The sequence below is a fragment of the Aquarana catesbeiana genome, linkage group LG08 (assembly GCF_042186555.1).
Source record: "Aquarana catesbeiana isolate 2022-GZ linkage group LG08, ASM4218655v1, whole genome shotgun sequence".
NCBI lineage: Eukaryota > Metazoa > Chordata > Amphibia > Anura > Ranidae > Aquarana > Aquarana catesbeiana.
In genome coordinates this window covers 130,805,295-130,877,383 of record NC_133331.1, presented here as the reverse complement: position 1 = coordinate 130,877,383, position 72,089 = coordinate 130,805,295, and the positions used below count along the sequence as shown (strand labels likewise).

The 72,089-nt window shown below is 45.9% G+C and overlaps 1 pseudogene; it reads left to right on the top strand.

The window, feature by feature from the left end:
• Positions 1–17,856: 17,856 nt before the first annotated feature.
• LOC141106040 (intelectin-1-like) lies at positions 17,857–70,686 on the top strand (annotated as a pseudogene).
• Positions 70,687–72,089: the final 1,403 nt, after the last annotated feature.

Sequence of the window (72,089 nt, the reverse complement as noted above, 5' to 3'; positions counted from 1 at the left end):
GAGATGATCAGAGACTGCAGACATGGTACAGGAGATGATCAGAGACTGCAGACATAGTACAGGAGATGATCAGAGACTGCAGACATGATACAAGAGATGGTCAGAGACTGCAGACATAGTACAGGAGATGATCAGAGACTGTAGACATGATACAAGAGACAGTCAGAGACTGCAGACATAGTACAGGAGGTGGTCAGAGACTGCAGACATGGTGCAGGAGATGATCAGAGACTGCAGACATAGTACAGGAGATGGTCAGAGACTGTAGACATGATACAAGAGACAGTCAGAGACTGCAGACATAGTACAGGAGATGGTCAGAGACTGCAGACATGATACAAGAGATGGTCAGAGACTGCAGACATAATACAGGAGATGGTCAGAGACTACAGACAAGATAGAATAGATGGTCAGAGACTGTAGACATGGTACAGGAGATGATCAGAGACTGCAGACATGGTACAGGAGATGATCAGAGACTGTAGACATGGTACAGGAGATGATCAGAGACTGCAGACATGGTACAGGAGATGATCAGAGACTGCAGACATGGTACAGGAGATGATCAGAGACTGTAGACATGGTACAGGAGATGATCAGAGACTGCAGACATAATACAGGAGATGGTCAGAGACTACAGACAAGATAGAATAGATGTTCAGAGACTGCAGACATAGTACAGGAGATGATCAGAGACTTCAGACATGGTACAGGAGATGATCAGAGACTTCAGACATGGTACAGGAGATGATCAGAGACTGCAGACATGGTACAGGAGATGATCAGAGACTGTAGACATAGTACAGGAGATGATCAGAGACTGCAGACATGGTACAGGAGATGATCTGAGACTGCAGACATAGTACAGGAGATGGTCAGAGACTGTAGACATGATACAAGAGACAGTCAGAGACTGCAGATTTAGTACAGGAGATGGTCAGAGACTGCAGACATGATACAAGAGATGGTCAGAGACTGCAGACATAATAGAGGAGATGGTCAGAGACTACAGACAAGATAGAATAGATGGTCAGAGACTGTAGACATGATACAAGAGACAGTCAGACACTGCAGACATGGTTCAGAAGCTGGTCAGAGATTGCAGACATGATACAAGAGATGGTCAGAGACTGCAGACATGATACAAGAGATGGTCAGAGACTACAGACATGATACAGGAGATGGTCAGAGACTGCAGACATGATACAAGAAATGGTCAGAGACTGCAGACATGATACAAGAGAAGGTCAGAGACTGCAGACATGATACAGGAGATGGTCAGAGACTGCAGACATGATACAAGAGAAGGTCAGAGACTGAAGACATTATACAAGAGAAGGTCAGAGACTGAAGACATGATACAGGAGATGGTCAGAGACTGCAGTTCCTATGGACGTTAGTAGATAATGGCCGATCGGCCCTCTCACCTGACCCAGCGATGGTTCCTCTGATCAGGAGTCAGCTCACTCTGAATTGTCCATGGTGACTCCGCTGGGTAGAACCCAGATCTGTATTCTGGCAATGACTGCATTCCTTTCTCTGCCAGGGATGGCACCAGGCTGTGTGTCTTTCCCTCTGCTGGCGCAGGGCAGTGGGGTTTCCTCTCTGATGGTGTTCCCTCAGCACTGCCCTCTCCCTCTGGAGTCCTGGGTGTACTTCCCTGAAAGCTTTCCCAGGCTCCTGTATCTCTCTCTCTCTCCCATTCAGCTGAGCCTGCTGTGTGGGCTGCAGTTTCCGTGTTACAGTGGGGCTGCCAGTCCTCGGGACTACATGTCCCACAATCCTCTTCTCCTTTTTCTATTCTATTTTTCCCTGGCTGATATAAAGGCGGGGGAAGAAACATAGTGGGAGGCTGTGCTGGCCAGCGCCGCTCACCAGTATAGCAGTGCACGTGCGGTGGAGAGGGAGAGGGAGGGGAAGGGGCGAAAGGAGAGCCCGCAGTTGCAGTGACGTCACTAGGGTTGGTGTCACCAGGGGCGGTATAACATGGTGTCACCCTCCTTCCACCAACTTTAGTCGCCCCTCAGTACAGACTCCCCCTCCACTAAGTATAGACCCCCCTTCGTCAGTGCAGACCCCCCACTAAGTATAAACCCCTCTCTCAGTACAGACCCCCCCTTCATCAGTATAGACCCCCCAGGACAAACCACCCCCCCTCCATTAGTAGACCCCCACCAGGACAACCCCCCTCCATTAGTACAGATCCCCCCCAGGACAAAGGCCCCCTTCATTAGTACAGACCCCCCAGGACAACCCCCCTCCATTAGTACAGACCCCCAGGACAAACCCCCCCTCTATTAGTACAGACCCCCAGGACAAACCCCCTCCATTAGTACAGACCCCCCAGGAGAACCCCCCTCCACTAGTACAGACCCCCACAGGACAAATCCCCCTTTCATTAGTACAGACCCCCAGGACAAACCCCCCCTCCATTAGTACAGACCCCCCAGGACAAACCCCCACCATTACTACAGACCCCCCAGGAAACCCCCCCCCTCCACTAGTACAGACCCCCACAGGACAAATCCCCCCTTCATTAGTACAGACCCCCCAGGACAACCCCCCCTCCATTAGTACAGACCCCCCACCAGGACAAACCCCCCTCCAATAGTACAGACCCCTCACCAGGACAAACCCCCCTCCATTAGTACAACCCCCCAGGACATCCCCCCTCCATTAGTACAGACCCTCCTGGACAAACACCCCCCTCCATTAGTACAGACTCCCCCAGAACAACCCCACTCCATTAGTACAGACCCCCCCAGGACAACCCCCCTCCATTAGTACAGACCCCCAGGACAAACACCCCCCTCCATTAGTACAGACCCCCAGGACAAACACCCCCCTCCATTAGTACAGACCCCCAGGACAAATCCCTCCATTAGTACAGACCCCCCAGGACAAATCCCCCCCTTCATTAGTACAGACCCCCCAGGTCAACCCCCCTTCATTAGTACAGACCCCCCAAGACAACTCCCCCTCCATTAGTACAGACCCCCCAGGACAACCCCCCCCATTAGTACAGACCCCCAGGACAACCCCCCCATTAGTACAGACCCCCAGGACAACCCCCCCATTAGTACAGACCCCCTAGGACAACCCCCCCATTAGTACAGACCCCCAGGACAACCTCCCAGGACAACCCCCCATTAGTACAGACCCCCAGGACAACCCACCCATTAGTACAGACCCCCCAGGACAACCCCCCATTAGTACAGACCCCCCAGGACAACCCCCCCATTAGTACAGACCCCCAGGACAACACCCCATTAGTACAGACCCCCAGGACAACCCCCCCATTAGTACAGACCCCCCAGGACAGCCCCCCTTAGTACAGACCCCCCAGGACAACCCCCCCATTAGTACAGACCCCCCAGGACAGCCTCCCCATTAGTACAGACCCCCCAGGACAGCCCCCCCATTAGTACAGACCCCCAGGACAATCCCCCCATTAGTACAGACCCCCAGGACAACCCCCCATTAGTACAGACCCCCCAGGACAACCCCCCATTAGTACAGACCCCCAGGACAACCCCCCATTAGTACAGACCCCCAGGACAACCCCCCATTAGTACAGACCCCCCAGGACAACCCTCCCATTAGTACAGACCCCCCAGGACAGCCCCCCCATTAGTACAGACCCCCCAGGACAGCCCCCCCATTAGTACAGACCCCCAGGACAACCCCCCATTAGTACAGACCCCCAGGACAACCCCCCATTAGTACAGACCGCCCCAGGGACAAACCTCCCTCTATCAGTACAGACACATAACACCCGTGCGGCAGCTAGAGAGGACAGTGTGAAGCCGCGCCGCCCGGGTGAAGAACAGATCGAGACAGGCAGCAGCTTAGGCGGAAGTGAGAGACAGAGGAGAGAACCTGTGTCAGGCTGCAGGCACGGGCCGCCCCCCCTCCTCCCCCCAGCGAAGTCACTGCGCGGCTGGTCTCTCTCAACACAGAGACCAGCCGCTCCGATCTCCGGCGGCTGCTCTCCTCTGACAGGAGGAGGAGGGAGGGGGGACGGGCTCTAGCAGTGAAAAGCACAGCGGCCGCTCCGCGGCGGTGACCTACGGACAGAGCTATCCAGAAGTAGATCCAGAAGTGTCCAGAAGCACGGAAGGGAGAAGGAGGAGGGAGGGGAGCACTCTGGCGCTTCAGCGCCCCCACCTCTCTGGCGCCTGGGTGCACTGCACCCCGTGCACCCGCCTGGGACCGGCCCTGACCGATCCCGTCTTCTGGATCTTGATCTATGTCGAGAAGACTGAGACTCACGTCTTGACGAGCGGGGCCGGTGGTGTGAAGAACAAGATCTGTGACTTGGGCTGTCGTCATCGCGGTGCCTTGAGGATTTTTTGGTCCTCTTGGAGTGGGCAGGGCTATGATTTTAAGGAAAAAATCATGTCAGGCCAGCGAGCGCACTTTTTTTTTTTTTTTTTTTTTTATACTCACGTATAGGTGGTCCCATACCTAACGGAGGTGTGAGGATCTTTGTTGTGGGATGAATGGCTCATTTCGGAGTTGGGCATAAGGATCAGCTGCGGAAAAAAATAGCAGGAAAGGTAAGGAAAGAAAGGGGTTCCCAGTCTTATCAGCGCTGTGAGCAGCCCAAGAACAGGGACTGCGCACGGGAAAGGCTAAACCCGGCGGACGCTGCCGAATGCAGAGGTATGGACATACTGCTACTCTTCACCAGCACAAGAGGTATGAGGAAAAAAAGGAGAATGTTGGGGGAGGGACTACGTCTTTAATTTATGCTATTCACTGGTCCTGAGGGAGGAGTCGAGGCGAGCTCTATCACTAGTATGCTGCCATAGTGGCACCAGGAAAGAAAGGAAAAGGCTCCATAGTGTAGCAAATAATTTCAAGGTTTATTTAAACATTAATCCACTTATATAAAAAACTGGGTAACACAGAAAACACTCTCAGCTCACCGATCCCGGTCGTGATCGGAGAGACAAGCTTCAGCCGAACGATCCGCCTCTCTCTTCCCTGACGCGTTGCGTGACTGCCACGTCACTTTTTCAAAGGGTCATACCCTTTTTTTTTTCTATGGGACTTTTTTGAGATTGTTTTGTATAAATATTTTTTTTCACAGTATTATTCATTCACACTCTGTGTCATCACATACGTTGCAATTCTTGTATAATTTTTTTCACTTGATACTCTTAGTGATTTAATAATTCCCTCCTTTTTTGGATGGGACTTCTTTGAGACTGTTTTGTGTAATTCTTTTTCTTTTTCACAGTAGTATCCATTCACACTCTGTGTCATCACATATGTTGCAATTCATGTTTAATTTTTTTCACTTGATACTCTTAGTGACTTATTAGTTCCCTCTATTTTGGACGTCACACTGGTTGCATTATTCATATATAGTTTCAGTATTTTTGGATTAGTAGATTTTTATTATTTTAATTTATGCCGCACTGACTACACTTATTGTTTCACTAGTCATTTCCTTGTTCAATTATTTTATTTATTCTTTGATTGCTGCACCAATTATCGTATTTGCAGTCACTTTGTTCTTTAGGGAAATGTCTTATTTTGGATTTATTTATTTGAGTGGTGGTGTTTGAAGATCCTCCTAGGCTGTATAGTCTGTGGATATTAACATTCATTATTTCTTTCTTTCAGTGGACCTTTTATTTAGTTATTCATGTACATGTTAATGGGCTAATAAGAAACAGTTACTAATTATTCACATTCTGTGTAATTACATAGGATTTGATTCTGTTTTAGCTATTTCATCTTTTGATGCAATACTGGCTTTCTGTGACCTTTGATTGCACAATGTAGTGGAAGATCAAGTATTGAGACATTTTAGATACCTGGAGATCTGGCTTTGTTGCCTCTTGGTATGGTTGATGGTTATACATATGTATTTACCTTTATGAGTAAACGCCACATATCTTTTATTATTGGTCTTTGATTGGTGTGTGAACACTTATATGGTGGCAGCTACTGACTATTTTTTGATTTTTTTAAGTTCATATTTTAATCTCTAATTTTATTCCATCTTTTTAATTGTTTTTTTATTTGTTTTTATGTTGTGGTGTGCGCACAAGTATTCATTATTCTGTTTAACTGAACACTGTGCAGAGATCCCACTACACTAACTTGTAGCTTTAGCTGAACACTGTGCAGAGTCGCACTACACTTACGTGTAAATAATGTAGTTGCCTGCGGTAGTGATAGGATAAGGAAAACAACACCAACTTTCTACAGGTAGCTTTAGCTGAACACTGTGCAGAGGTCGCACTACACTAACGTGTAAATAATGTAGCTGCCTGTGGTAGTGATAGGATCAGGAAAACAACACCAACCTTCTACAGGTACCTTTAGCTGAACACTGTGCAGAGGTCGCACTACACTAACTTGTAAATAATGTAGCAGCCTGCGGTAGTGATAGGATCAGGAAAACAACACCAACCTTCTACAGGTAGCTTTAGCTGAACACTGTGCAGAGGTTGCACTACAGTAACTTGTAGCTTTAGCTGAACACTGTGCAGAGGTCGCACTACACTAACTTGTAGCTTTAGCTGAACACTGTGCAGGGTCGCACTACACTAACGTGTGCCCCTGGAAGACGTCAGTTGTGACGAAACGGCGTAGGGAGGAGCAGCCTGCTGACGTCACCACATACCACGCTCATCCCGGAAGCGACGGGCAGCATTCTGAAGCCGGCCGGCCTTTGTTTTTAAATGAGCTTTTGTTTACAACGATATTGTAAGTGCATTTCTTTGTTATTTTAATAAATTGTGATAAAACGTGTTACGCTATGGAAGCCTCTTTTATATATCCTTTCATGGGGGACGAGTGCCCATCTACCACCTAGAGGATTCACGGTGAGGAGACACATTGGGATCCGTCCTCATAAAAGACCCGAGGCTGGGGTAGAAAGCCACACACCTATATGATCTTCTTAACAAGAGATCATGGGAGCTGGTAAGGGGTATCATTTTTATTGGTGGAGGAACCCTTCTGTCATCACGCTCTTTTGGGTGTTATGGTCGCATGTTTCACACTGTATGGATGCTTGTCATTACGTCCTTTGAAGGATTGCTCTGCCAGTGAACTTTAATCCTACACACCTTTGAATTGGACTGACTATACTCACCTATCCATGTTTTATTATATTTTATTTTATGATGAATATCAAGTTTCTTTTTTCACTGTTTGTCACGCTACAGTGGGTGTATAACTCTTATGTATAGAGGTGATTACCTTGTTCTATATATATCAATTTAAGGTTTACAGCGCAGCTATTTTGTTCTTTTGTGTATTATAGTGGAGGTGTCTCACATTTTTAGTTGCAGCTTTGTATATTTCACACACTGTATATTCTCATATACAGGTTTTATGGGGATAGTGCAGTAATTTTACCTGTTTGAGTGTAAATAATGTAGCTGCCTGCGGTAGTGATAGGATCAGGAAAACACCACCAACCTTTTACAGGTAGCTTTAGCTGAACACTGTGCAGAGGTCGCACTACACTAAGGTGTAAATAATGTAGCTGCCTGCGGTAGTGATAGGATTAGGAAAACACCACCAACCTTCTACAAGTAGCTTTAGCTGAACACTGTGCAGAGGTCGCACTACACTAAGGTGTAAATAATGTAGCTGCCTGCAGTAGTGATAGGATCAGGAAAACACCACCAACCTTCTACAAGTAGCTTTAGCTGAACACTGTGCAGAGGTCGCACTACACTAACGTGTAAATATTGTAGCTGCCTGCGCTAGTGATAGGATCAGGAAAACACCACCAACCTTCTACAGCTAGCTTTAGCTGAACACTGTGCAGAGGTCGCACTACACTATCGTGTAAATAATGTAGCTGCCTGCGGTAGTGATAGGATCAGGAAAACAACACCAACCTTCTACAGGTAGCTTTAGCTGAACACTGTGCAGAGGTCGTACTACACTAACTTGTAGCTTTAGCTGAACACTGTGCAGAGATCGCACTACACTAACTTGTAGCTTTAGCTGAACACTGTGCAGAGGTCACACTACACTAACTTGTAGCTTTAGCTGAACAATATGCAGAAGTCGGATTACACTAACTTGTAGCTTTAGCTGAACACTGTGCAGAGGTCACACTACACTAACTTGTAGCTTTAGCTGAACACTGTGCAGAGGTCGCACTACACTAACTTGTAGCTTTAGCTGAACACTGTGCAGAGGTCTCACTACACTAACTTGTAGCTTTAGCTAAACACTATGCAGAAGTCGCACTACACTAACTTGTAGCTTTAGCTGAACACTGTGCAGAGGTCTCACTACACTAACTTGTAGCTTTAGCTGAACACTGTGCAGAGGTCGCACTGCACTAAAAAATAATGTAGCTGCCTGCGGTAGTGATAGGATCAGAAAAACACCACCAATTTTCTACAGGTAGCTTTAGCTGAACACTGTGCAGAGGTCCCACTATACTAACTTGTAGCTTTAGCTGAACACTCTGCAGAGTCACACTACACTAACATGTCAATAATGTAGCTGCCTGCGGTAGTGATAGGATCAGGAAAACACCACCAACCTTCTACAGGTAGCTTTAGCTGAACACTGTGCAGAGGTTGCACTACACTAAGGTGTAAATAATGTAGCTGCCTGCTGTAGTGATAGGATCAGGAAAACACCACCAACATTCTACAGGTAGCTTTAGCTGAACACTGTGCAGAGGTCGCACTGCACTAAGATGTAAATAATGTAGCTGCATGCGGTAGTGATAGGATCAGGAAAACGCCACCAACCTTCTACAGGTAGCTTTAGCTGAACACTGTGCAGAGGTCGCACTACACTAACGTGTAAATAATTTAGCTGCCTGCGGTAGTGATAGAATCAGGAAAACAACACCAACCTTCTACAGGTAGCTTTAGCTGAACACTGTGCAGAGGTCGCACTACACTAACTTGTAGCTTTAGCTGGACATTGTGCAGAGGTCGCACTACACTAACTTGTAGCTTTAGCTGCACACTGTGCAGAGGTCGCACTACAGTAACTTGTAGCTTTAGCTGAACACTGTGCAGAGGTCGCACTACACTAATTTGTAGCTTTAGCTGAACAGTGTGCAGAGGTCACACTACACTAACTTGTAGCTTTAGCTGAACACTGTGCAGAGGTCGCACTACACTAACGTGTAAATAATGTAGCTGCCTGTGGTAGTGATAGGATCAGGAAAACAACACCAACCTTCTACAGGTAGCTTTAGCTGAACACTGTGCAGAGGTCGCACTACACTAACTTGTAGCTTTAGCTGAACACTGTGCAGAGTTTGCACTACACTAATTTCAAGCTTTAGCTGAACACTGTGCAGAGGTTGCACCACACTAACTTGTAGCTTTAGTTGAACAATGTGCAGAGGTCGCACTACTCTAACTTGTAGCTTTAGTTGAACACTGTGCAGAGGTCGCACTACACTAACTTTCAGCTTTAGCTGAACACTGTGCAGAGGTCGCACTACACTAACTTGTAGCTTTAGCTGAACACTATGCAGAAGTCGCACTACACTATCTTGTAGCTTTAGCTGAACACTGTGCAGAGGTCGCACTACACTAACTTGTAGCTTTAGCTGAACACTGTGCAGAGGTTACACTACACTAACTTGTAGCTTTAGCTGAACACTATGCAGAAGTCACACTACACTAACTTGTAGCTTTAGCTGAACACTGTGCAGAGGTCTCACTACACTAACTTGTAGCTTTAGCCGAACACTGTGCAGAGGTCGCACTACACTAAAAAATAATGTAGCTGCCTGCGGTAGTGATAGGATCAGAAAAACACCACCAATCTTCTACAGGTAGCTTTAGCTGAACACTGTGCAGAGGTCGCACTACACTAACTTGTAGCTTTAGCTTAACACTGTGCAGAGATCGCACTACACTAACTTGTAGCTTTCGTTGAACACTGTGCAGAGGTCGCACTACACTAACTTGTAGCTTTAGCTGAACACTGTGCAGAGGTCGCACTACACTAACTTGTAACTTTAGCTAAACACTGTGCAGAGGTCGCACTACACTAAGTTGTAGCTTTAGCTGAACACTGTGCAGAGGTCGCACTACACTAACTTGTAGCTTTAGCTGAACACTGTGCAGAGGTCGCACTACACTAACTTGTAGCTTTAGCTGAACACTATGCAGAAGTCGCACTACACTAACTTGTAGCTTTAGCTGAACACTGTGCAGAGGTCGCACTACACTAACTTGTAGCTTTAGCTGAACACTGTGCAGAGGTCGCACTACATTAACTTGTAGCTTTAGCTGAACACTGTGCAGAGGTCGCACTACACTAACTTGTAGCTTTAGCTGAACACTGTGCAGAGGTCGCACTACACTAACTTGTAGCTTTAGCTGAACACTGTGCAGAGGTCGCACTACATTAACTTGTAGCTTTAGCTGAACACTGTGCAGAGGTCGCACTACACTAACTTGTAGCTTTAGCTGAACACTGTGCAGAGGTCGCATTACACTAACTTGTAGCTTTAGCTGAATACTGTGCAGAGGTCGCACTACACTAACTTGTAGCTTTAGCTGAACACTGTGCAGAGGTCGCACTACACTAACTTGTAGCTTTAGCTGAACACTATGCAGAAGTCACACTACACTAACTTGTAGCTTTAGCTGAACACTGTGCAGAGGTCTCACTACACTAACTTGTACAGTAGCTTTAGCTGAACACTGTGCAGAGGTCGCACTACACTAAAAAATAATGTAGCTGCCTGCGGTAGTGATAGGATCAGAAAAACGCCACCAATCTTCTATAGGTAGCTTTAGATGAACACTGTGCCGAGATCGCACTACACTAACTTGTAGCTTTAGCTGAACACTGTGCAGAGTCGCACTACACTAACGTGTAAATAATGTAGCTTCCTGCGGTAGTGATAGGATCAGGAAAACACCACCAACTTTCTACAGCTAGCTTTAGCTGAACACTGTGCAGAGGTCGCACTACACTAACATGTAAATAATGTAGCTGCCTGCGGTAGTGATAGGATCAGGAAAACAACACCAACCTTCTACAGGTAGCTTTAGCTGAACACTGTGCAGAGGTCGCACTACACTAACTTGTAGCTTTAGCTGAACACTGTGCAGAGATCGCACTACACTAACTTGTAGCTTTCGCTGAACACTGTGCAGAGGTCACACTACACTAACTTGTAGCTTTAGCTGAACACTGTGCAGAGGTCGCACTATACAAACTTGTAACTTTAGTTGAACACTGTGCAGAGGTCGCACTACACTAAGTTGTAGCTTTAGCTGAACACTGTGCAGAGGTCGCACTACACTAACTTGTAGCTTTAGCTGAACACTGTGCAGAGGTCGCACTACACTAACTTGTAGCTTTAGCTGAACACTATGCAGAAGTCGCACTACACTAACTTGTAGCTTTAGCTGAACACTGTGCCGAGGTCACACTACACTAACTTGTAGCTTTAGCTGAACATTGTGCAGAGGTCGCACTACATTAACTTGTAGCTTTAGCTGAACACTGTGCAGAGGTCGCACTACACTAACTTGTAGCTTTAGCTGAACACTGTGCAGAGGTCGCACTACACTAACTTGTAGCTTTAGCTGAACACTGAGCAGAGGTCGCACTACACTAACTTGTAGCTTTAGCTGAACACTGTGCAGAGGTCGCACTACACTAACTTGTAGCTTTAGCTGAACACTATGCAGAAGTCACACTACACTAACTTGTAGCTTTAGCTGAACACTGTGCAGAGGTCTCACTACACTAACTTGTACAGTAGCTTTAGCTGAACACTGTGCAGAGGTCGCACTACACTAAAAAATAATGTAGCTGCCTGCGGTAGTGATGGGATCAGAAAAACGACACCAATCTTCTACAGGTAGCTTTAGCTGAACACTGTGCCGAGATCGCACTACACTAACTTGTAGCTTTAGCTGAACACTGTGCAGAGTCGCACTACACTAACATGTAAATAATGTAGCTTCCTGCGGTAGTGATAGGATCAGGAAAACACCACCAACCTTCTACAGGTAGCTTTAGCTGAACACTGTGCAGAGGTCGCACTACACTAACGAGTAAATAATGTAGCTGCCTGCAGTAGTGATAGGATCAGGAAAACAACACCAACCTTCTACAGGTAGCTTTAGCTGAATACTGTGCAGAGGTCGCACTACAGTAACTTGTAGCTTTAGCTGAACACTGTGCAGAGGTCGCACTACACTAACTTGTAGCTTTAGCTGAACACTGTGCAGAGTCGCACTACACTAACGTGTAAATAATGTAGCCGCCTGCGGTAGTGATAGGATCAGGAAAACACCACCAACCTTCTACAGGTAGCTTTAGCTGAACACTGTGCAGAGGTCGCACTACACCAAGGTTTAAATAATGTAGCTTCCTGCGGTAGTGATAGAATCAGGAAAACACCACCAACCTTCTACAGGTAGCTTTAGCTGAACACTGTGCAGAGGTCGCACTACACTAACGTGTAAATAATGTAGCTGCCTGCGGTAGTGATAGGATCAGGAAAACAACACCAACCTTCTACAGGTAGCTTTAGCTGAACACTGTGCATAGGTCGCACTACACTAACTTGTAGCTTTAGCTGAACACTGTGCAAAAGTCGCACTACACTAACTTGTAGCTTTAGCTGAACACTGTGCAGAGGTCGCACTACACTAACTTGTAGCTTTAGCTGAACACTGTGCAGAGGTCGCACTACACTAACTTCTAGCTTTAGCTGAACACTGTGTAGAGGTCGCACTACACTAACTTGTAGCTTTAGCTGAGCACTGTGCAGAGGTCGCACTACACTAACTTGTAGCTTTAGCTGAACACTGTGCAGAGGTCGCACTACACTAACTTGTAGCTTTAGCTTAACACTGTGCAGAGGTCGCACTACACTAACTTTTAGGGTCACTGGTTCAAATCCCAACCACGACACCATCTGCCTGGAGTTTGCATGTTCTCCCTGTGCCTGCGTGGGTTTCCTCCAGGTACGCCGGTTTCCTCCTACACTCCAAAGACATGCTGGTAGGTTAATTGGCTCCATCTAAATTGGTCCTTGTATATGAATGTGAGTTAGGGACTTCAGATTGTAAGCTCCTTGAAGGTAAAGACAGATGTGAATGTACAATGTATATGTAAAGCGCTGCGTAAATTGACGGCGCTACATAAGTACCTGAATGCAGACACCACATCTAATAATTGGTAAGCTGCCAATATATACAGTATCTCTACAGTTGGCCCCTCACATTTTTTTAAATATATTATTATAACTTAATCATATGACAACACTGAAGAAATTATACTTTTCTACAATGTAAAGTAGTGAGTGTACAGCCTGTATAACAGTGTACATTTGCTGTCCCCTCAAAATAACTCAACACACAGCCAATAATGTCTAAACCGCTGCCAACAAAAGTGAGTACACCCCTAAGTGAAAATGTCCAGATTGGGTCCAAAGTGTCAATATTTTGTGTGGCCACTATTATTTTCCAGCACTGCCTTAATCCTCTTGAGCATGGAGTTCACCAGAGCTTCACAGGTTGCCACTGGAGTCCTCTTCCACTCCTCCATGATGGCATCACAGAGCTGTTGAATGTTAGAGACCTTGCGCTCCTCCACCTTCCTTTTGAGGATGCCCCACAGATGCTCAATAGGGTTTAGGTCTGAAGACATGCTTGGCCAGTCCATCACCTTTACTCTCAGCTTCTTTAGCAAGGCAGTGGTGTGTTTGGGGTCGTTATCATGTTGTAATCCTGTCCTGCGGCCCAGTCTCCAAAGGGAGGGGATCATGCTCTGCTTCAGTATGTCACAGTACATGTTGGTATTCATGGTTTCCTCAATGAACTGTAGCTCCCCAGTGCCGGCAGCACTCATGCAGCCCCAGACCATGACACTCCCACCACCATGCTTGACTGTAGGCAAGACACACTTATCTTTGTACTCCTCACCTGGTTGCCGCCACACACCCTTGACACCATCTGAACCAAAAAAGTTTATCTTGGTCTCATCAAATCAGTAATCCATGTCCTTAGTCTGCTTGTTTTCAGCAAACTGCTGGCGGGCTTTCTTGTGCATCATCTTTAGAAGAGTCTAATGCCGCGTACACACGGTCGGACTTTATGGCAGACTTTGCCCGGCGGACTTTTCAACTGACTTTACGAATGAACGGACTTGCCTACACACAATCCACCAAAGTCCGTCGAATTCGTACATGATGATGTACGACCGGAATAAAACAAGGAAGTTCATAGCCAGTAGCCAATAGCTGCCCTAGCGTGGCTTTTTGTCCGTCGAACTAGCATACAGACAAGCGGACTTTTCGACCAGACTCGATTTCGAAGGATTGATTTAAAACATGTTTCAAATCTAAGTCCGTCCAACTTTTGAGAAAACAAAGTCCGCTGGAGCCCACACACGATCGAATTGTCTGACGAAATCCAGTCCGCCGGGCAAAGTCTGCCGTAAAGTCCGCTCGTGTGTACGCGGCATTACTTCTGGGACGACAGCCATGCAGACCAATTTGATGCAGTGTGCAGCATATGGTCTGAACGCTGACAGGCTGACCCCCCATACCTTCAATCTCTGCAGCAATGCTGGCAGCACTCATACAGTCAGGTCCATAAATATTGGGACATCGACACAATTCTACTCTTTTTGGCTCTATACACCACCACAATGGATTTGAAATTAAACGAACAAGATGTGCTTTAACTGCAGACTTTCAGCTTTAATTTGAGGGTATTTACATCAAAATCAGGTGAACAGTGTAGGAATTACAAAAGTTTGTATATGTGCCTCACACTTTTTAAGGGACCAAAAGTAATGGGACAATTGGCTGCTCAGCTGTTTCCAGGTGTGTGTTATTCCCTCATTATCGCATTTATAAGGAGCAGATAAAAGGTCCAGAGTTCATTTCAAGTGTGCTATTTGCATTTGAAATCTGTTGCTATCAACTCTCAATATGAGATCCAAAGAGCTGTCACTATCAGTGAAGCAAGCCATCATTAGTTTAAAAAACAAAACAAACCCATCAGAGAGATAGCAAAAAGATTAGATGTGGCCAAATCAACTGTTTGGAACATCCTTAAAAAGATAGAATGCACTGGTGAGCTCAGCAACACCAAAAGACCCGGAAGACCACGGAAAACAACTGTGGTGGATGACCGAAGAATTCTTTCTCTGGTGAAGAAAACACCCTTCACAACAGTTGCCCAGATCATGAACACTCTCCAGGAGGTAGGTGTATGTGTGTCAAAGTCAACAATCCAGAGAAGACTTCACCAGAGTGAATACAGAGGGTTCACCACAAGCTGTAAACCATTGGTGAGCCTCAAAACCAGGAAGGCCAGATTAGAGTTTGCCAAACAACATCTAAAAAAGCCTTCACAGTTCTGGAACAACATCCTATGGACAGATGAGACCAAGATCAACTTGTACCAGAGTGATGGGAAGAGAAGAGTATGGAGAAAGGAACTGCTCATGATCCAAAGCATCCCACCTCATCAGTGAAGCATGGTGGTGGTAGTGTCATGGCGTGGGCATGTATGGCTGCCAATGGAACTGGTTCTCTTGTATTTATTGATGATGTGACTGCTGACAAAAGCAGCAGGATGAATTCTGAAGTGTTTTGGGCAATATTATCTGCTCATATTCAGCAAAATGCTTCAGAACTCATTGAACGGCGCTTCACAGTGCAGATGGACAATGACCCGAAGCATACTGCGAAAGCAACCAAAGAGTTTTTTTAAGTGAAAGAAGTGTAATGTTATGCAGTGGCCAAGTCAATCACCTGACCTGAATCCGATTGAGCATGCATTTCACTTGCTGAAGACATAACTGAAGGGAAAATGCCTCAAGAACAAGTAGGAACTGAAGACAGTTGCAGTAGAGGCCTGGCAGAGCATCACCAGGGATGAAACCCAGCGTCTGGTGATGTCTATGTGTTCCAGACTTCAGGCTGTAATTGGCTGCAAAGGATTTGCAAAAGTATTAAAAAGTGAAAGTTTGATGGATGATTGTTAATCTGTCCCATTACTTTTGGTCCCTTAAAAAGTTGGAGGCACATATACAAACTTTTGTAATTCCTGCACCATTCACCTGATTTGGATGTAAATACCCTCAAATTAAAGCTGAAAGTCTGCAGTTAAAGCACATCTTGTTTGTTTCATTTCAAATCCACTGTGGTGGTGTATAGAGCCAAAAAGATTAGAATTGCGTCGATGTCCCAATATTTATGGACCTGACTGTATGTCTATTTCCCAAAGACAACCTCTGGATATGACGCTGAGCATGTGCACTCAACGTCTTTAGTCGACCATGGCAAGGCCTGTTCTTAGTGGAACCTGTCCTGTTAAACCGCTGTATGGTCTTGGCCACCCTGCTGAAGCTCAGTTGGCAATCTTCTTATAGCCTAGGCCATCTTTATGTAGAGCAACAATTCTTTTTTTTTCAGATCCTCAGAGAGTTTTTGCCATGAGGTGCCATGTTAAACTTCCAGTGACCAGTATGAGAGCGTGAGAGAGATAACACCGAATTTATCACACCTGCTCCCCATTCACCTTGAGACCTTGTAACACTAACAAGTCACATGACAACGGGGAGGGAAAATGGCTAATTGGGCCCAATTTGGACATTTTCACTTAGGGGTATACTCACTTTTGTTTCCAGTGGTTTAGACATTAATGGCTGTGTGTTGAGTTATTTTGAGGGGACGGCAATATTACACTGTTATTCAAGCTGTACACTCACTACTTTTCTTCAGTGTTATTTCATGAAAAGATATAATAAAATATTTACAAAAATGTGAGGGGTGTACTCACTTTTGTGAGATACTGTACATATTACATTTTTGGTTTTGGGTTTAACTACTTAAGGACCAGCCCTATTTTTCACTTTCACTTTTCTTTGCTAGAAAATGACTTAGAACCGCCAAACATTATACATTTTTTCAGACACCCAAGAGAATAAAATGGCGGTTGTTGTCACACCGTATTTGTGCAGCGGTCTTACAAATGCAATTTTTTTTAAAAATACACTTTTTTGAATTAAAAAAATAAGAAAACAATAAAGTTAGCCCAATTTTTTTATATATTGTAAAAGATAATGTTATGCCGCGTAAATGGATACTCAGCATGTCATGCTTCAAAATGTTTTAAAAATGTATACAGGTTACCAGTTTTGAGTTACAAAAGAGGTTTTTTTTCAAGAATTATTGCTCTCGCTCTAACAACCATGGCGATACTTCACATGTGTAGTTTGAACACCGTTTACATATGTGGGTGCGACTTACGTATGCGTTTACTTCTGCGCGCAAGCACGGTGGGACGGGGTGCTTTCAATTTTATTTTTTTCTTATTTATTTTACTTTTTTTTTATACTGTTCCTTTAACAAAAATGTCTTGGATCACTTTTATTCCTATTACAAGGAATTTAAACATCCCTTGTAATAGAGAAAAAGCATGACAGGACCTCTTTAATGTGAGATCTGGGGTCAAAAAGCAATAAAAAAAAAAAATGTCCCCGTAACCACTTGCCAACCGGCTCACTCTGATATACGTCAGCAGAGTGGCAGCGGTGAGGAGAGGCCAGTGGCGGCCCATCCATAGGGGGCACCTGGGCGCCGCCCCCCCCCCCCCCCCTCCAGGCAGCAAAAAAAAAAAAAGTAAAAAAAAATAAAAAGAAATTTTTTTTTTTATTACTGGCCCTTTAAAAAAAAAAAAAAGGTCCTAAAGTGCACTGTGTTCGGACGCCGGACACAGTGCGACGCCGGACACAGTGCACTTATAGGAAGTGCCACGTCTATGCAATCACGAGATTGCAGACGTGGCGCTGCATTTGCGGGCGTTTAGCCCGCCTTGTGGCGTTTTCTAAAGCGCCGAGTAGCTTCCGCCCGGCCATAGTAATACATACTGCAGGCGCCGGGCGGAAGCTACTCGGCACTTCAGATTTGATTGACATCTGCCCTGAGTCAGATGTCACTTCCTGCCTCTCTCTCATTGCGCCCGAGAGAGGAAACAGGAAGAATGCTGGTGCCAGTGTGAGGAGGAGGACACCGCAGGAGACCCAAGGTAAGTACCGCTGGCGCTGTGTGGAGAATGGGGGGGACAGAGGCTACATTTGGGGGGGCAGAGGCTGCATTTGGGGGGGGCAGAGGCTGCTTTTGGGGGGGCAGAGGCTGCATTTGGGGGGGACAACTGCTGTGGGGGGCTCTGATGGGGACACCTGCTGTGGGGGGGCTCTGATGGGGGACACCTGCTGTGGGGGGGCTCTGATGGGGGACACCTGCTGTGGGGGGGCTCTAATGGGCGACTCCTGTTTTGAGGGGACTCTGATGGGGACACCCGCTGTGGGGGGACTCTGATTGAGACACCTGCTTTGGGGGACACCTGCTGTGGGGGGCTCTGATGGGGAACACCTGCTGTGGGGGCTCTGATGGGGGACACCTGCTGTGGGGGGATCTGATGGGGGACACCTGCTGTGGGGGGCTCTGATGGGGGACACCTGCTGTGGGGGGCTCTGATGGGGGACACCTGCTGTGGGGGGACTCTGATAGGGGACACCTGCTGTGGGGGGACTCTGATTGAGACACCTGCTGTGGGGGGCTCTGATGGGGAACACCTGCTGTGGAGGGCTCTGATGGGGAACACCTGCTGTGGGGGTCTCTGATGGGGGACACCTGCTGTGGGGGCTCTGATGGGGGACACCTGCTGTGGGGGGACTCTGATGGGGGACACCTGCTGTGGGGGACTCTGATGGGGGACACCTGCTGTGGGGGGCTTTGATAGGGGACACCTGCTGTGGGGGGCTCTGATAGGGGACTCTGATGGGGACACCTGCTGTGGGGGGACTTTGATGGGGACAACTGCTGTAGGGGACACCTGCTGTGAGGGGGCTCTGATGTGGACACCTGCTGTGGGGGAGCTCTGATGGGGACACCTGCTGTGGGGGGGCTCTGATGGGGGACACATGCTGTGGGGGGTTCTGATGGGGGACACCTGCTGTGGGGGGACTCTGATGGGGACACCTGCTGTGGGGGGACTCTGATGGGGACACCTGCTGTGGGGGGACTCTGATAGGGACACCTGCTGTGGGGGGACTCTGATAGGGACACCTGCTGTGGGGGGACTCAGATGGGGACACCTGCGGTAGGGGGCTCTGATGGGGGACACCTGCTGTGGGGGGGCTCTGATGGGGGTCACCTGCTGTGGGGGGCTCTGATGGGGGACACCTGCTGTGGGGGGACTCTGATGGGGACACCTGCTGTGGGGGGACTCTGATGGGGACACCTGCTGTGGGGGGACTCTGATGGAGACAACTGCTGTAGGGGACACCTGCTGTGAGGGGGCTCTGATGGGGACACCTGCTGTGGGGGGGCTCTGATGGGGGACACCTGCTGTGGGGGGCTCTGATGGGGACACCTGCTGTGGGGGGCTCTGATGGGGGACACCTGCTGTGAGGGACACATGCTGCGGGGGGCTCTGATGGGGACACATGCTGTGGAGGGACACTGATGGCAACTCTGATGTAAGGGGACAGAGGCTGTATTTGGGGGGAGACAGAGGCTGTATTTGGGGGGGCCGAGGCTGTATTTGGGGGGGACAGAGGCTGCATTGGGGGGAACAGAGGCTGCATTTTGGGGGAGACAGAGGCTGCATTTTGGGGGGGCAGAGGCTGCATTGGGGGGGACAGAGGCTGTATTTGGGGGGGACAGAGGCTGCATTTGGGGGAACAGAGGCTGCATTTAATGGGACACAGGCATGCTGTATTTGGGGGGACATAGGCTGCATTTGGGGGGGACAGAGGCTGCATTTGGGGGGGGGGCAGAGGCTGCATTTGGGGGGGGACAGAGGCTTCATTTGGGGGGGGACAGGCATGCTGCATTTGGGGGGGACAGAGGCTGCATTTGGGGGGACAGAGGCTGCATTTGGGGGAACAGAGGCTACATTTAATGGGACACAGGCATGCTGCATTTGGGGGGGACAGAGGCTGCATTTGGGGGAACAGAGGCTGCATTTAATGGGACACAGGCATGCTGCATTTGGAGGGAACAGAGGCTGCATTTTGGAGAACAGAGGCTGCATTTAATGGGACACAGGCATGCTGCATGTAATGGGACACAGGCATGCTGCATTTGGGGGGGGGACAGAGGCTGCATTTGGGGGGGGCAGAGGCTGCATTTGGGGGGGGGACAGAGGCTGCATTTGGGGAGACAGAGGCTGCATTTGGGGGGACAGAGGCTGCATGTTATGTGACAGAGGCTGCATTTGATGTGACACAGGCTGCATGTAAGGACGGACTGCTGGGGACACCTGATGGCATCTGGTTGTAGGCGACGTGGCTAGTGACACACTCGGGGCTCCCACTGATTCTGCATTATGGTGAGTTGAATGATTTCATTTTATATTACAATGTAATAATAGTAATAATGCGCTTCAATCATCCTGACACCATAACAACCATGGTGCCGGGATGATTGAAGCGCTAACACCAGGTGTTTGGAGTATCTTTATCTGCTGATTGTTAAACTTTCTAGAATACACATTTCTATTGTTGTGTAGGATCTAGGCCTGCTGTCCCTCTCTCCCTCTCCCTCCATCCCTCGTTCATCTCAGACGCTAACCACACCACCTTAGAGCCACGCCCACTATTTCGCTGAAACCACGCCCATTTTCACCAAGTGGGAATGGTCAAAAAGGAAGGGCGGGGTCTGGTGCCCCCCCATCCTAAAACTTCACTAGCCGCCACTGGGAGAGGCACAATGGGGAACTGCCTATGTAAACAAGGCATTTCCCCGTTCTGCCTAGTGACATGACAGAGACCTACTGTTCCCGGTGACCGGGAACAGTGATCTCTGTCATGTTTCAGTAAGCCCACCCCCCTACAGTTAGAACACCCTGTGGGAGCACAATTAACACCTTGATTGCCCCTAGTGTTAACCCCTTCCCTGCAAGTGTAATTTTAGCACTGATCAATGTAATAATGTCACTGGTCAAAAAGAGTAATTTGGGGTCAGATTTGTCCGCAGCAATGTCGCAGTCCTGCTAAAAATCGCAGATCATCGCCATTACCAGTAAAAGCATTAAAAAAAAAGTCCCTAAATCTATCCCGAGTTTGTAGACGCGATAACTTTTGCGCAAACCAATCAATATACGCCTATTGTGATTTTTTTACCAAAAATATGTAGAAGAATATACAGTGGGGACGGAAAGTATTCAGACCCCCTTAAATTTTTCACTCTTTGATAAATTGCAGCCATTTGCTAAAATCATTTAAGTTCATTTTTTTCCTCATTAATGTACACACAGCACCCCATATTGACAGAAAAACACAGAATTGTTGACATTTTTGCAGATTTATTAAAAAAGAAAAACTGAAATATCACATGGTCTTAAGTATTTAGACCCTTTGCAGTGACACTCATATATTTAACTCAGGTGCTGTCAATTTCTTCTGATCATCCTTGAGATGGTTCTACACCTTCATTTGAGTCCATCTGTGTTTGATTATACTGATTGGACTTGATTAGGAAAGCCACACACCTGTCTATATAAGACCTTACAGCTCACAGTGCATATCAGAGCAAATGAGAATCATGAGGTCAAAAGAACTGCCTGAAGAGCTCAGAGACAGAATTGTGGCAAGACACAGATCTGGCCAAGGTTACAAAAAAAATTCTGCTGCACTTAAGGTTCCTAAGAGCACAGTGGCCTCCATAATCCTTAAATGGAAAATGTTTGGGACGACCAGAACCCTTCCTAGAGCTGGCCGTCCGGCCAAACTGAGCTATCGGGGAGAAGAGCCTTGGTGAGGGAGGTAAAGAAGAACCCAAAGATCACTGTGGCTGAGCTCCAGAGATGCAGTCCGGAGATGGGAGAAAGTTGTAGAAAGTCAACCATCACTGCAGCCCTCCACCAGTCGGGGCTTTATGGCAGAGTGGCCCAACAGAAGCCTCTCCTCAGTGCAAGATACATGAAAGCCGCATGGAGTTTGCTAAAAAACACCTGAAGGACTCCAAGATGGTGAGAAATAAGATTCTCTGGTCTGATGAGACCAAGATAGAACTTTTTGGCCTTAATTCTAAGCGGTATGTGTGGAGAAAACCAGGCACTGCTCATCACCTGTCCAATACAGTCCCAACAGTGAAGCATGGTGGTGGCAGCATCATGCTGTGGGGGTGTTTTTTAGCTGCAGGGACAGGAGGACTGGTTGCAATCGAGGGAAAGATGAATGCGGGCAAGTACAGGGATACCCTGGACGAAAACCTTCTCCAGAGTGCTCAGGACCTCAGACTGGGCCGAAGGTTTACCTTCCAACAGGACAATGACCTTAAGCACACAGCTAAAATAACGAAGGAGTGGCTTCACAACAACTCCGTGACTGTTTTTGAATGGCCCAGCCAGAGCCCTTACTTAAACCCAATTGAGCATCTCTGGAGAGACCTAAAAATGGCTGTCCACCAATGTTTACCATCCAACCTGACAGAACTGGAGAGGATCTGCAAGGTGGAATGGCAGAGGATCCCCAAATCCAGGTTTGAAAAACTTGTTGCACCTTTCCCAAAAAGTCATGGCTGTATTAGATCAAAAGGGTTCTTCTACTAAATACTGAGCAAAGGGTCTGAATACTTAGGACCATGTGATATTTCAGTTTCTCTTTTTTAATGAATCTGCAAAAATGTCAACAATTCTGTGTTTTTCTGTCAATCTGGGGTGCTGTGTGTACATTAATGAGGAAAAAAATGAACTTAACCACTTGCCGACCGCCTCACGCCTATATACGTGAGCAGAATGGCACGGGCAGGCAGAATCACGTACCCATACGTGATTAGCCTCCCGCGGGCGGGGGGTCCGATGGGACCCCCCCGGTGCCAGCGGCGGTCGGCTTGTGACTGGGAGCGTTGAGAGGCAAGGGGGAGACCATCCGTTCGTGGCCCCCCCTTCGGGATTGCTCCCAGCCAATGGGAATCCTCCCCTGCCTGTGTGTAGTACACACAGGCAGAGGATGTGATGTCATCTCTCCTCGGCTCGGCAGTTTCCGTTCCGGCGCAGAGGAGAGAAGACATGTGAGTGCACAACACATACACACACACACAGTAGAACATGCCAGGCACACAAAACACCCCCGATCCCCCCCTGATCGCCCCCCGATCCCCCCCCAATCACCCCTCCCCCCCCATGTCACACTGACACCAAGCAGTATTTTTTTTTTTTTCTGATTACTGCATGGTGTCAGTTTGTGACAGTTAGAAGTGGTAGGGCAGTGAATGTTAGCCCCCTGTAGGTCTAGGGTACCCCCCTAACCCCCCCTAATAAAGTTTTAACCCCTTGATCAACCCCTGTCACCAGTGTCGCTAAGCGATCATTTTTCTGATCGCTGTATTAGTGTCGCTGGTGACGCTAGTTAGGGAGGTAAATATTTAGGTTCGCCGTCAGCGTTTTATAGCGTCAGGGACCCCCATATACTATCTAATAAATGTTTTAACCCCTTGATTACCCCCTAGTTAACCCTTTCACCACTGATCACCGTATAACCGTTACGGGTGACGCTGGTTAGTTCGTTTATTTTTTTATAGTGTCAGGGCACCCGCCGTTTATTACCGAATAAAGGTTTAGCCCCCTGATCGCCCGGCGGTGATATGCGTCGCCCCAGGCAGCATCAGATTAGCGCCAGTACTGCTAACATCCACGCACGCAGCATACGCCTCCCTTAGTGGTATAGTATCTGAACGGATCAATATCTGATCCGATCAGATCTATACTAGCGTCCCCAGCAGTTTAGGGTTCCCAAAAACGCAGTGTTATCGGGATCAGCCCAGATACCTGCTAGCACCTGCGTTTTTCCCCTCCGCCCGGCCCAGCCCAGCCCACCCAAGTGCAGTATCGATCGATCACTGTCACTTACAAAACACTAAACGCATAACTGCAGCGTTCGCAGAGTCAGGCCTGATCCCTGCGATCGCTAACAGTTTTCTTGGTAGCGTTTTGGTGAACTGGCAAGCACCAGCCCCAGGCAGCGTCAGGTTAGTGCTAGTACCGCTAACACCCACGCACGCACCGTACACCTCCCTTAGTGGTATAGTATCTGAACGGATCAATATCTGATCCGATCAGATCTATACTGGCGTCCCCAGCAGTTTAGTGTTCCCAAAAACGCAGTGTTAGCGGGATCAGCCCAGATAACTGCTAGCACCTGCGTTTTGCCCCTCCGCCCGGCCCAGCCCAGCCCAGCCAAGTGCAGTATCGATCGATCACTGTCACTTACAAAACACTAAACGCATAACTGCAGCGTTCGCAGAGTCAGGCCTGATCCCTGCGATTGCTAACAGTTTTTTTGGTAGTGTTTTGGTGAACTGGTAAGCGCCAGCGGCCTAGTACACCCCAGTCGTAGTCAAACCAGCACTGCAGTAACACTTGGTGACGTGGCGAGTCCCATAAGTGCAGTTCAAGCTGGTGAGGTGGCAAGCACAAGTAGTGTCCCGCTGCCACCAAAAAGACAAACACAGGCCCGTAGTGCCCATAGTGCCCTTCCTGCTGCATTCACCAATCCTAATTGGGAACCCACCGCTTCTGCAGCGCCCGTACTTCCCCCATTCACATCCCCAACCAAATGCAGTCGGCTGCATGAGAGGCATTTTCTTTATGTCCTCCCGAGTACCCCTACCCAACGAACCCCCCCCAAAAAAGATGTCGTGTCTGCAGCAAGCGCGGATATAGGCGTGTCACCCGCTATTATTGTCCCTGTCCTGACAATCCTGGTCTTTGCATTGGTGAATGTTTTGAACGCTACCATTCACTAGTTGAGTATTAGCGTAGGGTACAGTATTGCACAGACTAGGCACACTTTCACAGGGTCTCCCAAGATGCCATCGCATTTTGAGAAACCCGAACCTGGAACCGTTTACAGTTATAAAAGTTAGTTACAAAAAAAAGTGTAAAAAAAAAAAAAAAAACACAAACAAAAATATAAAATAAAAAAAAAAATAGTTGTCGTTTTATTGTTCTCTCTCTCTCTATTCTCTCTCTATTGTTCTGCTCTTTTTTACTGTATTCTATTCTGCAATGTTTTAATTTGTTATCTATTCTGCAATGTTTTAGTTTGTTATTATGTTTTATCATGTTTGCTTTTCAGGTATGCAATTTTTTATACTTTACCGTTTACTGTGCTTTATTGTTAACCATTTTTTTGTCTTCAGGTACGCCATTCACGACTTTGAGTGGTTATACCAGAATGATGCCTGCAGGTTTAGGTATCATCTTGGTATCATTCTTTTCAGCCAGCGGTCGGCTTTCATGTAAAACCAATCCTAGCGGCTAATTAGCCTCTAGACTGCTTTTACAAGCAGTGGGAGGGAATGCCCCCCCCCCACCGTCTTCCTTGTTTTTCTCTGGCTCTCCTGTCTCAACAGGAAACCTGAGAATGCAGCCGGTGATTCAGCCAGCTGACCATAGAGCTGATCAGAGACCAGAGTGGCTCCAAACATCTCTATGGCCTAAGAAACCGGAAGCTACGAGCATTTTATGACTTAGATTTTGCCAGATGTAAACAGCGCCATTGGGAAATTGGGAAAGCATTTTATCACACCGATCTTGGTGTGGTCAGATGCTTTGAGGGCAGAGGAGAAATCTAGGGTCTAAAAGACCCCAATTTTTTCAAAAAAGAGTACCTGTCACTACCTATTGCTATCATAGGGGATATTTACATTCCCTGAGATAACAATAAAAATGATTTAAAAAAAAAAAAATGAAAGGAACAGTTTAAAAATAAGATAGAAAAGCAAAAAAATAATAAAGAAAAAAAAAAAAAGCGAGCGCAAGCGTCGGTCTGGCATCAAATGTAAACAGCAATTGCACCATGCATGTGAGGTATCACCGCGAAGGTCAAATCGAGGGCAGTAATTTTAGCAGTAGACCTCCTCTGTAAATCTAAAGTGGTAACCTGTAAAGGCTTTTAAAGGCTTTTAAAAATGTATTTAGTTTGTCGCCACTGCACGTTTGTGCACAATTTTAAAGCATGTCATGTTTGGTATCCATGTACTCGGCCTAAGATCATCTTTTTTATTTCATCAAACATTTGGGCAATATAGTGTGTTTTAGTGCATTAAAATTTAAAAAAGTGTGTTTTTTCCCCAAAAACTGCGTTTGAAAAATCGCTGCGCAAATACTGTGTGAAAAAAAAAATACAACACCCACCATTTTAATCTGTAGGGCATTTGCTTTAAAAAAATATATAATTTGTGGGGGTTCAAAGTAATTTTCTTGCAAAAAAAAATAATTTTTTCATGTAATCAAAAAGTGTCAGAAAGGGCTTTGTCTTCAAGTGGTTAGAAGAGTGGGTGATGTGTGACATAAGCTTCTAAATGTTGTGCATAAAATGCCAGGACAGTTCAAAACCCCCCCAAATGACCCCATTTTGGAAAGTAGACACCCCAAGCTATTTGCTGAGAGGCACGTCGAGTCCATGGAATATTTTATATTGTGACACAAGTTGCGGGAAAGAGACAATTTTTTTTTTTTTTTTGCACAAAGTTGTCACTAAATGATATATTGCTCAAACATGCCATGGGAATATGTGAAATTACACCCCAAAATACATTCTGTTGCTTCTCCTGAGTACGGGGATACCACATGTGTGGGACTTTTTGGGAGCCTAGCCGCGCACGGGACCCCGAAAACCAAGCACCGCCTTCGGGCTTTCTAAGAGCGTAAATTTTTGATTTCACTCTTCACTGCCTATCACAGTTTCGGAGGCCATGGAATGCCCAGGTGGCAAAACCCCCCCCAAATGACCCCATTTTGGAAAGTAGACATCCCAAGCTATTTGCTGAGAGGTATAGTGAGTATTTTGCAGACCTCACTTTTTGTCACAAAGTTTTGAAAATTGAAAAAAGAAAAAAAAAATGTTTTTCTTGTCTTTCTTTATTTTCAAAAACAAATGAGAGCTGCAAAATACTCACCATGCCTCTCAGCAAATAGCTTGGGGTGTCTACTTTCCAAAATGGGGTCATTTGGGGGGGTTTTGTGCCACCTGGGCATTCCATGGCCTCCGAAACTGTGATAAGCAGTGCAGAGTGAAATCAAAAATTTACACCCTTAGAAATCCTGAAGGCGGTGATTGGTTTTCGGGGGCCCCGTACGCGGCTAGGCTCCTAAAAAGTCCCACACATGTGGTATCCCCATACTCAGGAGAAGCAGCTAAATGTATTTTGGGGTGCAATTCCACATATGCCCATGGCCTGTGTGAGCAATATATCATTTAGTGAAAACTTTGTGCAAAAAAAAAAAATTGTCACTTTCCCGCAACTTGTGTCAAAATATAAAACATTCCATGGACTCAACATGCCTCTCAGCAAATAGCTTGGGGTGTCTACTTTCCAAAATGGGGTCATTTGGGGGGGTTATGCCATCTGGGCATTTTATGGCCTTCAAAACTGTGATAGGTAGTGAGGAGTAAAATCAAAAATGTATGCCCTTAGAAATCCTGAATGCAGTGATTGAATTTCGGGGCCCCGTACACGGCTAGGCTCCCAAAAAGTCCCACACATGTGGTATCCCCATACTCAGGAGAAGCAGCTAAATGTGTTTTGGGGTGCAATTCCACATATGCCCATGGCCTGTGTGAGCAATATATCATTTAGTGACAACTTTTTGTAATTTTTTTTTTTGTCATTATTCAATCACTTGGGACAAAAAAAATGAATATTCAATGGGCTTAGCATGCCTCTCAGCAATTTCCTTGGGGTGTCTACTTTCCAAAATGGGGTCATTTGTGGGGGTTTTGTACTGCCCTGCCATTTTAGCACCTCAAGAAACGACATAGGCAGTCATAAATTAAATGCTGTGTAAATTCCAGAAAATGTACCCTAGTTTGTAGGCGCTATAACTTTTGCGCAAACCAATAAATATACACTTATTGACATTTATTTTACCAAAGACATGTGGCCGAATACATTTTGGCCTAAATGTATGACTAAAATTGAGTTTATTGGATTTTTTTTAGAACAAAAGCATTGCATGACCGCGCAATTAGCAGTTAAAGCGACGCAGTGCCAAATTGTAAAAAGTGCTCTGGTCAGGAATGGGGTAAATCCTTCTGAAGTGGTTAAATGATTTTAGCAAATGGCTGCAATATAACAAAGAGTGAAAAATTTAAGGGGGTTTGAATACTTTCCGTCCCCACTGTATATCAGCCTAAACTGATGAATACATTTGTTTTTTTATTTTTGTTTTGGATATGTTTTATAGCAGAAAGTATAAAAAATTTTCTTTTTCAAACTTTTTGCTCTTTGTTTATAGCGCAAAAAATAAAAACCGCAGAGGTGATCAAATACCACCAAAAGAAAGCTCTATTTGTGGGCTAAAATGGACGTTAATTGTCAGTTAAAGCGACGCAGTGCCATCTCGCAAAAATTGCTCTGGTCATTAAGGGGGCGAATCCTTCCGGGGCTGAAGTGGTTAAGGCCGTTGGGCGGAAATGACGTTTGACATTGCTCTGGTCCTCCAAGGGCATAGATGACCCCCACTCGACTTCCTGCCCATCAGGCCACAGGACCGAATCGTCTCCACCCCTTCCAACGGCCCCCTCCTGCCCAGGACACGGCAGGAGGAGTTACCTCTTGCACTGCCCATAAAAGTGATCTTGCAGCAAATCTACCACTGAGACCACTTTTATCTTAAAGAGGACCGCCCACAGTTTAAAAAAATACTGGGGTTATGGCAGCTATCTGCTGCCATAACCCCGGTATTCAACGTCAAAATACCGACGTATAATGTCGGCGGGCGGTCCGGAAGTGAATCGTTAAGTTTTCTAAAGCAATTTTAGTTTCCAATATTTTTATTGAAAATATTAAATATGAATACTAAGCTTTGGAGCAACTGCACAGTCTATTTGCCTTTAGTAAATCAACCCCAGTGAGTAGGACTGTGGCCTCTTGGTAACGGTGACTCACAGAAAGCCTATGGTGATTTGGAGTCTGTGGTTGGTGTGGATTATGATAAGTTCAAGCAGAAAATACTGGCACAACTGGATGTTACCCTGGTGGTACAACCACAACAGGGCAGCAGCTTATCCTACCAAGTTGGATCATAGATGTTTGACCTCATTCACCTTGTCCCTAAATGACTACCACTGCAGGTCCTTACCTATTGCACTGCAAAAATGGGTGAGCCAAGGTGACCCGGCTGATCATCTTGTGGAGATCATTGAGAGTTAATTTGCAGTTGAATACTTGATTGTCTCTCCTCTAGATCAATATCATTTTCACCCTAAGCCATAGTCTCTCCCAGCAACTGGTATGACTGTTCCAGGGGAAGTGGATGGGATTCAGAACCAGGGAAATATTAATCATTTTCTTTGCCAGGAATGCCGCTGACTAATGAGCCTATGCAATATGACTTCTCTTTCAGGGATAGATGGCAGTCTTTGTTTGCTACTGTTTCATTCACAGCAGCGCCAGTGGTAGGAAAGCATATGTGTCCAATCATTGTGAATTACATGCAAACATTGGTTTGCTTGACTCAAGGAGCTTGGTTACTCTGGCCGATGGCCACTGTGATTGCCTCTGTGGACAGGCTAGAATGACACTGGGTACTGTGGCTTATTTGGTTGGAATTGTATCCCAGTAGTTACATAATGCAAGAATTGTGAGGAACTTCCCTGAATTTCAGGAACTATGGGACCATTCAGACTTTGTCAGAGTCAGAGGGTAAGTCAAAATCCTTGGCCTGCAGTGGAGATTTGGTTTTGGAGGATTCCTCTCAGGAACCCAAAATATTTGCTTTCTTTGTTCTGGCAGGAGAACTGGAGGAGGCTGAACAAGTCCTAGAGCCAATGAGAGGGGACAGTCCCCTCTGTGGACACGAAGGGTAATCTAAGGTTTGTTGATCATAAAACTCATAGAGAAAACCTCAGTACTGATCAGAGAAAAGGCAGAGCCTGGAAAAACTTTGTGATGATCAACGGCGAAACTATCAAACCAAGGGGAAGGTTGTGTTACCTTGACACTTCTTGTTCCAGTTTCGGGCTCTCCTCCTGTGGAATGCATGCTGGCTACCGGCAGGTCAGAGCAGTGGCAGTGGGACACAACATACACGCTGGGCTTACTGGGTGCCAGGAAATATATATGACTTTTTCCTCACTATAAAAAGAAAATGAAATTATTGAGCAGTTGTTGGTTCCCAAGCTTAACAGAAAGGTGGCATTTGAAATTGTCCACAGGCACTTATTGGGTGGCTATTTGAGTGTTGAGAAGACCAGTGAAAAAGTTTTACAGAGGTTTTTCTGGTCTAGGGTACAAAACATGGAAAGTTATTGTAAATCATGTCCAGTCTGCAACCCTGCAACCCATTCCAGAGTCCCTTGATGCCCCTGCCAAGTACTAAAGTTCCCTTTGTGAGGGTCATTAGCATATTTTAGTTGTTATGGATTATGCCACTCCTTTTTCTGAGGATATTCCTTTACGCAATATATCTGCTAAGAATATAACTAGGGATGGTCCCGATGTTCGAGTCGAACGTACGTTCGACTCGAACATCGGGTGTTCGCCTGTTCGCCGAATAGCGAATAACCGAGTGACCCCGCCCCCCTCTGACGCTACTGGAAAGCCATAGGGATATCCCCTTACGTCAGAGGGGGTGGGCACACCTGGTGATGACATTGTGTGGCTCCGCCCTCACCTATAAAAGAACTGTCACCTGAGAGGCCCGTCATTACGGTGGGTGCCTCCCATGGAGGCAGATCGTAGGCGGCTTGCGGCTTTTTTTTTTTGCTTTTTCTTTTTCGGTTCATCGGAGCACGAGAAGAAGAAGAAGACTCCGTGGGACAGTTTTATTTTTTACATTTTTTTAATAGAGGACTTGTCCCAAGGCGTGTAGTGTCTTTTTTTTTACCATTTTCACACATTTTTTGTGAAATGGTAGGGGTACATTTGTACCCCGTTACTATTTCACACACAGGGGGTGGGATATGGGGGTCCCCTTGTTAAAGGAGGCTTCCAGATTCCGATAAGCCCCCTCCTGCAGACCCCCACAACCACCGGGCAAGGGTTGTGGGGATGAGGCCCTTCTCCCCATCAACATGGGGACAAGGTGCTTTTGGGGGGCCTGCTACCCCAAAGCACCCTCTCAATGTAGAGGGCATGTGGCCTGGTACGGTTCAGGAGGGGGGGCGCTCTATTGTCCCCCCTCTTTTCCTGCGGCCTGCCAGGTTGCGTGCTCGGATAAGGGTTTGGTATGGATTTTTGGGGGGACGCCACACCATTTTTTAAAAAAAAATTGGCACGAGGTTCCCTTAAAATCCATACCAGACCTGAAGGATCTGGTATGGAATTTAGGGGGACCCCCACGCATTTTTCTTTTAAATTTTGGTTCGGGGTTCCTGTGGGGAAATTCCATGCCGTTTTTATCAATGAACTTTTATGTGTATTGCCCGACCGACAATTCATTATAGCCGGCACTAGCTCTAGCACTTTTAAATGACTTTTTTCCCCTTTAGAAATGTCATTTTGCTGCCAGACTGTTCTAAACACGGGAAACATGCACCCCTTTACAGGCATACTATAGACACCCCCCAGGTACGAAATTTAAAGGAATATTACACTTTTATTGTTTCACTTTAAGCATTATTAACCACTTGACAACTGGGCACTTAAACCCCCTTCGTGACCAGACCAATTTTCAGCTTTCAGCGCTCTAACACTTTGAATGACAATTACTCAGTCATGTAATACTGTACCCAAATGAATTTTGTGTCCTTTTTTTCATACAAATACAGCTTTCTTTTGGTGGTATTTGATCACCTCTGGGCTTTTTATTTTTTGCGCTATAAATGAAAAAAGACCGAAAATTTAGAAAAAAAGCGCATTTTTCTTCGTTTCTGTGCTAAAATTTTGCAAATTATTAATTTTTCTTCATAAATTTTGGCCACAATTTATACTGCTACATATCTTTGGTAAAAATAACCAAAATTAGTGGATATTATTTGGTCTGTGTGAAAGTTATAGAGTCTACAAGTTGTGGTGCAAATCATAAAAAATTGATCACACCTGATGTACTGCTGCCCTATCTCATTTCTTGTGACCTGAACAAGTCAGGACAGTACAAATACCCCCCCAATGACCCCTTTTTTGAAAGTAGACATTCCAAGGTATTCAGTAAGATGCATGGTGAGGTTTTTGATGTTGTCATTTTTTTTCCCACAATTCTTTGCAAAATGAAGATTTTTTTTTTTTTCCCTCCCATAAAATTGCCATTGTAATTGGTTATTTCTTTCACATGGCATGTGTATACCACAAATGATACCCCAAAATACATTCTGCTACTCCTCCTAAGTATGGCGATACCACATGTGTGGGACTTTTTCACAGCCTAGCCACATAGAGAGGCCCAACATGCAGGGAGCACCATCAAGTGTTCTAGAAGCATAAATGACACATCTAACTTGTTAACTACCCATTACACTTTTGAAGGCCCTGGAGCACCAGGACAAAGGAAACGCCCACAAAATGATCCCCATTTTGGAAAGCTAACACCCCAACGTATAATCTATAAGGCATAATGAGTCTTTTGAATGGTTCATTTTTTTCCAGAAGTTTTTGGAAAATGTGGAAAAAAATGAAAACGCATTTTTTTTTACACAAAGTTGTCCATTTATAAGATATTTCCAACACGTAGCATGTACATAGCAAAAATGACACCACAAAATACATTCTACTACTCCTCCTGAGTATGGCGATACCACATGTGTGAGACTTTTACACAGCCTGGCCACATACAGGGGCACAATACTGAAATAGCACCTTCAAGGGTTTTAGGAGCATAAATTACACATCTCATTTCTCACCCACCTATTACAATTTTGAAGGCCCTGGAGCACCAGGACAATGGAAACGCCCACAAAATGACCCCATTTTGGAAAGCTAACACCCCAACGTATAATCTATGAGGCATGATGAGTCTTTTGAACGGTTAATTTTTTACCAGAAGTTTTTGGAAAATGTGGAAAAAAATTAAAATGCATTTTTTTTTACACAAAGTTGTCCATTTATAAGATATTTCCAACACGTAGCATGTACATAGCAAAAATGACACCCCAAAATACATTCTGCTACTCCTCCTGAGTATGGCGATACCACATGTGTGAGACTTTTACACAGCCTGGCCACATACAGGGGCACAATACTGAAATAGCACCTTCAAGGGTTTTAGGAGCATAAATTACACATCTCATTTCTCACCCACCTATTACACTTTTAAAGGCCCTGGAGCACCAGGACAATGGAAACACCCACAAAATGACTACATTTTGGAAAGCTAACACCCCAACGTATAATCTATGAGGCATAATGAGTCTTTTGAACGGTTCATTTTTTTCCAGAAGTTTTTGGAAAATGTGGAAAAAAATGAAAACGCATTTTTTTTTTTTTCACAAAGTTGTCCATTTATAAGCTATTTCCAACACATAGCATGTACATAGCAAAAATGACACCTCAAAATACATTCTGCTACTCCTCCTGAGTATAGCGATACCACATGTGTAAGACTTTTACACAGCCTGGCCACATACAAGGAACACCGTCAGGTGTTCTAGGGACACATAGCATGCACATACCAAGAATTACACCCCAAAATACATTCTGCTGAGCAAAGGGTAAAAAAAAAGATTACCTGTGGTTTTAGTAGCACAGTTGTCCACAGGAGGATAGCACTGGTCCAGGCAGCAGACAGGGACTTGGTCAGGCAGGAACACTGTCCATAGTCAGTACAGGCAGCAGGCAGGGATACTGTCCATATACAGTCCAGGGTCAGTGCAGGCAGAGATTGTCAGCAGTGCCAAAATATTGATCCTGGTAGTAGGCAGGAACATGGTCCATCCATGTGGTGTGGTCAGTTCATGCGACAGGCAGAGGCATGATGGCATAGGTCCTACAGGCAGCAGGCAGAAGTAGGGCCTCGTTCAGGACAGAATGGGGACAGGGGTAGAGGCTTCTCCCACCCAAATCTCTTTGAAGCCTTCGAGTCTCCAGACCCTAATCTAGGAATGAGAAAACAAAAAAAATGTTTTCTTCATCCAGAAAAACAATTCTGGAGCCCCTCACATATGTGAGACCCCTGTGTTATGAATCCCACTAGTCCAGTGGCAGGGTACAAGATCAGTCCAAGAGGCAGGCAAAAAGGATGGTCAAACAGTCCAGGGTCAGTTCCAGATCAGGCAGAGGTATGAACAGAATCGGTAGGCAGAAGCGTGGTCGAAAAACAAACCAGGGTCAGTTCCAGATCAGGCAGAGATATAAACAGAATCGGTAGGCAGAAGCGTGGTCGAAAAACAAGCCAGGATCAGTTCCAGATCAGGCAGAGATATAAACAGAATCGGTAGGCAGAAGCGTGGTCGAAAAACATTCCAGGGTCAGTTACAGAGCAAGCAGAGGCATAAGGGGTGTGAAGGTAAATGGCAGCAAGTGAGAATTATGGTTACCATACTTCACTAATAATTTAGTGAAGTATGGTAACGGCGGAAACAGTCAACTATACAGAGGCCTGGTTGGGAAGGACAGTGGGGACAATAAAAAGTAGTGTCTCTTCTCACTCCTCCTTTGGTGCACACCCGGCATTTTTTCTGCCATTTTTGGCCTGTTGGTCTGGGGGGGATTTTTTCGGGAAAGTGGCGTTCGGAGAGTCTACTAATCACATCGGATCGAATGGTTTCTGGTGGGCCGTTCGGGAATACAAGGGCAGTGGTGATTTCCTCCTGGTATCCAAGGAAGGATTTGGGGCTTGCAGTGGATTTATGATAAATAACATAGCTGTTATATATGGCCAAATTGAACAAATAAATCGAAACTTTTTTATACCACTGGTATGTTCTTCTCATGGCAAGGTAGGGTTCGAGCATCTGGTCGTTGAAGTCGACACCCCCCATATACTTGTTGTATTCGTAGATGCATGTTGGCTTTTGGATTACCCCATTCCTCCTGGTTATCTCCACGACGGTGTTATTGTGGATTGATGAAAGCACGTAGACGTCCCTTCTGTCCCTCCACTTCACAGCCAGAATTTCCTCATTCCGTAAGCTCGCCATCTCCCCTCTTCTTAGCTTTTTGTTCACGAGGCTTTGAGGAAAGCCCTTCCGGTTCTTCCTTACGGTGCCACATGCTGGAGTCTTCTGTCTGTGAAGATTTCGGAACAGGGGCAGACTAGTGTAAAAATTGTCCACATAAAGATGGTAGCCTTTCTCCAGGAGTGGGTTTATGAGTTCCCAAACGACTTTCCCACTCGATCCGATATATTCTGGGCAATTAGGGGGATGTAGCTGGGTGTCCTTCCCTTCATATACCATGAAGGCATAGGTATTTCCTGTAGCTCGGTCGCATAATTTATACATTTTCACCCCATAGCGGGCCCTTTTGGTGGGAATAAATTGTTTTATGCCCAACCTGCCACTAAATTTGACCAGGGACTCATCCACACATATGTGCTGGTCTGGGGTAAATAACTGGGGGAAGATATCAGAAAAATATTTTAGTAGTGGGCGAATTTTATATAGCTTGTCAAAATGTGGGTCATTTCGGGGAGGGCACTGGGTATTGTCATTGTAGTGTAGGAATCTCATAATCATGAGATACCTGGTTCTGGGCATTACAGAGGAAAAGATGGGCATGTGGTGGATGGGGAGGGTAGACCAATAGGAACGTAATACATTTTTTTTGGTTAGTCCCATACAGAATGTGAGGCCCAAAAAAATTCTAAACTCCTCCACTGTTAGGGCTCTCCATTCGTAGGGACGGGCATAATAGGAGGTTGGGTTACTTGCTATGTATTGTTGGGCATATAGATTGCACTGGGCCACAATCGATGCAAGCATGTCCTCAGTAAAAATAAGGTTGAAAAAATCTATTGGTGAAAAATTTTCTGTGTCCACCTGGACTCCTGGCTGGGCAGTAAAAGGGGGAATGATAGCTTCTCCTGAATTAGGTGGCAGCCATAAGGGGTTCTCAAGGGAGTAGGGAAGGCTGGCATGGGACCTAACCCTTTGGGCCTGAGGTGACACCCCACTGGTACGTGGCCTTTGTTGAGGTACTGCGGTGCTGGTGGATGGCACTGCGGTGCTGGTGGATGGCATTGCGGTGATAGTGGATGGCATTGTGGTGATAGTGGATGGGATTGCGGTGCTGGTGGATGGCACTGCATCCTCACCAGTACGTCTTCGTCTGGCAGGCGGACTCTCATCCTCCTCTGAGGCTGTCTGTGTACCACTGCTGAGGACAGGCTCGTAGTCCACGTCAGACTTAGAATCTGAATAGGAATCTGAAGCGGAGAGCTCCCCCTTGCTCTCATCGGCCGCAAGAATATTATATGCCTCCTCAGCTGAATATACTCTTTGTGACATAGTGATGAAAAATGGCAGATGACACGTGACACTGGCAGATTGCACTGGTGATAGATGGCACTGATATGTGACACTGATGTGGTAGGTGACACTGGTGACACTGATGACACTGATGTGGCAGGTGACAGACAGGTGGCACTGACAACAGATGGCACTGACAGATGGCACTGATACGTGGCACTGATACGTGGCACTAATACGTGGCAGGTGACACTGACAGGTGGCACTGATGTGGCAGGTGACACTGATGTGACAGGTGACACTGATGTGGCAGGTGACACTGACAGGTGGCACTGATGTGGCAGGTGACACTGACAGGTGGCACTGATGTGGCGGGTGACACTGACAGATGGCACTGACGACAGATGGCACTGACAGATGGCACTGATGACAGATGGAAACAGTAATGAGCACTGTGGCACTGATGTGGCACTGTATGGGCACTGTATGGGCACTGTGGGGTGTTTCACTAAAAGCTCGGCACACACAGTTTGCACAGATCGCTCTCTCTCCTCACACACGGTCTCTGTGTGAGGAGAGAAAGCCGGCAATGAGACATGATCTCATATGTTTACATTTGAGATCATCTCTCATTGGAAGCTCGGATCGCGCTGTAAACGGCCGCTGTGATTGGCCGTTTACGGCGATCTGTGACTGGCTGTGTCCAAGGGACACGGCCAGAGCAGAATTTCCCTGATGCGCGCTCCCGGGAGCGCGCATTGCGGAAGTGAAGAGGAGGACATCCAGGGACGCCCTCCAGGCAATTGGAGTCCGCGCTGTAGCTGTCTTTCGGCTATAGCGCGGACGCCTAGTGGTTAAAATCCCGAAAAAACATCCATTTTTGAAAACTATTTTTGCATTGATACATAGACCCGGGTCCCCAAACACTTTTTAAGACAATACCATGCATATAAGCCTTTAAAATTAGCACTTTTGATTTTTCATGTTCGTGTCCCATAGACTTTAACGGTGTTCGCGTGTTTGAACAAATTTTTTGCCTGTTCGCATGTTCTGGTGCGAACCGAACGGAGGGGTGTTTGGCTCATCCCTAAATATAACCAAGGATTTTCTCTAGGTGTTCAGGGTCCCTAAGTAACCAAATAGTTGTATGAAATGTTTAAGGTAATGCATCTGTAAACTTTGTGGATCACCCCCGATGGCCCCCGAAGGCCAATTGTAAGAGAACATTTAGCTCAGGCCTACCTGGCAATAGGATTCTGGTGTTCTCACCTTTGAGAGCATGTTCCTTGCTAAATGGCAGAGCCTCTTCAAGTGTTCAAGGGTGTTGGGGAAATTGCAAAGTTCACCAACCATAAAAAAATAAAGCTTGAATAAATATACCATATAAATTTGCTAAAACTCTAAAAAATTTGGGGAAATCTTTACTAAAACTTAAGCACTCAGTATCTGGTGCTGCTGTGCATGGTAACCAATCAGCTTCTAACTTCAGCTTGTTCAATTAAGCTTTGACAATAAAACCCAGAAGCTGATGGGTTTCTATGCAACGCTGCACTAGATTTTGCATGCTCCATTTTAGTAAATCTCCCCCAAAGTGTCACAAGCTGCAAAGTCCATATCGGCAGGAATTCAGGGAGTTCCTAGCAAAAGACAGAGACTTTTTTTTGGTTTTGCCAGGTCAGGCCTTATTTTGTACCACATGACATTATTACTGAAAATGGGGTGCATGTCAAAGTCAAGCCCTACTGAATTGCTAAAGGGAAGAGAAAAGACTTCAGTGAGAGTTAAGATAGTTAAAATCTTAAGCTAGGCATAACTGAAGAGTCCTATAGTGACTGGTCCAATCCAATTGTTTTAGTTCCAAATACAGATGGTACCTAAAGGTTTTGCAGTGGCTTTAGGAAGCTCAATTCAGTTACAAAAGTTGACATTTATCCAATGTGCTGGGTAGAAGCCAAGTACCTAGGCTAGACAATTGGCCGTGAAATTGTAAAACCTCAGTTGAACAAAACAGAAGCCACTGTGGAATGGCCATGTCCCACAAACAAGAAACAAGTCAGGGCTTTCCTTGGTATAACTGGTTACTATAGGAGGTCCATATTTTGCAACCCATTCAGCTCCATTGGTTGGTTGACCTTACAAAAGGGAAAGGAGAAGTAATTTATGGCAGGGGTGCTCAACCTCAAGAGCACGGGCCACTTAAGTGATTTGGTAACCAGTCACGGGCCACAATGAAATTAAATGGTTCCAAATTTTACATTTTTTATTTTGAATAGCATAATGAAGGTTTTAAAAAATCAGGATCATAATTTTCTGTAGGACCAATCCCCGCTGGATGTTTACCCACTGTTTATTCACAATCACAAAAATCACATTTTTTTATTAACCAGATCACCATTAATTCCACTCCCAGGCACAGGTATGACCAGCCAAAAAAGCTCCAAACAAATGTTGCAGCCTTTACTACTGTATATCAGGGTCTTTGCAGCCATCCATTGGGAAGCGCTTGCCCCAGTAGTGTAATAAAACAAAATAACAAAATGTGGTTGGATGCACCCCGTGAAGGCCTCCCTCCCCATATCACATAAAATAGCATCAAATTGCCCTTGGGACTTTAAATGAGGTGCGACACACCAATTATAAAATAAAGGATATGCAGATTTATTGGTGAATACAATACCACCAGATCAACCAGAACAGGTACCATATTGTCAAACAAATTTGTAGTAATTGACATAGTATATTCCATAACCAAGTACAGTATTCCAAAAATCGATCCATGATGAGTGTGCTACCGGAATGACATCAAGCTTATCACACAACTATGAAAAACCACCTTCAAAACCCTGGTATGGATACCACTAGATGTAATCCAGTCAGTTAAAGGCTCCTCTCCCCACATCTGTGTGTTAGGAAAGAAAGAGAAGAGGGGGAAGCCAGACGCAATAGCAGCCTGTGCATGGCAGCCACCGGGATTATGGAGGATTGGCAATCATTCATTAGAATGGCATGCACCCAAAGAAGGCTGTGGGGGTTGCCCAGGGCCATCTTTAATATTGACTGGACCCTGGGCAAACATTTTCTTTGCCCCCCCCATGCAATTTTGCTCTCCACCTGCTTGAAACATACAATAAATAGCAGCTGGGTAAGACTGGGTAAGAGAGAGAGAAGGGACAGAGAGGGTGGGTTGAGAGAGAGAGAGGGGTCAGAGGGGTAATAAGAGAGAGAGATGGGTCAGAGATGGGGGTGAGAGAGAGAGGGGTCAGAGAGGGGGTGAGAGAGAGAGAGAGGGGGGCCAGAGAGGGGGTGAGAGAGAGGGGTGAAAGAGAGAGAGGGGTCAGAGAGAGAGTGGGGGTCAGAGAGAAGGGACAGAGAGGGTGGGTTGAGAGAGAGAGAGAGGGGTCAGAGGGGTAATAAGAGAGAGAGATGGGTCAAAGATGGGGGTGAAAGAGAGAGAGGGGTCAGAAATGGATGTGAGAGAGAGAGGGGTCAGAGAGGGGGTGAGAGAGAGAGAGAGAGAGAGAGAGAGCGGGGTCAGAGAGGGGGTGAGAGAGAGAGGGGGGTCAGAGAGGGGCTGAGAGAGAGAGGGGGTCAGAGAGGGGGTAGAGAGAGAGATGGGTCAGAGAGGGGTGAGAGAGAGGGGGTCAGAGAGGGGGTAGAGAGAGAGAGGGGTGAGAGAGAGAGGGGGAGCAGAGAGGGGGTTGAGAGGGAGGGGGGTGAGAAACGGGGGTGAGAGGGGATTAAGAGGGGGTGAGAGAGGGATCAGAGAGAGTGGGGGTAAGAGAGAGAGAGACCCCTAGCCTTGTCTGCAGTCCCTCCTGTGCACCCCCTGTCTGTGGTAGGTGTGTCTGATGCCCAATACCTTCTATGCTCCTTCCAGTGACTGTCCTGGGCGGGTAGCAGTCCCTGGCTGCCTGTGCCCCCCATTGGTTCTCCGGGGGCCCGATCCGCCTGCCCTTGGGGGCCCCCTGTCAAAGTTGAGGGTGGAGAGGAGGCCGGCCCTCCAGGGGCCCCGACCTGGCTGCTCTTGGGTCCCGCTGTCAGTGCTGGGGTGAAGAGGAGGGCGGATGGCAGTCCCCGGCTGCTTGCACCTCCCATCAGTTCTCTGGGGGCCCCGATCCGCCTGCTCTTGGGGCCCGCTGTCAGCGCTGGGGATGAAGAGGAGGGCAGGTCGCAGTCCCTGGCTGCCTGCGCCTTTCACCGGTCCTCCAGGGGCCCCGATCTGCCTGCTCTCAGGGCCCGCAGTCAAAGTTTGGGGTGGAGTGGAGGGCAAGTAGCAGTCCCTGGCTGCCTGCATCTCCCGCCATTCCTCGGGGGGGGCCTGATCCGCCTGCTCTCAGGGCCCGCTGTCAGCACTAGGGATGAAGAGGAGGGCAGGTAGCAGTCCCTGGTTGCCTTCGCCTTTCACCGGTCCTCCAGGGGCCCCGATCCACCTGCTCTCAGGGTCCGCAATCAAAGTTGGGGGTGGAGTTCAGGGCAGGTAGCAGTCCCTTGCTGCCTGCACCTCCCGCCGGCCCTCTGTAGGCCCCGACCTGGCTGCTCTCGGGTCCCGCTGTCAGTGCTGGGGTGAAGAGGAGGGCAGATGGCAGTCCCTGGCTGCCTGCACCTCCCACCGGTCCTCTGGGGGCCCTGATCCGCCAGCTCTCAGGGCCCGCTGTCAGCGCTTGGGATGAAGAGGAGGGCAGGTAGCAGTCCCTGGCTGCCTGCGCCTTTCATGGTCCTCCAAGGGCCCCAGATCCGCCTGCTCTCAGGGCCTGAAGTCAAAGTTGGGGGTGGAGTGGAGGGCAGGTAGCAGTCCCTGGCTGCCTGCACCTCCCGCCGTTCCTCCGGTGGCCCCGATCCACCTGCTCTCAGGGCCGGCTGTCAGCGCTAGGGATGAAGAGGAGGGCAGGTAGCAGTCCCTGGCTGCCTTCACCTTTCACCAGTCCTCCAGGGGCCCTGATCTGCCTGCTCTCATGGTCCACAGTCAAAGTTGGGGGTGGAGTGGAGGGCAGGTAGCAGTCCCTGGCTGCCTGCGCCTTTCACCGGTCCTCCAGGGGCCCCGATCTGCCTGCTCTCAGGGCCCGCAGTCAAAGTTTGGGGTGGAGTGGAGGGCAGGTAGCAGTCCCTGGCTGCCTGCACCTCCCGCCGTTCCTCGGGGGGGGCCTGATCCGCCTGCTCTCAGGGCCCGCTGTCAGCACTAGGGATGAAGAGGAGGGCAGGTAGCAGTCCCTGGCTGCCTTCGCCTTTCACCGGTCCTCCAGGGGCCCCGATCCACCTGCTCTCAGGGTCCGCAATCAAAGTTGGGGGTGGAATTCAGGGCAGGTAGCAGTCCCTGGCTGCCTGCACCTCCCGCCAGCCCTCTGTAGGCCCCGACCTGGCTGCTCTCGGGTCCCGCTGTCAGTGCTGGGGTGAAGAGGAGGGCAGATGGCAGTCCCTGGCTGCCTGCACCTCCCACCGGTCCTCTGGGAGCCCTGATCCGCCTGCTCTCAGGGCCCGCTGTCAGCGCTTGGGATGAAGAGGAGGGCAGGTAGCAGTCCCTGGCTGCCTGCGCCTTTCATGGTCCTCCAAGGGCCCCAGATCCGCCTGCTCTCAGGGCCCGAAGTCAAAGTTGGGGGTGGAGTGGAGGGCAGGTAGCAGTCCCTGGCTGCCTGCACCTCCCGCCGTTCCTCCGGTGGCCCCGATCCACCTGCTCTCAGGGCTGGCTGTCAGCGCTAGGGATGAAGAGGAGGGCAGGTAGCAGTCCCTGGCTGCCTTCACCTTTCACCAGTCCTCCAGGGGCCCTGATCTGCCTGCTCTCATGGTCCACAGTCAAAGTTGGGGGTGGAGTGGAGGGCAGGTAGCAGTCCCTGGCTGCCTGCACCTCCCGACGGCCCCCTGGGGGCCCCCGACCTGGCTTCTCTCGGGTCCCGCTGTCAGTGCTGGGGTGAAGAGGAGGGCGGATGGCAGTCCCTGGCTGCCTGCACCTCCCACCGGTCCTCTGGGGGCCCCGATCTGCCTTTTCTCGGGGCCCGCTGCCAGCGCTGGGGATGAAGAGGAGGGCAGGTAGCAGTCCTTGGCTGGGGCCCTTGGAGGACCATGAAAGGCGCAGGCAGCCAGGGACTGCTACCTGCCCTCCTCTTCATCCCAAGCGCTGACAGCGGGCCCTGAGAGCAGGCGGATCAGGGCTCCCAGAGGACCGGTGGGAGGTGCAGGCAGCCAGGGACTGTCATCTGCCCTCCTCTTCACCCCAGCACTGACAGCGGGACCCGAGAGCAGCCAGGTCGGGGCCTACAGAGGGCCGGCGGGAGGTGCAGGCAGCCAGGGACTGCTACCTGCCCTGAACTCCACCCCCAGCAGTCCTTGGCTGCCTACGCCTTTCACTGGTCCTTCAGGGGCCCCGATCCCCCTGCTCTCAGGGCCCGCAGTCAAAGTTGGGGGTGGAGTGGAGGGTAGGTAGCAGTCCCTGGCTGCCTGCACCTCCCGCCGTTCCTCCGGGGGCCCCGATTCGCCTGCTCTCAGGGCCCGCTGTCAGCGCTAGGGATGAAGAGGAGGGCAGGAAGCAGTCCCTGGCTGCCTTCGCCTTTCACCGGTCCTCCAGGGGCCCCAATCCGCCTGCTCTCGGGGCCCGCTGTCAGAGCTGGGGGTGAAGAGGAGGGCGGGTAACAGTCCCTGGCTGCCTGCGCCTCCTGTTGGTCCTGCAAGGGCCCCGATCTGTCTGCTCTTGAGGCCCGCAGTTAGAGGAGGTTGGACAAATCCAGGCTCTGGGTGGTGCCACCGCCATGTAGGGTATGCTGCGCCTGCTGCGCTTCTCTCTTGATTCTCCCTGCTCCTGCCGCCACTGGCCCAGGCCTCCCCATGACAAGGGGCTCAAGGGGCAGCTGCTTTGGGCTCCTCAACAATGACTGGGTCCTGGGCAGCTGCCCTTTTTGCCCCGCGTTCAAGACAGCCCTGGGGTTGCCGTAGGTTTGAGATCACAGGCCACATCAGACAGCTCCACAGGCTGAGCATGCCTGATTTATGGTAAAATAATCCCCAGAAGCAGAAAAATCTTTCCAGGTCCTGAAAAGGGCTGCCTTATTTTATGAACAAAAAGGATCTAGGATCAGTGAAGAAACAGCACTTGGAAGGGAAAGCATAAAAGACCTAGAAAAATAATTAAAGAGAATTTTCCAGGCTATCATATTTCTGTCACTCTATATATTGATGTGAAAGCTGGACAATGATGAAGCAAGACAGAAAAAGTTTGTCTTTAAACATCATGTTTGTAAAGGATTTTAAGATAATTGTGGACAGCAATAAAACCAAATAGACCCTCCAGTCCTGTGATTTACACCTATACATATACATATTTGTCGGGCAGGGCAGGGCAGGGCAGGCTTTTTTTTTTTTCTGCTGCAGATTCCTCCCTTCTGTCCCTCCACCCAGTCTATGACGGGACAGGGAAAGCAGCAATTTTTTTAGCTCATTGAGCAATGCAGCACAGTTGATTGGCTACTAGTGCTGCTCCTCCCTTTCTTAATCTGAGTGCTGCTCTACAGGGGGTTGCAAGAGGCAAGGGCCAATGAAACCTGCAGAGCTGGAGGTGTGTGTCTGTGTAAATCCAGGAAGTGAACAGGCAGCAGCTTCAGCTGCCCACAGTTAAAATGGTTGCAGCCAGACTCAGTGGAGGGAGTGTTCTGCAGCATATTTGGCAAGTACAGAATAACAGTATATATAAAATAATATGCAAAGTGGTTGGAGGGAAGCTTCAGAATGACAAAGATGTTTTATTACAAATTATGTGAGCAGATTGCAGTTCCTCTTTAATGATTTGTTGATAAATGCAGAGCTGGATTATTTTGTGTCTTTTATAGATGCTTTAAATATCAACTTCTGGCTAAATTTTTTGGATAGCATAAGGAAGGGTTTGAACCTTGGTTGTGCTTAATTGAGGTCCATTTCCTTACTGGGGAGTTTCCACTAGGGACATACTGGCTGTCCTTTCTCTCATCCATCATCTAGACAGGAAATGAGGGTATCTTATCTTAATGAGAATAAAGACATCATTAAAAGCCTGACTGGGTCATAATCCTTCCCCATTATACTAAAAAAAAGTTTTTATTCCTTTCTCCATCCTTGTTTGAGAAATGTTTTTTTTTCTAATTCCTGTCACTGTGACATACATCATAGGAGATCTCACTCTTTCTTGTTCTTAAACATCTATATGCAAGTGAAAAGAAGGAGTTTTTGTTGCAGCTAGGCCAACACAATCCAAACTAAACCTTGGATACACAACCTTGTTTGTTATGCCAATTTAATATGCTAGATAATTTTTTATGACAATCCAGAAAACAAATATTTAAATTACCATGGAAGTCTGTTTAAATAGGGTTGGTTTATAACTATAAAAAGGTGGCATTAGGCTGAAAGTCCGACCAGTCCGATTTTAAATAACTTAAAGAAGTTATTATAGTCTGTGGAAGTAGGGTTGGTTTGAAACTATAAACACCGAACAGATCAGAGAGAACTAGTCCTCCTGTATTGGAAGCATCTCTGAAGTGTAGCTGGTAACAAGCTATTTCCGTCTATCATTTGTTTTAGCAGAACCCTGATAATTAGTTTTAATACTTTTATTGTAATCTCAACATAATTCTGTGTTATCTTTATATCTGTACCATGAATTGCTGTGCTGGTTTCATTACGTATGTGAAATATAATTTTGTAGGCACAGCTGCATAACCTAGATTTATGAATTTGTCAAATTTGTTCAGGTGAAGATGTTGGTGTACAGTCTTCTAGTCCTCTCCTTGGCACTTGATGGAACTTTGGCTAACAAATGTGGTGAGTATATTTCTTGTGTAGAAAGCGCTATAATCTTCAACAGAAATGCTCAGCTATTTTTATTCTGGTACCCAAATATCTGCTATTTTGCCCCTAGCATGGTCATGAAACTCATGATGCACTCTTGAGTAGAAGGTTCTAATAACATGGCAATCTAAGGATTCCAAAAACAGCTTATTTGATCCCATTCCAAATTCTACATTTGTTCAGATTGTTGAAGGGATTTTTTAATGCTAAAAACACCTGTAACTGATATTTTAAGCCACATCAGCAGTTATATGGGATCTTTCTAATGATTTATAACAGCTGAACCTTGGTGTCACCTATAACCAGCATATGAGATCTTGCTGATTTAAAAAAATAAATAAATAATGCTGGCTGACGAAGCAGTATGTATGGATACAAATGTCTATCCAGAAGTAAAAAAATAGAGCTCTAAAATATATATTTAAATTCCAAAAATTACAATGCACGTTTTCCATTACATTTAAATGTGTGATTTTTGACTAATTTTATGATTACATAATGGTAGTTTATTTTTTACATTTGTTGTGATAATTCTGTGTTTTTGTATTTACTGTGATGATTCTTTAGCCTACTTAAAGATATTCTGATAATACTTATACTGCTCTACCGCACAGCAGTGCACTATATAGTGCATGTTACTATGGATTACATTGACAGAGCTACAATGAAAGATGATTATGTCAGGAGCCATTTGGAATAGAAATAATATGATAGATTTATTTGTACATAAATGCATGTTGAAAGTAATCAAACAGTCCAATGTAGCTTTCAAGAAACACAGGAAGAACATTTACTGTATATTTGTTTCTCTGATTGTCCACACATTTTTTATTTTAGAATATGCTTCTCTCTCTGTGCAGAAGCAGGCCATTCTTAACCTGTTGGCATGCTGGGACGATGACATTGCAAATGCCATCACCAGATTCTAGGTACCCTACTGGAGGTGTTGAATATAGATACAGGAGCTGTAAGGCAATCAAGAATTCAGACAGATATGCTAAAGGTGAGATATACAATTATAAATCATGGTACACATACATAATCAAGGTATTTTCAAACACAATGAGCAATGGGTCATCAATGATCTAGCATGTTTTATTAGTGGGACTGCTTCAGCAGTCCCATTATTGTTATTCATTTTTGTATTTATTATTATTCATTTTAATTTTAATTAGTGGGACTGCTTCATGCTCGATTAAACAGAGTGTGTATTGGGCTGCTTTTGTTGCCATGGTTTCCAAAGCTTCTTATACACAGTGATGGGCGGTGGGGGAGGCGGCTGGAGCATCTCAGCTCTGATTACATACAGAGCCCGGGGGACAGCACAGACACACCATGTACTGATTTATAATAGAGGAATATGATGGGGCAGTTTTGATGGGGCAATATGATGGGGCAGTTTTGATGGGGGCAATTTTGATGGGGGCAGTTTTGATGGGGCAGTTTTGATGGGGCAGTTTTAATGTGGGCAGTTTTGATGGTGGCAATATGATGGGGCAGTTTAGATGGTTGCAATATGATGGGGCAATCTTGATGGGGGCCGTTTTGATGGTGGCAATATGATGGGGCAGTTTTGATGGTGGCAATATGATGGGGTGGTTTTGATGGTGGCAATATGATGGGGCAGTTTTGATGGTGGCAATATGATAGGGCACATTTGATGGGGGCTGTTTTAATGGAGCAATATGATGGGGCAGTTTTGATGGGGGTAGTTTTGATAGTGGCAATATGATGGGGCAGTTTTGATGGGGGCAATATGATGGGGCAGTTTGATAGGGGCCATTTTGATGGGGCAATATGATGGGGGCAGTTTTGATGGGGGCCGTTTTGATTGTGGCAATATGATGGGCAGTTTTGATGGGGCAGTTTTGATGGGGCAATATGATGGGGCAGTTTTGATGGGGGCAATTTTGATGGGCCAGTTTTGATGGGGCAGTTTTGATGGTGGCAATTTGATGGGGCAGTTTTGATGGGGTTGTTTTGATGGTGGCAATATGATGGGGCAATCTTGATGGGGGCCGTTTTGATGGTGGCAATATAATGGGGCAGTTTTGATAGGGGCAATATGATGGGGCAGTTTTGATGGGAGCAGTTTGATGGGGGCCGTTTTGATGGTGGCAATATGATAGGGCAGTTTTGATGGGGCAGTTTTGATGGTGGCAATATGATGGGGCAAATTTGATGGGGGCTGTTTTGATGGGGCAATATGATGGGGCATTTTCGATGGGGACAGTTTTGATGGTGGCAAGTTGATGGGGCAGTTTTGAGGGGGGCAATATGATGGGGCAGTTTTGATAGGGCAATATGATGGGGGCAGTTTTGATGGGGCCGTTTTGATGGTGGCAATATGATGGGCAGTTTTGATGGGGCAGTTTTGATGGGGGTCATTTTGATGGGGCAATATGATGGGGGCAGTTTTGATGGTGGCAATATGATGGGGCAGTTTTGATGGGGCAAGTTTGATGGGGGCCATTTTGATGGGGCAATATGATAGGGAAGTTTTGATGTATACAATTCTTCACATTTCCCAGCGAAACGCACAGCCAACTTATTTCTTAAATGGCTGACATGCCCACATTTTTAAGTTTATCAACATACATTTTATACCGATACGTTCACAAAGGCTGTGTGTCTCTAACGGTGAAGTCACTGTTTCCATAGCATGTACGGGACATGGGGAGGATGGGTCGGGGGGGTTTTCATGCGGGGGCAAAAAAGCTGCCGCCCCCCCGCAAAGTGCCGCCCTTGGCCTAGGCCTTGTCGGCCTAGGCCAAGACACAGCACTGACTCAGAGTACAATGAACATAGTGAACTTGAATGCATCACTGTGTGGGATATAATGCCCACGGTGGGGTTGGATGATGGCCAAGACAGCCGTCTTAGCCAAGTACCAACAGCAGTGGTCTGTCGGAACCACAAGCCTTCTATGAAATGTAATGATCATCTTAAATGCCATTAGCACAACGAACTTCTGAAAACATAATGGGAAAAAACAAACACAAAAAAAAGAAAAACAATAGGACAAACTTAGTCCGTATAGGACATATAAACGTATAGGAACAAAGGTCCCTCGAGTACCAAAGCGAGCACCGAGTGTGTCAAACCACAAGGCAGAGATATAGAACTTTGATAAGAAGATAGGTATTACAACCAACAAGATAAACAATACTAGACAATCCCTGCTAGAGGTCCAATACCCTCCCACCCTGTAATGTTCCTGGAATCACCCAAGACAGTTATAGCAGAAGATGGCCAACAATCACAGACTGCCATACTTATATAGTTTCAGAGAAAGTCTAGGAGGTTATTCCAGGCCAGGAACCAATCATGGCATGCAGGGCAGGTAGCCATCACCCTAAGCCACCATCTCACCAGCGGGGTGGCCTTTAACAGGGTAACTACCCATAGCCCTACATCAGGGTTCGAGGCAGGGGTTAGGTGGTCAGGGAGAAAACTCCATATAGTGCAACTCTGATCCGTGTGTACAGTCCAACAGTTGGACAAGTTCCATCAGGTGCAGTACAGGATCAGGTAGCAAGGGACAATAGAATGCTCACAGGAATGAAAGAGTTACCTTCAGCCGTTAGTGGCCTTATGAAAGCGTTGGGCCTGTAGGTCTCGCAGCGACTGGGAGCCGGGTTGAGATTTTTGGGATGATTGGGAAAGCTGACGAGGAGGCCAAGAAGGTCCGGGTTGGGAGGACGAGGACGTTGCTTCTTCTTGAGACGAAGGTAGGTCAAGCTGCAGTTCCAGAAAAGGGCATCGTAGATCAGACGTGGCATGGAACTGGCGGCCCAGATGTGAGAATGAGAGCCTGAATGGGAACCCCTATCTACACCTGATCCCCTGGGTTTGCAGGATCTGGAGATAGGGCTTCAAGCTCCGACGTCTGGTGATAGTTACCGATGAGAGGTCCGCAAACAGCTGGAGGGGGTTACCTTGAAAGGAAAGGTCCTGCCGTTCCCTCGCAAGACTGTAAAACCCCGTGCACATGGTCGGATTTTCCGATGGAAAATGTCTGATCGGAGCGTGTTGTCGGAAATTCCGACCGTGTGTGGGCTCCATCGGACATTTTCCATCGGATTTTCCGACACACAAAGTTGGAGAGCAGGAGATAAAATTTTCCGACAACAAAATCCGATTGCGTCAATTCCGTGTGTGGCCTGTTCCGACGCACAAAGTGCCACGCATGCTCAGAAGAAATTCCGACACGGAACAGCTCGGTCTGGTAAACTTAGCGTTCGCAATGGATACAGCACTTTCGTCATGCTGCAATGCAAAAAATGGTTTAATGCAGCGCACTCTCTTCTTCTTTATAATGTGAGAAGAATTAAGTAGTTTTGCTGTTCATATTCACACACACTTCTCACAAACTTGTTTTTTGTTTTTTTTTTATTGGGATTCCTTGAATATATTGTTATTTGTCACATCTGAAAGAATGTTTTTTTTTTTTGGTTTTATTTTTTGGGATTTTAAGCCATTTTTGTTTTAGATTTTATGTTTGTATTTTTTCCAAGGCTGATCTTTGTTTAATCTTATTTTTATTTTTACTCCAGACTATTTTTGTGTGTGTTTTTTGTGTCAAGTTACCACAACACCATTGATATCTTTTATTATTTAATCTCAAGGAGATTGTTTGGTGTTGGTGTCCCTTGTTAATTTCACATTGTATTTTTGAAATGTACCTGAATCCTCACAAACAAACTGTCCTTTTTGAAGTAAAACACATAGGAGAGTATAATTCAAACAAAAATTCCTTTATTAAGGGCTCAGAACCAAACAAAGAGGCAGGCAACACTGGATCAACAGGAGAAATTAGCGAAGCCTGGGACCCCCACGGCAGACATCAATTCTTGAACATCAAAATTGGTGGCCTGAGGAGTCCATATGTAAGGGAGTGCAGTCTGGTCCAGAAGTCCCAGAGATCCGGAAAGCAGCAGATGACATCTGTGTCCCCAGGCTGTGGTACCACAAGAGGCTGCATCTTTTGGCCGACCAGACTGAACCCAGGGTCCTCACTTTCTGGTCTTCCTTCCACACTTCCTTCTGGGCTGTGGCTGTGCTGTTGGAGATGTGGCAGGAGGAGGAGGAGGACTGGGAGGAGGAGGACGAGAAGGAGGAGAAGGAGGAGGACCTGCAGGAGGAGGAGGAGGACCATGTGGGATTTCGCAAAGGTGTGTCTGAGATGTAATTTGGCCCCTCATACCTTTGTTAACAGCCTCCAATATGAGCGCCTCACACATGACTTGTTGTCCCTCCTCCATCCTCTGCATTTGAAAGGCAATGGTGGCAGCAAGGTCCTCCTCCATGGTGTGTGGTGCTCCCAGGACCTCTGTAGCCTTCCAAAAGAGTCCTCTGCCAACCTCCTCTAGGGCACTCCTCCTGCCACTTTCTCTTTCCAGGGGGGGGTGGAGGGACCTGCAGATCAGCCAGCCGGCTAGGCCCGGCCACCTCCTGGCTGAGACTTCCCTGTGTATGAAAAAGGGACATGTTTTTAGTTTTTGCTTCATCAATCACAATCCTAAATTAGTACTCCCAACTAACATCTAGTTAACATCATTGATTGGACAAGCAGAAATATTTAGAGGAATGCTATACCTGGCTCAATCTGGGCTTCTCCATGTGTTGTTGCCTGGAAGGCCCAGGTTGGGCATCAGAAGCCTCAGCCGGGGGGGAAGGAAGTGTGGAAGTAAGACTGGAGAGGGATGGCCTGGGTTCAGTCTGGCCTGCCAGAAAATGCAGCCTGTCGTAGTACCACATCCTGGGGACATAGATGTCATCTGCTGCTCCGGATCTCAGCGAATCCTGGACTTTCTGGCGCTCCCTTACATATGTACTCCTCAGGCCACCAATTAAGATCTTCAAATAGGTGATGTCTGCCGTAGGGATCACCTGCTTCACAATTTCCAACAATTGATCCAGTGCTGCCTTCCTCTTTGTTTGGTTCTTGTAATGTGGGTGGTTGATCTCCCACAGACATGGCAGCTCCCTTAACATATCAATGAATAGTGACATGAAGTCATTGTCTTTCAATAACATATCCATGTTCCCTGCAAGACACAACACAAGACAAAGCCTAATGTCAGACAAAACTCTCCTAATCTTGTTACAATATAGGCCTCAATGTAGAAGCAGTATAGGCACAAGTTTGTCTCTTACCTTCGTTCTTACGATCGGCGCGTCCAATGCTCCTTCCTCCGCTCACAGATCGTACGTAATACGCAAGTGTGTTACGCTTTATATACACTGCTCATGCGTGTAACTCCGCCCACCCCTGACGTTCTTTCCAGTCTATTCCCCGCCCCTTTTCGTTCTGCGCAGTGGGGGAAGAACACATGGCGGAATCACAGCAGGTGCGTGCTAATTATAGCAACGAGGAGGAGGCGGAGGAAAGCACGGATCCGGACACGTTCCGATCCAGAAGGAGGAGATTTAAGGCCACAAATATGTCCTTTGGGGAGATGTTGGAGATGGTCGACATCCTGAAGAAGGCCGACTATAATGGGAAGTATGGGCCTTACCCCAACCCGAATATCAGAAAGGCCAAGATCATGGCGAAAGTGGTCAAAAGTCTTCACAGGAATTTTGGGGTACGACGATCGAAAGATCAGCTCAGGAAGCGGTGGTCGGACCTGAAATTAAGAGAGCCCGAGCAGTACCGAAAGATCCGGAGAGTGCTGCAAAAAAGTAAGTAGTAAGTGCTGTGTTCATATTCTTTTTGTCTTTCTTACGTTCGTGCTGCTCCATATGCTTTTCTTAATTGTACAGTTTAAAATGTCAATTTTATTGTTCATGGGCCCATTATTCGTTCGTATCAAACATTTTTTTTTACCCCTCTAAAACACCATTGTTTAGGCCATATGCATTTTCCTACATTTTTTAGGGCCTACTTGGATGCAAAATATTTGGTTGTGTAGATGGGTTTGTTACTAGAATGAAATGCAAACTAGATTCTGTGTAAGGAGAGGACACTCAGCAGCTGTTTTCACATCTAGACGCTGGAGCACTAGTGTGGGACACCAGAACACCATTTTTATTAGGAGGGGCACACAGGTGCTCCAGTGTATACTATAGGGGGGTCTCCATCTGTGAAGCTTGTACTAAACAGGTAAAGTATTGCAGCTTGACAAAGGACAATAAAAAAGCGACATCTTGGAACTCTGCTAAAATAGACAATTGTACCACACTTTCAAGTCATGTTTCCTAATTATAGTTCTGCCATCAAATATCTGTGTGCTAATTATACCATTTTGTTTTACATAGGGGAGAAAAGACTCGGAGGACACACCCCATCCGAGGAGACCAGAGACCCCCCACCTATGGAAGAAGGTGAAATACCCCCAAACCCAGCTGAGCAGGAGGAGGAAGAAGATGTGGTGGAAATTGGCACCACAACAGGTGAGTGTCTGCGTCCACAGGCTCAGGTAAGAGATGGATGCTGGCAGATTTTTGATACCTGTTTTTGTTTGGTTTCTCTCTTTTTAGGTGATCGTGATGTTAGGGATCGAGATCCTTTCACATCCGAAAGTGCCCAGATCCTGATCGGGGAGATCATGGGGTGTAATGTCGAATTGCAAAACATCCAGAAAAAAATTAATCATGTGATTAAAAAAAATAATAACATCATTGATGTTTTGGGGCGAATTTAAAACCCCACAAAATCACTTTTTTTTGTGGCCCAATGTTTAAAATATTTTAGCAATGTTTAGAAAAGCCAAATTTGGAGGATGCACACAGTGTGCCAACATGTGCTATCTGCCATCACGGGAGATCAATGGACGCGTTTTGGGGGTGCAACCCCTTCCTCAATAATAAAGTAGCGGTGAGGAAGGGCTTGCTCCCCCAAAACACGTCCCTTGATCCCCCGTGATGGCAGATAGCACATGTTGACATTCGTAAATTGGTGTGCATCTTCCAAATTTGGCTTTTTAAGGGGTGATTTGACCCCATCTGAACGTAATATCAATATCACAGTTCCTAAACACTCACGTCTGATATTGCCTTCAAGTTTTACCACATGTGAACTTTGTAAGTTCAAGTTTTTTGTCTTTCCTGTTGGTTTTACACAGGCCTGTTTTATCGTAAATGGACATTTATATTTTTGATAATGCCACCCCAAAAATTGTTATACAATAAACATGTTGGTTTGTTTTAAAAACCTTTGGTATATGCACATGTGATTGTGCAGGTATAAAAAAGTTTGTTAATCAAAAATGTGTGGATTATTGTCTCAACGCTACAACACTTTTGGGGTGATGTAATTGCTGTTTTCTGCGAAAATGGGGGTTATTTCCTAAGGGCAAATCCTCTTTGCACTACAAGAGCATTTTCATTGCAGTTTCAAGTGCACTTGTAGTATAAAAAGTGTATACGCCTTTAGTAAATAACACCCAACAGTGCTTTGTATAAGGTTACACAATCACGCCATTTTCAGGACTCCCCACATTTCTGTCAGGGTCAGCTAAAACAAACACAAACAGTAAATGTCCACAAAGATTTTCATTTTTTTGCTTTTTTATTGGAAAAAGGCTTCACAAATTTGAAGGCATATTGATAGCCCCCGTACCCGCAAAGAACTCCAGGTATCGTAACCGGACATCACGGGCACTCAGGGAGGGCAAGCCAGGACGGCCGCTTTCAAGCGCCGTCAGTGTTTCAGGTATCACTCCGGCCTCAGGCCCAACTGAGCCAGCATAGTTGGCCGAATGTTTCCTTAAAAAGTTATGGAGAATACAGCATGCCAGTATAATATGGTTCAGTTTATACTCCGCCATATGGATAGGTGTCAGAAATAGGCGGAACCGGCTGGCCAGGATTCCAAATGTGTTCTCCACCACTCTTCGGGCTCTGACCAGCCGGTAATTAAAAACCCTCTGTTCCGGGGTGAGGGTCCTCATCGGGAATGGCCGCATCAGGTGGTCCCCCAGCGCAAACGCTTCATCAGCAACGAACACGAATGGGAGTCCTTCCACATTGTCCTCTGGAGCTGGCATGTCCAAGCTGCCATTCTGGAGACGCCTGTAGAACTCCGTCTGGGCGATGACTCCACCATTGGACATCCGGCCATTCTTCCCCACGTCCACATACAAGAAGTCGTAATTAGCCGACACCACCGCCAACATCACAATACTATTGAACCCCTTATAGTTGAAACAGTACGACCCCGAGTTGGGTGGTGGAATGATGTGGACATGTTTTCCATCAATTGCCCCTCCGCAGTTAGGAAAGTCCCACCGCTGGGCAAAGTGGGAGGCCACAGTCTGCCATTCCTGTGGCGTGGAAGGAAACTGTTGAGGAAAACAAAAATAAATTACTATTTTTGCTCAGAAACATGGCAAGCAGATTAGGTACAAACATTCTGGGGCAACCTCCAGATAGCATTTATTAAGGGGAATTGAACAACACCAAAGTATAAGGTACACCTATCATATCCCCCCCCTCTCATGGGCCATTTCTAACATTATGGGGTGTGTGGAAATCTTGGACAGGAAACCTTCTTCACTTCATTGAGAGATGAATGCCTAAATACAGGGTATTACTTGGAACAGCCCCTCCTTAGTTACACTATTGGCAGCCCACTGGACAGGTAAGAAGTGTCATAATACAAAGATATAAATACACATTGTACACATTTGAGGACATTTGGACATTCTGCTATTACCTGTCAAGATAATAATGGGATAGAAAAACTTTAAACAGTACCATTGGAAAGTATACAGGCAGGCCCTTGCACTACATGCTTTGGGGAATTCATCCATAAATCAGAGCACAAAACAGATGGGTATCGTGTGTATGGGTTTGTCAAAGTCAGCAGATAGATGATTGAGGATAGATAGAGAATTGGGATCAGCTGACTTAGCAGTTGGGGGAGGGAGGGTTACTAAAAATGATTGGGGGACACCACAAAAAAAAAGCCTCTGCCACTCTGCCTGAATTTAAACCTAAAATAACATTTCAAAACATTTTAGAGGGTGTTTGGGGTAAAGCACTACTATGCAGCAGATAAAATACATTGTTAAGTGACTACATGAGGTGAATATAGGGCCAGGAGAGAACATGCTGGGGAGGTTATTGAAGGCCAATCTGTATGAAGGACTAAAAAATTATTTACAGAACAATCCAGCATGCATGAGGAGAAAGGGGACATTCACAGCATATTACAATCATGGTAATTAGGGAATGAGGAAAGAAATACAATATATTATCAATCATTAAATACAATAAAATGTGATATTAAAGGATAAAAATCTTACCTTCATATACTCCTTCTGCAGGACCTGAATGATGGCAGAACAGGTCTCTGGGATAATGATCCCCAGAGCCTGGGGGGAGATGCCTGTCGAGAACTTGAGGTCCTGCAGGCTTCTCCCTGTCGCCAAGTACCGCAGTGTAGCGACCAGCCTCTGCTCCGGAGTGATGGCTTGCCTCATGCAGGTATCCTGCCTGCTGATATAGGGGGTCAGCGAAGCCAACAAACGGTGAAACACGGGGTCCGTCATCCTGAGAAAGTTCCTGAAATCATCAGGATTATTCTCACGGATCTCATGGAGCAAAGGCATATGACAGAACTGGTCACGCTGAAGCAACCAATTCTTGGTCCATGAACTCCTCCCCACCCTGTTCATGGACTGGACTTGTGTCAAGGTCAGGACCCCAACACCAAGCCCCCGCACAGCACGAACTCTACAAGGAGTACGCATACGCAACATGGCTAGAATACGGTCGGCTGCTCAGAACGAAGTAACAGAATGCACTGAAGAACAGCAAGGCCTGTGAAGAGCGACCTGAAAAACAGTAACGAACGAACAAGAACACAATGACAAGTCAAGGGTACTTTCTGCACGCACTGAAGAGCAGATACAAACCCACAAGCACAAACTGAACGGCAGAAAACGATCTGAAAGCCACGAGTCTGAAAAAGCGTGAATCGTCTCTCACCAAACTTTTACTAACACGAGATTAGCAAAAGGAGCCCAAAGGGTGCCGTGCTTGGTTCTGAACTGGCCTTTTCTAGTCTCGTCGTACGTGGTGTACGTGACCGCGTTGTCGGCGATCGGAAATTCCGACAACTTTGTTCGACTGTGTGTACGCAAAACAAGTTTGAGCCAACATCCGTCGGAAAAAATCCTAGGATTTTGTTGTCGGAATGTCCGAACAAAGTCCGACCATGTGTACGGGGCATAAGAGTTTCTCTTTGGTGCGGTAGTAGTGAAATTTAATGATGATATCCCTTGGGGGCCATCAGACGGTTTAGGAGCAAGGGACCGGTGGATACGGTCAAATTCCAGCCTGTTCACCGGGATCTCAGGGGCCAGATCCTGAAAGAAAGCAGTTGCTGTGCCTTGTAGGTCAGTGATAGTTTCAAGGACACCGCCGATGCGAAGATTATCCCTGCAGGGCCTATTACTGCATCCTCCAATTTATCCCTCATGGCCTCCAGTTCAGCACAGTGGCAGTCCATGCGTTGTTCCAACTGATTCGTGCAGTGGCCTATCTCTTTAAGACCCCTCACTAAATCAGAGGAAAGCTTTCGGGAGGCCATAGTGACCCCGTCCCTTACAATAGTGCGGAATTTGGCCAGCAAGCCATCAGAATCTGCGGGCAAATGACTCACCAGATCTGTGGGGAATTGTTGGAGACTGTCAGTGGGTGATGCTGGATCTGCTGCGGAGAGCTGAGTTGTGTAGGCTCCGGAGGTTTGGGCGCCATCTTTCCTTTGCCCTTGCCTGAAGCTGGGGAGGCCTTAACCGGTGTGGTATCGTCTGAAAAAAGAGATAGAGAGAATAGTTTAAAAAAGTGTTTCTTAACTCCAGTCCTCAAGGCGCCCCAACAGGTCATGTTTTCAGGATTTCCTCTATTTTGCACAGGTGATTTGATGAAACGGCTGTGGTAATTAGTAAGGCAGTGAAACTGATCAAATCACCCGTGCAAAATAATTGGAATCCTGAAAACATGACCTGCTGGGATGTCTTGAGGACTGGAGTTGAGAAACACTGGTTTAGAATATTTATAGATGTACCAGAAATGTAGGTCAGGTCAGGCACTGTGAAGTATTTTATAGACAAAACATAGCCAGCCAGCTGAACTTTATTCAGAGGTCAGTTGGAGAACAGTGGAGAAAACAATTGACATAAATGGGTGTCAAATGAAGAATGGTTGGCAGTATAGTAAAGTCTTGCAACTGCATTTATAATAGACTATAATGATGGAAGTATTTTAAGTGTGAATGAAAAAAAGAAAAATAAACTGTAGGTTTCATCAGTTGAATTGAGCAATTGTAAGGACAAAGACAGAGAATCTATAAAATGTAGCTGTCTGTAAAATAAATGCTATTTATTATTATGATAAAAGATTGCAGTGCATACAGTACATAACACATTTACCCCAATTTTTTTCCTTCGTATGTGTATAAATTTTTGTTTTTACTCTGTTGTTCCAGATGGAATTTACACACTGACCACTGAAGATGGAGTGATCTACCAGACCTTCTGTGATATGACAACCAATGGTGGAGGTTAGACACTTGTGGCAAGTGTACATGAGAACAACATGAATGGGAAATGCACACCAGGAGATCGCTGGTCCAGCCAGCAGGGAAACAACCCCAATAATCCAGCTGGCGAAGGAAACTGGGCAAATTATGCCACATTTGGGCTACCAGATGGTGCAACCAGCGATGATTACAAAGTATTACAATTAATTTTATTAAAAAAAAATAGAACTATTACAATGCATTTTAAGGATATCATAGAACTAATATTTTTGATTAAGCCTATGCTTATACCATATAAGATAAGACATTTTTGTAAATTCTTGCTTCTTTTTGTTTGGAGGTCTATGCATATTGTTACTGTGTTTGCAGCAGATTCTAAACTATTCTCCTATGATCTGAAAACACTGTAAACCTACCTGTTCATACAGAGACTCTCAAACATAAATGATAAATAATTTGTGTTTTAGAATCCAGGAAATTATGATATTACTGCCAAAGATATAGGTTTATGGCATGTTCCCAATAACACACCCTTGTCTCTGTGGAGGAATTCATCTCTTTTGAGATATATCGTACAGCCAACAGTTTCTTTACACATGAGGGTGGTAACCTCTTCCGGCTTTACAAGGTAAATAGTTTATTGAATAAAAGAGGCTGCTATTCTTTTTATAAGTGTTGTAGCTGTCACTACAAAGGCATATTCATTGAGTTGCAAAGTTCTTAGAAAAATCTGAACACTTCCTATCCCCTCTAAATTTCAACTAATGCCCCGTACACACGGTTGGACATTGATCGGACATTCCGACAACAAAATCCTAGGATTTTTTCCGACGGATGTTGGCTCAAACTTGTCTTGCATACACACGGTCGAACAAAGTTGTCAGAAAATCCGATCATTCTGAACGCGGTGACATAAAACACATACGTCGGGACTATAAACGGGGCAGTAGCCAATAGCTTTCATCTCTTTATTCATTCTGAGCATGCGTGGCACTTTGTGCGTCGGATTTGTGTACACACGATCGGAAATTCCGACAACTGATTTTGTTGTCGGAAAATTTTATAGCCTGCTCTCAAACTTTGTGTGTCGGAAAATACGATGGAAAATGTGTGATGGAGCCTACACACGGTCGGAATTTCCGACAACAAGGTCCTATCACACATTTTCCGTCGGAAAATCCGACCGTGTGTACGGGGCATTAACAGGTGAATGAAATAAAACAGGGCAAGGAGAAAAGCTCTAGCCCACTCACTATCCATAGTGCCAGTTAGAATTGATTCTCTCGTAATTTGGTTCAGTAAAGTGATATCTTACCGAGGGTTACTGCACTTTGCTGCTTCAGTTGATTAATGAAAAAAGCTGTATGCATAGTGCAGTACTGTATAGCAATCTGTCACATTTTAGCCTGTCATAGTCAAACTAGCTATATGTAAATTCTTGGTTTCTATGGCTTATGAAATGTCTGCCTAGTCATTGCATTTTTCTCAGTCCTAATAAATAAGACCATTATGGCTATGGATGTATATTTTGCAGTTTCTTTGTGTATTTTGTTTTATGTGAATAGCCAAAGTTAATTAAAACAGTACAGATATACATAGGTGATGGAATGAAATCAGAGAAATTTACCGCTAGGACATTTATACCAAATTCTGTTGACACTTTGCTTTGTGCACCATGGATAGTGTGGTGTTAGTTACTACAAGAGTCTTAATTAGTTTATGTAGTAAGTACATATCAATGATTTGAACCAATGTTTTTACCTTACTGATAGAAATACCCTTTGGTGTACAATATTGGAGCCTGTTTGAAACATAATGGACCTGCTGTTCCGTTGTTTATGACTTTGGAAGTGCCGAGAAGACAAAAGCTTACTACTCACCATCTGGAGCAAGTAAGATCATAATAAATACCCAATAATCCTTTTATCTGTGAATTCTGTAAAATGACGTCACAATGTTAATGCACCTTTCTTACTCTACAGGAGAATTCACAGTTGGCTATTATTCCGAGCTATTAACTCAGAAAGAGCACCCCTGGCTTTGTGCGCTGATGTAAAAGTGACAGGCTGCAATGTAGAGCATGTAAGCATTAGTAATTCTTTAATATTGGCCCAATTATGCCCCGTACACACGGTCGGACTTTGTTCGGACATTCCGACAACAAAATCCTAGGATTTTTTCCAACGGATGTTGACTCAAACTTGTTTTGCGTACACATGGTCGCACAAAGTTGTCGGAATTTCGGATCGCCAACAACGCGGTGACGTCAAGCACGTACGACAAGACTAGAAAAGGCCAGTTCAGAACCAAGCGCGGCACCCTTTGGGCTCCTTTTGCTAATCTCGTGTTAGTAAAAGTTTGGTGAGAGACGATTCGCGCTTTTTCAGACTCGTGGCTTTCAGATCGTTTTCTGCCGTTCAGTTTGTGCTTGTGGGTTTGTATCTGCTCTTCAGTGCATGCAAGCAAGTTCCGCGTGACTTAGTCATTGTGTTCTTGTGCGTTAGTTACTGTTTTTCAGGTCGCTCTTCACAGGCCTTGCTGTTCTTCAATGCGTTCTGTTACTTCGTTCTGAGCAGCCGACCGTTTTCTAGCCATGTTACGTATGCGTACTCCTCGTAGAGTTCGTGCTGTGCGGGGGCTTGGTGTTGGGGTCCTGACCTTGACACAAGCCCAGTCCATGAACAGGGTGGGGAGGAGTTCATGGACCAAGAATTGGTTGCTTCAGCGTGACCAGTTCTCTCATATGCCTTTGCTCCGTGAGATCCATGAGAATAATCCTGATGATTTCAGGAACTTTCTCAGGATGACGGACCCCGTGTTTCACCGTTTGTTGGCTTCGCTGTCCCCTTATATTAGCAGGCAGGATACCTGCATGAGGCTGGTCGCTACCCTGCGGTACTTGGCGACAGGGAGAAGCCTGCAGGACCTCAAGTTCTCGACAGGCATCTCCCCCCAGGCTCTGGGGATCATTATCCCAGAGACCTGTTCTGCCATCATCCAGGTCCTGCAGAAGGAGTATATGAAGGTAAGATTTTTATCCTTTAATATCACTTTTTATTGTATTTAATGTTTGATAATATATTGTATTTCTTTCCTCATTCCCTAATTACCATGATTGTAATATGCTGGGAATGTCCCCTTTCTCCTCATGCATGCTGGATTGTTCTGTAAATAATTTTTTAGTCCTTCATACAGATTGGCCTTCAATAACCTCCCCAGCATGTTCTCTCCTGGCCCTATATTCACCTCATGTAGTCACTTAACAATGTATTTTATCTGCTCCATAGTAGTGCTTTACCCCGAACACCCCCTAAAATGTTTAGAAATGTGATTTGTGCTTTAAAATCAGGCAGAGGGCCAGAAGCTTTTTTTTGTAGTGTCCCCAAATCATTTTTATTAACCCTCCCTCCCCGCAACTGCTAAGTCAGCTGATCCCAATTCTCTATCTATCCTCAATCATCTATCTGCTGACTTTGCCAAACCCATACACACTATACCCATCTCTTTAGTGGTCAGATTTATGGATGAATTCCCCAAAGCATGTAGTGCAAGGGCCTGCCTGTATACTTTCCAATGGTACTGTTTAAAGTTTTTCTATCCCATTATTATCTTGACAGGTAATAGCATAATGTCCAAATGTCCTCAAATGTGTACAATGTGTATTTATATCTTTGTATTATGACACTTCTTACCTGTCCAGTGGGCTGCCAATAGTGTAACTAAGGAGGGGCTGGTCAAAGTAATACACATTATTTAGGCATTCATCTCTCAATGAAGTGGAGAGGGTTACCTGTCCAAGATTACCCCCCCTATAATGTTAGAAATGGCCCATGGGGGGGGGTATGATAGGTGTACCTTATACTTTGTTGTTGTTTAATTCCCCTTACTAAATGCTATCTGGAGGTTGGCCAAGAATGTTTGTCTAATCTGCTTGCCATGTTTGTGTGCAAAAATAGTAATTTTTTTTTTCCCCTCAACAGTTTCCTTCCACGCCACAGGAATGGCAGACTGTGGCCTCCCACTTTGCCCAGCGGTGGGACTTTTCTAACTGCGGAGGGGCAATTGATGGGAAACACGTCCACATCGTCCCACCACCCAACTCAGGGTCGTACTTTTTCAGCTATAAGGTGTTCAATAGTATTGTGATGTTGGCGGTGGTGTCGGCTAATAACGACTTCTTGTATGTGGACGTGGGGAAGAATGGCCGGATGTCCAATGGTGGAGTCATCGCCCAGACGGAATTTTACAGGCATCTCCAGAATGGCAGCTTGGACTTGCCACCTCCAGAGGACAATGTGGAAGGACTCCCATTCGTGTTCGTTGTTGATGAAGCGTTTGCGCTGGGGGACCATCTTATGCGGCCATTCCCTATGAGGACCCTCACCCCGGAACAGAGGGTTTTTAATTACCGGCTGGCCAGAGCCCGAAGAGTGGTGGAGAACACATTTGGAATCCTGGCCTGCCGGTTCCGCCAATTTCTGACACCCATCCATATGGCAGAGTATAAACTTAATCATATAATCATGGCGTGCTGTATTCTCCATAACTTTTTACGCAAACATTCGGCCAACTATGCTGGCTCAGTTGGGCCTGAGGCCGGAATGATACCTGAAACAACACTGACGGCGATTGAAAGTGGCCGTCCTGGCTTGCCCTCCCTGAGTGCCCGTGATGTCCGGTTACGATACCTGGAGTTCTTTGCGGGTAGGGGGGCCATCAATATGCCAGCAAATTTGTGAAACCTTTATCAAATAAAAAAACAAAAAAAAAGAAAATCTTTGTGGACATTTACTGCTTGTGTTTGTTTTAGCTGACCCTGACAGAAATGTGTGGAGTCTAGAAAATGGCGTGATTGTGTAACCTTATACAAAGCACTGTTGGGTGTTATTTACTAAAGGCAAAGACACTTTGCACTACAAGTGCACTTGAAACTGCAATGAAACTGCACTTGTAGTGCAAAGAAGATTTGCCCTTAGGAACTAACCCCCATTTTCACAGAAAACACCAATTACATCACCACCAAAGTGTTTTAGCGTTGACACAATAATCCACACATTCTTGATGAACAAACTTTTTAATACCTGCACAATCACATGTGCATTTAGAAAAGGTTTTTCAAACAAACCAACATGTTTGTTGTATAACAATTTTTGGGGTAGCATTATCAAAAATATAAATGTCCATTTAAGATAAAACAGGCATGTGTAAAACCAACAAGAAAGACACAAATCTTGAACTTACAAAGTTCACTTCTGATAGAATTTGAAGGCAATATCAGACATGAGTATTTATGAGCTGTGTTTGATATTGCGTTCAGATGGGGTGAAGTCACCCCAGGAAAAGCCAAATTTGGAAGATGCACACCAATTTACGAATGTCAACATGTGCTAGCTGCCATCACGGGGGATCAAGGGACGTGTTTTGGGGGAGAAACCCCTTCCTCTCAGCTACTTTATTATTGAGGAAGGGGTTGCACCCCCAAAACGCGTCCATTGATCTCCCGTGATGGCAGATAGCACATGTTGGCACACTGCGTGCATCCTCCAAATTTGGCTTTTCGAAAAATCACAAAAACATTTTTCACATTGTAGCACACAAAAAAACAAAGGGATTTGGAGGGGCTTTAAACTCGCCCCAAAACATCAATGATGTTTTTATTTTTTTGAATAACATCATTGATGTTTTTCTTGAGGTTTTCCAATTGTAAATTACACCCCATGATCTCCCCGATCAGGATCTGGGCACTTTCTGATGTGAAAGGATCTGGATCCACAACATCACGATCACCTAAAAAGAGAGGAACCCAAAAAAAAACAGGTATCAAAAATATGCCGGCATCCATCTCTTACCTGAGCCTGTGGTCGCAGACACTCACCTGTTGTGGTGACTAGTTCCACCACATCTTCTTCCTCCTCCTGCTCAGCTTGTGTTGGGGGTATTTCCCCTTCTTTCAGAGGTGGGGGTCTCTGGTCTCCTCGGATGAGGGGTGTCCTCCGAGTCTTTTCTCCCCTATGTAAAACAAAATGGTATACTTAGCACACAGATATTTGATGGCAGAACTAGAAATAGGAAACATTGCTTGGAAGTGGGGTACAATTGTCAATTTTAGCAGAGTTCCAAAATGTAGCATTTTCAGTGTCCTTTGTCAAGCTTCAATACTTTACCTGTTTGGTACAAGCTTCACAGATGTAGCCCCCCCCATAGTATACACTGGAGCACCTGTGTGGCCCCCTAATAAAAATGGTGTTCTTTTGTCCCACACTAGTGCTCCAGTGTCCAGATGTGAAAACAGCTGCTGAGTGTCCTCTTCTTACACAGAATCTAGTTTGCATTTCATTCTAGTAACAAAGCCATCTACACAACCAAATTCGTTTCAGACAAGTATAGGGCGTAAAAATGGTGGCCAAATGCATATGGCCTAAACAATAGTGTTTTATAGGCCGAAAGAAAAATGTTTGATACGAACGAATAATGTGCCCATGAACATGAAAGTTGCTATTTTAAACTGTACAACAGTTCAGAAAAGCACATGGAGCAGCACGAACGTAATAAACACATAAAGAATAGGAACACAGCACAACTACTTACTTTTTTGCAGCACTCTCCGGATCTTTCTGTACTGCTCATGTTCTCGTAATTTAAGGTCCGACCATCGCTTCCTGAGCTGATCTTTCGATCGTTGTACCCCGAATTTCCGGTGCAGACTCTTGACCACTTTCACAATGATCTTGGCTTTTCTGACATTGGGGTTGGGGTAAGGTCCATACTTTCCATCATAGTCGGCCTTCTTCAGGATGTCGACCATCTCCAACATCTCCCCAAAGGACATATTTGAGGCCTTAAATCTACTCCTTCTGGGTTGGGACGTTTCCGGATACGGGCTTTTCTCCTCCTCCTCGTTGCTACAATTAGCACGCACCTGCTGTGTCTCCGCCATGTGCTCTTCCCCCACTGCACAGAACGAAAAGGGGCGGGGAATAGACTAGAAAGAACGTCAGGGGCGGGCGAAGTTACATGCATGCGCAGTGTGTATAAAGCGTAACACGCATGCGTATTACGTACGATCTGTGAGTGGAGGAGGGAGCATCGGAGGTGTTGATCGTGATAACGAAGGTAAGATCTAAACTTGGGCCTATACTGCTTCGAAATGGAAGCCTATATTGTAACAAGATTAGGGGAGTTTGGCCTGACCTTAGGGTTTGTCTTGTGTTTTGTCTTGCAGAGAAAATGGATGGCTTCAACGACCACAATTTCCTAACCCTGTTCATAGACAAAGACAGGGAGCTGCCCTGTCTGTGGCAAGTGAGACATCCCCATTACAATAATAAACAAAAGAGGCAGGCAGCTCTGGAGAAACTGCTGGAGTTGGTGAAGCCGGTGGTCCCCACAGCAACCATCCCTTATTTAAAAAACAAAATTGGTGGCCTGAGGAGCACTTATCTTAGGGAGCGCAAGAAGGTCACAGATTCCCAGAGGTCCGGAGCTGCAGCAGATATTTATGTCCCCAGGCTGTGGTACTATGAGAGACTGCGATTTCTGTCAGACCACACTGAAGTCAGGGAATCCCTCTCTACTCTTCCTTCCACGCTTCCTTCCACCCCAGCTGAGACTTCCGATGTCCTTCCAGCCAGGAAGAAGTGGAGGAGCCCAGCTGGAGTCAGGTATAGCATTATTCTACAGATTTCTGGTCAATAAATAAATGATGTTTACTAGATGTTCTTATTGATCACTAATTGCTGATTTAAAAAAGTGTTTTACATATTAATAGACAGTAGTGGGCACCCAAAATTGGTAAAAGAAAGAAAAATGCTGGGCTCAGAATTATAGTCTGTTATATTTGTTAACATTCAATTTGCAACAGTCAGGAGGTTAAAATTGTGTGTGACTGATGAAGAAAATTCTAAAACTATGTCCCTTTTTCATACACAGGAAGACCTCAGCCAGGAGGAAGCTGTGGAATGTGGCAGTCAGGAGGAGGCAGGGATTAGTGGCAGCCAGGAGGAGGCGGGGCTAAGTGTCAGCCAAGAGAAGCCTGGGACAAGTCGCAGCCTGACTGAATCTCAGGTTTCTCCCCTCCGCCTTACATATAAAAGAGCGAGGAAGGTGACTCCCATGCAGGATTCAGCGCTCAGGCTAATTCAGGAGGCTTCGGCGTCCCTCCGAGCCTTACCCACTCCTGAAGAGGCCTTTGCCTGCATGGCTGCCACCAAACTGCAGGGCATGCAGGAGGGTCAACGCCTCCTGTGTGAGCAACTTATTTATAAAGTCCTAACTAAGGGGGTGAGTGGGGAACTAACACCCAAGACCGACGTGATTGAGTTGCACCATCCTCCTCCTCCTCCTGCTGCCACAACTCCACCACCAGAGCCACCGCGTGGAAGGAAGCGTGGAAAGAAGACAAGAGAGCGATTGCCCTGGGTTCAGTCTGGTCTGACAGAAGATGCAGTCTCTTGTATGACCACAGCCTGGGGACACAGATGTCATCTGCTGCTTTCCGGATCTCTGGGACTTCTGGACCAGACTGCCCTCCCTTAGATAAGGACTCCTCAGGCCACCAATTTTGCTTTTAAATAATTGATGTCTGCCCTGGGGGTCCAAGGCTTCACCAATTTCTGCAGTTTCTCCAGCGTTGCCTCCCTCTTTGTCTAGTTGTGAGGCCTTAATAAAAATTTTTTGGGGGGAAATTCTACTCTCCTGTGTGTGTTTTCATCCAAAAAGGACAGTTTGTTGGTGACGATTCAGGTACCTTTCTAACATAAAATGTGAAATTAACAAGGGACACCAACACCAAACAATCTCCTACAGATTAAATATAACAACATATCAATGATGTTGTGGTAACTTGACACAAAAAATACACACCAAAATGTTCTGGAGTACAAATGAAAATCCCCCCCCAAAAAAAAACACTCTTAAAAAAAATACAAACACAAAAAAAATAATCTACATTAAACCCAAAAAAAAACCCACCAAAATAATGTTGTCAGATGTGAGAAATCAAAATATATTGAGGGAATCACGATAAATAGTAACGAAATAAGTTTGTGAGAAGTGTGTGTGAATATGAGTAGCAAAACTACTTAATTCTTGTCACATTATAAAGAAGAAGAGAGTGCGCTGTATTAAACCATTTTTAACATTGCAGCGTGACGAAAGTGCTGTATCCATTGCGAATGCTAAGTTTACCAGACCGAGCTGTTCCGTGTCGGAATTTCTTCTGAGCATGCGTGGCACTTTGTGCATTGGAACAGGCCACACACGGTCGGAATTGACGCAATCGGATTTTGTTGTCGGAAAATTTTATCTCCTGCTCTCAAACTTTGTGTGTCGGAAAATCCGATGGAAAATGTCCGATGGAGCCCACACACGGTCGGAATTTCTGGCAACACGCTCCGATCGGACATTTTACATCGGAAAATCCGACCGTGTGTACGGGGCATTAGATTGATGCATTAAAGGCAAATAAGCTGATGGCTTTGAATGGGAATTTTCCCTTAGCTTAGTGAAGAGGTGAAACTGTGCTGACTTCCCTTTTTTCCTTGGTATCCATGGTCTTTTTTCCTTGGTATTCTTTGCAAAGTGAATTTTGACCCCAATCTATGCAAAACGTTGCTGACTTCACTCATCCAATCATGTGCAGACAAAAATACAGTCTTTTTTCCTTGGTATTCTTTGAATTTTCACCACATTCTATGGAAAAATTCACTTGCAAGGTTGAAATTCCTTTCCAAAGTGAACAGCCTATTTGCCTTTAATAAATTAAAGCCCATGGCTTTCTTGTATGTAGGCACACGTTTTTGCCACAGAAAGCATAGAATTTATGAAACAAAAAAAAAGAAAGCATAGAAAGCCTTTGTTGTACATTATACACTTATAGGATCTAGTATTTGTGAGACATCTGTATACAGTAGATGCGTTATATGTTAATATTTATGTTGCATATCTTGCTTATGAGAGGGAGGAAATAGGGGTCATTGCAAGAGGACAAAGACAAAAGTATTACCATATTTATCGGCGTATAACACGCACCGGTGTATAACACGCACCCCAATTTAGGAGGGAATTTTAAGGAAAAAAAAACTTTTAGGAGGGAAGTTGAAGGGAAAAAAACTTACATTTAAATGCCCATCATTGCAGCCTTCTCAGTGCAGCCTTGCCTCAGTGCAGCCATGTCAGTGCAGCCTTGTCAGTGCAGCCTTGTCAGTGCAGCCTTCCCCAGTGCAGCCTTGTCAGTGCAGCCTTGCCCCAGTGCAGCCATGTCAGTGCAGCCATGTCAGTGCAGCCTTGTCAGTGCAGCCTTGTCAGTGCAGCCTTCCCCAGTGCAGCCTTGTCAGTGCAGCCTTCCCCATAGCAGCATTGTCAGTGCAGCCTTCCCCAGTGCAGCCTTGTCAGTGCAGCCTTCCCCAGTGCAGCCTTGTCAGTGCAGCCTTCCCCAGTGCAGCCTTGCCCCAGTGCAACCTTGCATCCTGTGATCCCTGCCATCCTGGGCTTCAAAATCGCTGACCGCGATTTGAAAATGGCGCCGCCGGCGCCGAAATACACAGAGCCGGTCCTCGGCTCTTCCTGGCGGCTCTCGTTCACTTTCGGCTCCACTCGTAGTCCCGAGCGGCTAGGTTCGGGCGGCGCTCGAGTGAAGCCGAAAGTAGCCGAGAAGAGCCGAGGACTGGCTCTGTGTATTTCGGCGCCGGCGGCGCCATTTTTAAATCGCGGTCGGCGATTTTGAATATGTGACAGCTCAGGATTGCAGGGGGTCGGCGTATAACACGCACCTGCGATTTTCCCCTGATTTTAAGGGGAAAAAAGTACGTGTTATACGCCGATAAATACGGTAATTATCAACTACCATTTATGGAAAAATAATTTATCTGAAATTTGAAAGGCTGCATATTATATGCGTAACAGATTTAGTTGTAATGAGTTCATCTTGGACCACAGAGCAGTACTGCTATTTCCAAATCGTATCCTCAATGATCTTTAGGAAAACAGGGTAATGCTGAAAGGTCCAAAGCAGGTGAAATATTTAATACTGTGTGTACTGAATCAGCAGGTAATGCCTACAGTTCACAGAGTATATCAAGAGCTTTGAGTTTCATACCACATGAGAGGACTTTTTTTAAAGCAACTTTTATAATTTATTTGCATAAAATTGTATTTTTAATTAAAGCTGAATGTGGGGATAAGAAAATATTATCTAAATACAAGAGGCATGTGTATTATTGTATCTTCTTGAATCTTGTTGTGCTTTGCGTATTTCTTGTTGATCTGTGCAGTAATCTAGCGTAAAAGACCAGTTACTGCTGCTCTCCCTCCTCCTCTTCAAATTATTATTCTAAGTTGTGCAAGGAGGCTTTATTGCTAATCAGTTGTTAATATGTTATGCTTCTATCACTCATTCTTAGCACTGCATTGGAGGAGCTGGATACATGGCAGAAGGAGCACCTCGTCAGTGCGGAGACTTTGCATCCTTGAACTGGGATGGCTATGGAACCCACAATGGATGGAGTTCCACCAAGGAGATCACTGAGGCAGCTGTCCTACTGTTCTATCGTTAATTTGTAAACAGTTGACCCTATTCTTCCCTCAACAGTTTTTGTTTTCTTCAATAAAGTATAGAGTATACAGTGGGGACGGAAAGTATTCAGACCCCCTTAATTTTTTCACTCTTTGTTATATTGCAGCCATTTGCTAAAATCATTTAAGTTCATTTTTTTCCTCATTAATGCACACACAGCACCCCATATTGACAGAAAAACACAGAATTGTTGACATTTTTGCAGATTTATTAAAAAAGAAAAACTGAAATATCACATGGTCCTAAGTATTCAGACCCTTTGCTCAGTATTTAGTAAAAGCCCCTTTTGATCTAATACAGCCATGAGACTTTTTGGGAAAGATGCAACAAGTTTTTCACACCCGGATTTGGGGATCCTCTGCCATTCCTCCTTGCAGATCCTCTCCAGTTCTGTCAGGTTGGATGGTAAACGTTGGTGGACAGCCATTTTTAGGTCTCTCCAGAGATGCTCAATTGGGTTTAAGTCAGGGCTCTGGCTGGGCCATTCAAGAACAGTCACAGGGTTGTTGTGAAGCCACTCCTTCATTATTTTAGCTGTGTGCTTAGGGTCATTGCCTTGTTAGAAGGTAAACCTTCGGCCCAGTCTGAGGTCCTGAGCACTTTGGAGAAGGTTTTTGTCCAGGATATCCCTATACTTGGCCGCAGTCAGCTTTCCCTCGATTGCAACCAGTCGTCCTGTCCCTGCAGCTGAAAAACACCCCCACAGCATGATGCTGCCACCACAATGCTTCACTGTTGGGACTGTATTGGACAGGTGATGAGCAGTGCCTGGTTTTCTCCACACATACTGCTTAGAATTTAGGCCAAAAAGTTCTATCTTGGTCTCATCAGACCAGAGAATCTTATTTCTCACCATCTTGGAGTCCTTCAGGTGTTTTTTTAGCAAACTCCATGCAGGCTTTCATTTGTCTTGCACTGAGGAGAGGCTTCCGTCGGGCCACCCACCATAAAGCCCCGACTGGTGGAGGGCTGCAGTGATGGTTGACTTTCTACAACTTTCTCCCATCTCCTGACTGCATCTCTGGAGCTCAGCCACAGTGATCTTTGGGTTCTTCTTTACCTCTCTCACCAAGGCTCTTCTCCCCCGATAGCTCAGTTTGGCCGGACGGCCAGCTCTAGGAAGGGTTCTGGTCATCCCAAACATATTCCATTTAAGGATTATGGAGGCCACTGTGCACTTAGGAACCTTAAGTGCAGCAGAATTTTTTTGCAACCTTGGCCAGATCTGTGCCTTGCCACAATTCTGTCTCTGAGCTCTTCAGGCAGTTAATTTGACCTCATGATTCTCATTTGCTCTGACATGCACTGTGAGCTGTGAGGTCTTATATAGACAGGTGTGTGGTTTTCCTAATCAAGTCCAGTCAGTATAATCAAACACAGCTGGACTCAAATGAAGGTGTAGAACCATCTCAAGGATGATCAGAAGAAATGGACAGCACCTGAGTTAAATATATGAGTGTCATATCAAAGGGTCTGAATACTTAGGACCGTGTGATTTTTTCAGTTTTTCTTTTTTAATAAATCTGCAAAAATGTCAACAATTCTGTGTTTTTCTGTCAATATGGGGTGCTGTATGTACATTAATGAGGAAAAAAAAGAACTTAAATGATTTTAGAAAATGGCTGCAATATAACAAAGAGTGAAAAATTTAAGGGGGTCTGAATACTTTCTGTCCCCACTGTATTTCTTTGAAAGCTATTTTACTCTCGCCTTATTAAAATGTTATCCATCAAAATGACTCAGATTAAGAAAACAAAATCCAGCATAAACCTCATTACATTTTGTGGGAAATAGGAGCAAATAGTGTGCATAAAGCTATGCTTACCTTAGACTACTTCAATGATTAAATGTAGTACAGTGATATTCATTGAGCAATTTCAGTGTATGTCTGGGGTAAGGAGACTCCCTGCTTATTCAGCTTGGCTAAAATGGTATTCAGTCAATGGGGTGAACAAAGAGAAGGGAGAAGAAGCGTTTATTAGAAAAACTTGGTTTTATAGAAAGATCTGCAAAATTTAAATGTAGTTCCTTTTTTTTGTAGGAATATAGTATTTTTAGAGTATGGCTTAAAAGTTAAACATGAAGATTGGGTCATATCTCTGTAAAGTCTCTTCCAGGAATGATAATAAAAGTTAAAGTGCTTCTAAAGGCTGATGTTTTTTTACCTGAAGGTAAAATACCTTGAGTATGCAGCTGCCCCTGCAGCCCCTCAAATACTTACCTGAGCCCGATTTCTATGCAGCGATGTGCACGAGAGCAGCTGCTCTCACAGGTCTCTGCATCCTCATTGACTGAGAGACAACAGTAGGAGTCATTGGTGGAAAGGGAGACACTAAGCCCTGTTCTGTATGTCTTATGGACACATGAGTGGGGCTTGGAAGCGAGCAAGCACGAGTGCTCCCATAGCAAGCAGCTTCCTATGGGGCACCTGAAGAAGGGATGGGGCCAGGAGTGTCGGCAGGGGGACCCCAGAAGTGGAGGATGGGGGCTGCTCTGTGTAAAACCATTACACAAAGCAGGTAAGTAAACATGTTTGTTATTTTTGTTTTTTTAAGTTTGAATAGTAGTAGGTTGCGCTAGTGCATTGGTTAATGTACTAGACCATATACCAGTAATCATACAATCATATTAAATTAAGTGCTCAGTGCAAAAGAATACGTTACATGTACAACAATAAACATAGGTGAATATATTAATTTAAAAGTCCATAAATTCTTCTGTGGTAAATTCCTGTAGTGAATTGCCAAAACTTGCCACCATCACCATAAACAGATATGAGAAGTTACACCCGATATGATGTGTGGTAAGAATTCCTACTCACCAGAAGAACATGACCTCTTTAACTAAGAAAAGGTCAAAATAGGCTTTGTTTGCGGGTCTTTGCACTTGCTTCTATGATTACTGGGGATGAAC